Below are 64,685 nucleotides of genomic sequence, written 5' to 3' on the forward strand. Positions count from 1 at the left end.
AGGGTCGAAAATTTAATTTCGATTCGGGAAGTGTAAAAATATTTCAGATATCCATTTGATATCTGGGTGTTTTTATGCGGGGCTTATTGTATATGAAAATGACCTCAGAATGTGTGTGTATTTACTGCCATTCTTGAAATGGGTCGTTGGAATTTCAGTAGAGCTATCACCTTTCATCTCCTGGGCTAAAATTGTCTGCAGATATAAAGATATCGAAGGGTATCAATAAATACATGCATACAATTTTCTTCCATAAAAGCACTGCCGGTCAGTGGGAGGTGGATTGTATACACACACACACACACACACACACACACACACACACACACACACCATTTTTTGTGAAATTTTATATTTTTCTTGAAAATTCAAAATCTTTAGCTTTCATTTCGTCCCAGAAAAAAAAAACAAATGTTTGAACCGCAGCAAAATATTATTTTTAATGATATACTGGAGAAATGCCGATTTTTGGTGTAGTTCCTGAGAGTAATCTAAGATACATTTTCAAAATTATCCTCATGAAAATGTGTGGCCTAAAAGAAAAAAATCGACGTATGAATTATTCTAGCGTTACTAACCAAATGTTGAAACGTTTTTTTTTTATTTCAAACACTTTGGAATAAAACTTTGTGGAATTACTACTACAGGATCTGTGGGAAATCTGCTAGAAGTGACAACTGGAGAAGTAGGTGAAAGAAACAGTGAAAAAATATCTGATGGAAATCCTGGCATAATCCCTAGGATTTTTTTCCAGGGTAATCTCTGTGAAAATTACTAGAGGTTGTATCGTTGGAAGGATTTTCTTGACCAAATTTCTTAGAAATTTCTCTAAGCATCCCTTGATAAATTACTGGTACTATTCCTGGAGAATTTTCCTGGAATTCCTGAGAGAATTTAAGAAAGAATCTCTGGAGAAATCACAAGAAATCCTGAAGCATTCCTCGGGATCTGTGAAAAATATCATTCTTGTGGAATAGTTGCATAATAGTCTTTAGAGGTTTGTCTGAGCCTCTAGAATTTTGCATCAGGATTCACTGCAAGCAGATTGAGGCAAAAAAGTAACTTCAAAGACAATTTTGATTGAAATAGAGACTTTAGACACCTTAGATAAACAAAAACTTATTTAAGACCTGCATTAAGGTGACACGGGAGACCGTGTTATTTACCCTATCTTTCGTCTTACTCTAACAATTATCATCAAAACTTTGTGGAAGCAAATCTCGAGTTTTAGTGAACCGATTAAGCTGAAAATTTATTGGGTTGTGCACTACATATATAGAATCACATTGGTACATTTTCGAATCGATATATGGAGTGGTTCTTGGCATTTGCTTCTTGAAATGGATAGGGTGATTATGATGACGTCCCGTGCGGCCTTAAAATAGTGACCAGGACTTGCAATTATCACTTGATAATCTTGAGTTCTACTAAATAGTTTAAACATATTTTACGTCGAATAAATAAAAATGACTATAAAATTAAAGTACAGAACTTCGTTTTAAAAGCGGCGCAGCCGAAAAATTTTTCAATTGAATTTTGTGTTACAAAAAGGACATTTTCTACCATGTATTACTAATACGAAATATTTTCCCTGATTGTAGCCGAAATTCCCTGAGAATTCCAGGTTTTTTCCAGGTTGGATAAAATTCCCTGATAATTCCAGGTTTTCCAGGTTTTTCCAGGTAGTAGACACCCTGTAAAAGCCTGTCATGGATATCATTTTCAATATTGCCTGTTAGGTGCTTTACGCCAACGTCAATAATTAAATTATCGGTTGTTTGTTTCGCCCGAATCGCGAATCACCCCGGATATGAGCGAGCGAGTCAGTTTTGTTGTGTGCTGGGATTTGACATTTCATTATGTCTACAAACATTCAATGCAGGGATGTTACTGATCGTTGAGGAAAAATCTCCACTTTGTATTCCCATAGGGTTGAAACAACTGTGCCGCACGACGGAATAGGGTCCTAAAGCCCTGTCTCAATTTTAGTACCAAACGCTTAAGTTTAGGGCAGAAACACATGTTTACTCAATTTTTAATTGATTTTCATTGGTTTAAGTACAAAAAACATTTTTTTATGATTTTGTCACACCTTTTGGTTTAAACTCAAATGTTGGGTATATTTTGTTTTCCGTGTCCCTTCCGAAATGTCAGATAGGAACAACCCCAGTGTTCAAACTATATGCCCTGTGGCATTTTTGTCGAAAAAGTGAATGTCAAACAAGATCACAAGTGTCAAGGTTCATATTCGAAACCATTTTTAAAATTGAAGTTTAAAAATGTTATAGCCGTTATTTGAGCTGGAAAACTTGCTAAAGTAGTTGCAATAACATGCTCTTTCGTATTATTAAATAAAAACAAGAATTCATTAAACATTTTATGACCCAATTCACTTCAAATTTGGTGAATACATACATTTTCAAAAAATTGTAAGAAAATCAGGAGTGCATATAAAAAATATCTAATAGCGTCAATAATCATAAAAAATAATCGCCTTTCGAAGAAAAATATAAAAATGGGGGGTAAGGTTTGACGGAAATGGTCTATTTAACCACTTTGAAAGGAGCATCATAGTTTGCCTTCGTTGTCATCCAGTCTTCTACTGTCCTTATCTCTGAGTTCAGATTGAAGTCCCTGATGATTTTTAAATGTCCTACCAGATTTCCATCCAATATTTCATTTTAACGGATAAACTGTAAGGCACTTTTTGCTGCTTGCAGTTTAACAAATTGGTGTAAAGGTAATATATTAAGAAGGGCACCTAAAGCGGCTGATGGTGTACTTTTCATTGCCCCTGTTATCGAAATACAGGCAAGCCTTTGTAATTTACCCAATTTCTTTTGAGTGGTTACCTCATTGGTTTTGGGCCACCATATCAAAGAAGCATAGGTAATTTTTGGGCGAACTATTGCCGAATATATCCAGAGAACCATATTTGGCCGCAGTCCCCATGTTTTCCCCAAAGCTTTACTACACACCCACAGAGCATTTGTACCCTTAGTGATAACCTTTTCTAGATGTGAGTTCCAGTTCAGTTTCTTGTCCAAAGTAACACCGAGGTGTTTAACTTCATCCGAAAAACGAACCTGGACCCCATCTAGAGAAGGTTGTGTTAGAGTATTTTTTTTTCCTTCTGGTAAAAGGAACAATATTGATCTTAGAAGGATTTACATTCAGGCCCTCTCTTCTACACCACTTGAGAGTCATGTTTAGTGCAGCTTGTAACCGATTAGAAATCGTGTATTCATATTTTCCACGAATAACAATAGCCACATCGTCTGCATATCCAATCACCTCAAAACCTTGGTCCGTTAGCTTTTTAAGAACGTCGTCTACTACAAATGACCACAATAAGGATGATAGTACTCCTCCTTGAGGACAACCCTTTATCGTCTTTATAGATAGTTGCGCACCTCCCAGATGAGCATAAATTACTCGATCTTTTAGCATTTTCATTATCCAATCAACAAGGCATCTATCCAAGCCCCTTAATTCCATTGCCGAACGTATGGAGTTATGAGATGCATTATCGAATGCGCCTTCAATATCAAGAAAAGCCACTACAGCTATTTCCTTGGCTTGAAATGATTTCTCGATTTTAATAGCTAACGATTGTAACGCCGTTATTGTAGATTTACCTGCTTGATATGCAAATTGAAATTTACTAAGAGGTAATCTGGCTAAACTCGTTGACTTTATGTAGTCATCGACTATTTTTTCCATTGTCTTTAATAAAACGGAGGAAAGACTTATGGGCCTAAAAGCTTTAGGAGTCGTTTTACCCCTGTTACCGGATTTTGGAATAAAGATAACTCGAACCTTTCTCCATGAACTAGGTATGTAGCTCAGTGTTATACTGGCTTTAAATATTTCCTCTAAAAGTGGACAGAGCACAGTTTTACCCTGTTGTAATAACGCTGGAAAAATGTCATCTTTTCCTGCAGATTGGAAAGGTTGAAAAGAACTCAATGCTGATTCGATCCTTGATGGTGTGAAGATTTCACAAGCTTTCTGATAGGCATCTGATGACCATGCATTTGCGCTATCCAATTCCTGTGCTTCAACTGAGTATGGGATCGATCCAGGAAAATGAGTTCTCATCATAACTTCCAATGTTTCAGAAGAGTCAACAGTAAAACTGCCATCTTCTTTTTTGAGGTTGCCAAGACCGTTTGAGTGGTCTTTTGAAAGAACTTTATGAAGCCTTGCAGCTGTAGGAGCGTTATTGATGTCTTCGCATATCCGTCTCCAATCCTTTCGTTTGGCTTGCCTCAACTCTCTGTTGTATTCTGTTAGGGCCTGTTTATATGTGACCCAGTCTGAAGTAGTCTTTGCTCTATTGAACAATCGTCTAGATCTCTTCCTCAATTCTGCCAGCCTATCATTCCACCAAGGAACATCTCTATTGGAGAGTCGGTGTCTTCAGCGGGGCTATTCATCGCAGTCCAAAGAATAAGTGCTCTCAAGACACCAACATGATTCGATGCAATCTCGCACTTTTATTCGCATTTTCGCACTTATGAAGCCGCACTTCGCAGCGGGGATTCGCTGGTTGGAACACGACTGCCTTTCATCTAGCGAATCCGACCCGTTAGTTGGAACGACTGACAGCTGGAGAAAATGCTCCAGACTCACGTAGCTGGAGAGCATCGTCACGATTCGCACATATACATGCACATTTGTTCTATATAGAGCTTAGTGACATTTGAATACACGTAGACTAACATACGCTCGTCATACACAGTTTGTTTTTGTATTCCTCAAAGAAACTTGCACACACTTTCCAGACTCATCAAAATGCATATGGAAATATTACCCAATAGACCATTTCCGTGAAATTTTTTTATTAGCTTATATGCTTTCTGTCAATTTACTGAACAAACTTTCCCAAGGAACCGATATGTTTTGGAGCCTTTAACTGTTAGAAAACAATGAAAAACTTGCGGCACGTTAGTTCACCCCTCGGTCCCCTACAATTTGTTTCACCTCGAAAAAATGCAGACCCCTTTTTCCCCTATGGTTTTGCCACCAGGTTGTGGTGAATTTACGATCAGCTGGCATGGCCAGATGATTTTTGTTTATGTTTTCATTCATCATAAAGGGCTCCGTTGCGGTTTCGCTCCCTCCTTCCTTCACGGCTCCTGAAGTCTCCGTAATCACCGCGGAAACCACTTTCACCGCTTCGGCCGGTTATGACCGCACCCGACGAACACTCCACGGTCCTGTAACGCAAGGATTGTAGTCGAAAGATGCCTGATCTCTATGCTTTGTGCCGACGAGGATTGAAGGGATTGAATATGTCGGAAGATTCCCGCCTAGAGGCAGCAACAGCCGCTCAGAATTTCCTTGCGCAGCTGTTGCTGCCTCAAGGCGGAAATCTTTCGGATCAACAGCCAACAGATAGATTAAGGCATTTGTCGGCATGAATAGTAAAAAATAGCCTCTATTAGAACTAGCGGTCCCGTAACTGCTGGGTGGATGAGAAATTTGTTGTTAGGGGGTGGTTTTGAATTTTGAATCTGTGGAGGAAAACATATTTTCCTTAAGGAAGACTTGAATCGGGCTGGAGTTGGAACTGTGATTTAGAATTAGGTTGCGCCAGTTCCAACCTGGTTTGAAAACGTTTGTTTGAGTAGTTTCGGTGGCGCTCCTGTTTGGGGCGCCCTGACCGGGATCACGGTCAGTTTGAGCGCGCACCTGATTTGACGTTTGCAAATGTAAACAAGCATCCCAATGCAGGGGTGGAATCGAAAAACTGTTGCAAAATCACCATGCTGATACCCATAGGGTTGAACAAACTGTGCCACATCTCGAATAATTTTTCAAAATGTGGTGAGTATCCATGTTTTCAAATTTTTTTAAGAAAATCAGGAGTGCATATAAACAAAATCTGAAAGCGTTAATATTCATTAAAAATGATTGTCTTTCGATGAAAAATACAAAAACTGGGGGTTAGATCTGATGGAAATGGTCTATTTGAAAAATTTACACCCGGTTTCTGGGTGTTTTTCTGGACTGAGTGCATATTGTTTTCCTCTAAGGTTCACAACTACATCTACACTAGGGCACCCATACCATTGGGCGTGATAACCACTATATGGAGACTTCAATGGGGTGGTGCTCAGACGTCAAAGTCAGCTTGACATTCTAGTGCTTTTTAGTTGGAATATTTTTCAACCAGCGAACATCCAACCATCGAGTCATTCCATGTAGCGGAGCTCCAACGAGCGAATCCCCACTGTAGTGAAAGAAATACACAATAACAAGATGTCCATAATATGAAAATAAATCAAATGGTTTGCAACAAAAGTAATATTGTAATGGATCATACAAAAATGCATCATGCGATTGAATCGATCCGAAACATAATATAGAATTGAAATTATTTGTATCCGCTAAACTTCAAACCGATTTTACTGAGAATGTATTAGTTTTCACATTCGCTTTAATTCTGATTCTGTATTGATTTATTTGTTTTCAATTAATTTCGCGGCAGTTGAATAAAAGCTGAGAAATGCTTATAAATATACGAGGAAATTACATTGATAAAACTTCTCTCTAACCGTGAATTGAAAACAGCTTTTGAAATGTTTGTAAATATTTCCATCTTCTGGTTACTTACTGTACAAAAAGCTTTCAATTTCAATAGTAACAACAATTCTTTTAAATTAATTGAAAACCATTTGATATATTTGAGCGACTTTTTAAATAGTTAATGACAAAATTTATGATTAAGTTCCAGAATGCTATTTTTCAAATAAACTTCTAAAGAATATTCTAATCCACGCAAGTTTTCTAAAAAAAATATCCCTTGAAGTCTTCGACAAGTTTTTATATTTCTTTGAGAATTTCCTGAAAAATGAAACTTACTTCAATAGGGTCCTAAAGCCCTGTACCAATTTTAGTGCCAAACGCTTAAGTTTAGGCCAAAAACACACGTTTACTCATTTTTTTAATGTTTTTCATTTGTTTAAGTACAAACAACATTACTTATGTTTTTATCAGGCCCATGACAACCATATATCGATACACAGTGTTCTTCGTAGCCAGGATGTCCCGGGCGATAAGTGAATATCGCCCACTGTCAGTTGTAAGAACTGTGAAAATAAAGACCATTGTTTTGTTTAATTGTTTGCTATGGTTTGATTATCAATTTTTGATATTGTTAAATCAGCTAATAACGTGCCAAAAGTTGAAGCACATTAAACATTTCGATGGTTTTGGAAGGAGAGCAATCGTTAAAAGGCATCCTGCAAGCCTCCAAGCAAGCAATCAGTGATTTGATTGCGAAACTTGCTCGATTATGGATCATAAACATTAAACAAAACTTCGCATTCTGATTACACTCTCGATTCAAATCACCCGAAAATGAGTAAACACATGGAGATGTTGACTACGCTAAAAGTCGTCCCGTGCCATGGGCCTGGTTTTTATAGATTTTGTCACACCCCTTGATTTAAACTCAAATTTTGGGTGTATTTTGTTTTCCGTGTCCCTTCCGAAATGTCAGATAGGAACAACCCCAGTGTTAAAACTAAAACCCCTGTGGTATTTTTGTCTACTAAGCGAACGTCGAACATGATCTCAAGTGTCAAGGTTCATTCATGGATCCAATTTTTAAATTAAAGTTTCAATATGATATAGGGTCGATGTACCAATAGCCGCATAGCTAAGAACAAAAATTTGTATAAAATCGAAATATAACGCTATCGTCATTATTTTTTCATCATCTGAAAGCTTTTGTGGGAAAAATGTGAAAACTACGAAAACTCAAATGTTTGCATTTATTATCGCGTGTGCCACTATAGGAATACATGTGCATATAGTAGCACTATTTCTAATTTATGTTCCTATAGTAGCACTAGCATCCCGGCGTTGGGAAAATACTTATCAAAACCGTATGTTTTCAAAACTTTTATATTTTTCCTACAAAGTGTGGATCAAAAGCTTTTATTTGATATAAAAAAGTTATTAAATCATCAATTATTTTGTAAAATAAAAAAAAGTTTCTCTCAGTAGTGCTACTATAGGAACAATAGGTTTAATATAGGCGCAAGGGAGCTCAAATTTTAAGAAAAACTAATTATTTAGATCATTTTTTGAACAAAATCAAGCTGTGTATCAATCGTACTTAGATAAATAGCTCCTGACCTTCATGTTAAAAAATGTTTTGAAAAGGTTTATAGCAAAACGGCCGTAAAAAGCCACTAGTGCGACTATAGGGGACTGTCCACTAATAAGCGGTTTCTTCACCACCGCTTAAGCCTTAAACCTGGTTTAATCGTATGGGTAAACGTGGTTTACGGCTTAAGCGAAGGTGAAGAAATCGGCCCTAAGGGAACACCGACCCTATCCGTTATTTGAGCGGGAAAAATTGGTAAAGTAGTTACAGTAACATGCTCTTTCGTGTTATTAAATGAAAACAAAATTTCATTCAACATTTTAGGACCCTATTTCCGAAGAATCTAAACCACCCTATCCTATTCCGAAAAATGTTATAATTTTTCCTTTACAATTACAATTATGAGATTATTTTTGGTGAAACATTCTTAAATTTGAAAGGAGTCATGTGGGCATTCAAATTCTATTTCAAGCATAAGCACTTTTATTCTTTTCTGTTCATCCTAGCAAAAAAATTAAGAACTCAACCTAAAAGAAATGGTTCAGGGATGTTTAGGATAATTTCTAAAAAAAATGTATTCCACCATAGATTACAACTAAAAATTTTGTATAAACATTCAGTGAGATAAATTAAAGAATATGAATATATCCTTGCAGGAGTTTAGTCAATACTTGAATACGTTCTACCCAAGTAACCAAATGACACTTTATTTCGCCTTGCGTGTCAATATAGTGCTATAAGGGCTCATTCATTTATTTCATAACGCTGAAATTGGCCATTTTGGGCACCCACGCACCCCCTTGTAACGCTTTTTGTATGAATATTATTAATTTTTTGTATGGATCGTAACATCGAGAGGACACCCACCCACCCCCTCTAGCGTTATGAAATTTGTGAATGGGCCCTAATAATTCAAACAGTTTTGTACACTCTGAAAAAAATCAAAACTAAATAGTTTAAAAGCCACACTAAAATGATATTCGCCTGGTTGGGCCTAAGCTTCGTCTAGGAGCCGAGTAGTTTGGCTTAGTATAACTTTGATAAAAACATGATCTTGTATAGGAAAGCGGAATTCGATAAAAAAATACTGCGGTATTGAGGTTATTTTTCTTTAAATATATAAACTTAATATTGTAAACAAAAAAGAAACAACATTAATTAATCTTTATTACTAACGAGCGTTCAATACATAATAACAGAATAAACATATTATTTTTGAAATTGCAAAAATGAGTTTCTCCATGGGTTCCTATTTAGCACAAAATCAGAACGGATGAATGTTCGTTGCTCGCTGTTGATGGTGTCTGCAATTTAGAGACTTCCTGAATCCATTGATCGTTGTCATATAATACACTCTGTGGACGGACTCATACGTCTTCTCATCCTGATCGTTGGTTCTCCAAGTAGCCCCCGTCTCTTCCGATCACAGCAGTTCAAGTTCAGGTCGTAAGCTGGCTTATGGAGTATCGCTGTAAATGGAAAAAAGAATTGTTTTAGGGATCTTGAGAACTTAATTATGAATTGTTCTCTGAAGCTTACCAGGAAACGATTTGGAATGTGGATCTTTTGGCGACGATGCATTTCAATTCCATGATGGTTTGGAAGGCCAGGACCCTGAAGGAGCACTTTTTTCGGCAACTTGCACCTCTGTCTCCGTCTCTGGTTAACAGATGCAATACCAAGACGTATCCGGGGACAAACGGCCACCAAATAAGAGCATTCCAGCAAGCAATTTGGAGGAGGATTGATTCCCTCTTGCTCCTGGAACAACATCCGACGATAACATGGCAAAAAGCTACAGCAGCAGGAAAGCAGCAAAACAATCAGTTTTTCGCACGGCTGAAAATAAAATACCGAATAAATTATTGTAAAATCAAGCAATATGTAGGAAATTACTTACTACTTATTCTCCGCGAGATCCATTATTGTCAATTCTAGCGTAACATTTGAAAAGGGCCTATCTGCAAAACGTAAACATTGAGAAATTCTCAAGTGAAGATTCCGTACCATATTTATAATTCCTATTTTAAACCCATTCGCATTTTTACTAGTTTCATACCTTTGTTCGACACCCATCAAAGTCTGTTGCGTGGCCCATTATGTTTCTAATCTCAAATAACACAACAACTCGTAAAAATTGTTGAATTCAAACATCATCGGCAGATAGGCCCTTCTATGAATCTTCAAACCAGTTAGGCCCTTTCAGTTAGGCCCTTTGATTGAACATGGTTTCAGTTAGGCCCTTTTATAATTTGCTAATTTTATTGATTTTTGAATTGGTTTGCACAAATCTTGAAAAAAATTTAGCGATTATGTGAAAAAACACTAGATAATAGCTAAATATTGGAAATTTTCGGTTGAAGATTCAGTACCATATTGATTATTCCTATTTCAAACCCATTCGCTTTTTACTAGTTTCATACTTGGGGAAGATCCAAAAATGACGTCCATCGTTTTTCGGGATTTCTAGAACCTTTCTACCCCCTCTGTCACGCTTTTTCCAATACCCAATCCATGCAGTATCACATTTTCGTACATCCCCCCCATTGGAGGAGGCCCCAATTGATGGACTTTTTTTTGGGATAATCCCTTGTGTTCGACACTTATAATGGTCTATTACGTGGCTCACAACGATTTGAATTTCAAATAGCACAATAACTTGTAAAAATAGTTCAATTCAAACATCATCCGCAGATAGGCCCTTTTACGAATTTTCAAACCAGTTAGGCCCTTTTTGAATTTGCTAATTTTATTGATTATTGAAGTGATTTGCATAATTCTTCAACAACATTTAATGATTATGTGAGAAAACAACACAATATCATACAAGCTAAATATTGGAAACTATTCTATACAAAATCAGCAACATATTGATTATTGATATTTCAAACCCATTCACTTTTTTTACTAGTTTTATACTTGTGTTAGACACTCATTATGGTTTATTACGTGGCCCAGAACGTTAGTAATCTCAAATAGCAAAACGACTCGTGAAAATGGTTGCATTCAAATATCATCAGCAGTTAGGCCCCTTAATGAATCTTCAAACCAGTTAGGCCCTTTCAGTTAGGCCCTTCGATTGGACATGGTTTCAGTTAGGCCCCTCCAGTTAGGCCCTTTTATTAAACAGAGTTCCTGTTAGGCCCTTTTGGAATTTGTTGATTTTATTGCTTATTGTGATTTTCATAGTACTTAAATAAAATAAAGCTAGAGAAAAACAATGTAATAGCTAAATGTTGGATATTCTCGATTGAAGGTTCAGTACCTTATTGATTATATCTATTTCAAACCCATTCACTTTTTTACTTGTTTTATACTTGAGGGCCTTCCTCTGCCGAGCAGTTTAAGTCCGCGGCTACAAAGCAAAGCCATTCTAAAGGTATCTGAGTGGGAATAGAATTCAGATACCTTCAGAATGGCTCGGTCCAGGTTTTTTCGTAATGGAAAATTCCTTTACTTTCCTGAATATAGAGTACCTTCGTACTTGTCACACGATATACGAATGCGAAAATGACAACTTGTCAAAGAAAGCTCTCAGTTTATAACGAATTTGTTTTTGTGGAAATCGCGACTTTTGGAAATTACCAAATAAAAATTATTCAATTTTTTAATGTAATTGATTTGTTTTTCAGGATAAAAAATCAGTTTTTCAACTAACTTCGCATTAAGAATATGATAAAACTAGTAAAAAAGAGAATGGGCTTGAAATAGGAATCAATATAGTACTGAATCTTCAATAAAGAATTTTTATTAATCAATGTTGATTTTCTCACATACCTAATCGATTGATTTTGTTCTGAAATTCTTTATCAACTTTTTTAAATTAATGGCAAGTTTTTACAGGAGCTGAATCACAATATTTTGATCGGAACCAAAACAATGATATAAACACTGAACAAAATACACTTGTGGTAATCAGGCTCAGTTTAGTTTTGTACTCCAAAATAGTATACTCACTAAACCACACGTAGTATAAATCTCACAAATGATAAAAATGATTGTATATTAAACTACCAATGATTGATCATAATTCTGAGTGTAGAACTTTATGCAGCGATCCGGATGTTTTTTTTTTTTTTATTTCTTCATTTAGCAATTTATTAAGAAAATAATAGGTATAATTTAATCAAGAATTCAGAGGTTATTTCAGAGATTCTTCAAGGCATAGGTACTTAGAATGTTGTTGGGATTTGCACTCAAAACTTGTAATCTTCTGAGTCATTGGGTCACCAAGTGGCTCTTACCTCATATTTATTCGTCAATAGAGGAAGAATGCCGCTAGCGTTGGTTGCGTTGTTGCGTTTATAGTTTACTGTCTCTATGCTTCTGGTCGAGAAAAACGCCAAATGTAAGGTAAAGATTAATCGAAGCCAAATCTCAAATTATCAAGAGCACAAATCAAGCATGTGCTAGAATAAGGGCGTAAGTCGCAAGTTTGTCAGCATTTTTTCGCTTCAGACCGCTTAACAGCGATGCAATCTTGTGACCTGAAGTGAAAAAATGCTGACAAACTTGCATCTTGTCACCTTTACAGCGGGTTGGAACACGACTGCCTTCCATCTAGTGAATCCAACCCGTTAGTTGGAACGACTGACAGCTGGAGAAAATGCTCCAGACTCACGCAGCTGGGGAGCAAATCGTCACGATTCGCACATATACATGCACATTTGTTCTATATATGGAGACTTTAATGGGGTGGTGCTCAGACGTCAAAGTCAGCTTGACATTCTAGTGCTTTTTAGTTGGAATATTTTCCAACCAGCGAACATCCAACCATCGAGTCATTTCATATAGCGGAGCTCCAACGGGCGAATCCCCACTGTATTCACAGAAGAGAGGATCGATGAAGAGAAATCGATCATGCGACTTACGCCCTTATTCCAGCACACGCTTGAAATTTAGAGTACCAGACAAAGAAGCTGAAAACTTGATCAGTAGATCTCTCGCTAGTGGTGACCAATGTGACCAATCGACCAGTAATAGCCATAGTGGTTCCCTATTTAGTCATATGCGAAATTTGGATAACATTCACATTTTTAATCTTTTTGAATATTTTAAAATCAAGACATATCCTATATCTTACTGTTAAAACACAAAAATAAACTTTTCAAAATGTTGAAACATTCATGTTGTTTCGTATGGCGAAATACGGAATTACTATGGCCATATCTGGTACACCTATCCTATTGGTAAACATTTTAGATATTATTTTGAGCTTCTTCAGATGTCAGGTTCTTTAAAATTGTGCTACATAAGTATCCAGCTTTTTAAAAGCGCTAATGGCTGCCGCAAACGACCTTGCTTTCTGGTAGGGATAAGTCGATTTGACGTTTGGCTTGGGTCGTTTTATATTGAACGGACCCAAGCCAAACGTCATATCGACTGATCCCTACCAGAAAGCGAGCCTATTTGTGGCAGACATTAGCACTTCTCGTATAACTTCTGATCTCGCCCTAAAAGCCATTGGTAACCATGTGTGTAGCTCGTTGTTTCTGAGCATTTGAAAGGATTTTCATGTTATTTAACAACGCTATGGGAAAGAAAGGATCATTAGCTACCTGCCCGTGATGTTGGTTTGGATGCATATTCTTTCTTTTGCTTAGAAACAACGATCTACACATGTGGCTACCAATGGCTTTTAGGGCGTTATCTCAGAGTATGCGAGACTTGTAAAAAGCTGGATTGAAAATTTTAAGTTTGGCTTTTCATCTATAATCTATTCATCTTCACCGTAAATTTAACCGCCCAATCGAAAAATTCGAAACCGAAGCCACCCCCCGCAACTACACAGCCAATTCAGATTACCGACCCCAGTAAAATTTTACTGGGTTTTGGAACTACGGTTTTTTCGGTAATTTCTACGATTACCGAAAAAACCCAGTAAATCAAAATATGTTTTGATTGATGGAAATTACTGACTTAGTCAGTAAAATTGTAAAGCGTTTTTACTGGCTTTCCAGTTTCCCATGCTCCAATTTGCTTTTCCGGATACTGTTTTTTTTTCAGAAATCAATACAAATTAACACCCAATCGACATGAACATGGACATCAAAATGCATTTTTCGTACGAATAAACATCTACGGTATGTTCATATCTCAGTGGAAGTAATCGAAAAATGTGTGACAATATCATTATTTGGATGGTTTGCATACAAGAGGCAAACTCAATGATGCAGATGACTTCACCTCTTGTATGGAAACCATCCGAATTTACCAACGTAAGCAGTCCTGAGCCTTTTTGGTTGCTTAAAATGGTTGAGTTTCTCATTAAATTTCGATTACTTACCACGAGAAAGCGCAAAATAGGTGCAGGAAAAGCTTGGTTGCCAAAGCCGTGACTCCCGGCGCCGGACGATTTTACAGCAGGAGATTCTCATTTGACACTTTCCCGCATGCGCATCAGTTTGTTTTGATTTGATTTTGACGACAAGTCAGTAAAAAACATCAACTACTGAATGAGCCTATGCATGCTATAAAACGTTTGACTTTTACTGTGCGCCCTGTTTTCAAGTTGCCAGTGAGAGAGAGCGAGACAACACCAACACACGGCGCACAGTAAAAGTCATGAGAACAAAAGAATTTATAGCACGTACAGAGGCTCATAGTCGGTAATTGTTTTTACTGACTTTTCGGCCTGTTCGGTAATGTTGCAAAATTGGGTCTGACAGCTACCGTAGTTCAGTAAAAAGTAAAATTTATTACTGAACCTCAGAAGTTTTCAATTAAAAAGCTGAAAGTTCGGTATTTTTTATGATTTACAATTCGTACCCAGTATAAAAAATTACCGAACAAGCAAATCGTGATTGAGTGTGTAACTGACGTTCTGGAAAGCGTCACTCTGGTGACGCCCAGCACGTGAATCACGCCGACCGCTCGTCATATCGGGCAACCCCAAAGCTAAAATGCCGTCGTCGTTGTGGGACCGCGTTTGACAGCCTTCGCTCGAGCAGCTCTTCGTTTCGTTCGTCTTCGAATTCGTCGTCGTCGCGTGTGCGTGTGTGAAAAAAGAGGAAAACTTTACTCGGAAAATTTGACCTACCAGCGGGTGGAAAAACGAAGAAAATTCGATCGTCGCCGGGAGTTTACGGTGTGGAAAAACTTTTCCGACAGCAGGAACCACCGAAGGGCGGCGGAGTTTTCCGCACCGGGCGTTTGTTTCCAGCACCTGAAAACTTGTGTGCCCTCAGAGGCAAGCTAGAAGAGGGAGATTTTTGTTCGAATTCGCGTGTGGCCATCGGAAAATATCCTACAAAAGAGTGTGTGCGTATTTTGGAAGTGAGAGTGTGGGAAATTATCACTTTCGGGAAGGCCAGGAAAATGTCGATGGTGAAAAAGTGCTAGCGCTAGTAGAGTGAATCCTATTGTGGATAAAAGGGAGAAAAAGGCGAAATTGGAATTATGTTTCAAGCGCATTCGAGAATCACCAGGAGCAACGAAGCAAGCCCGTCATCATCGCCAATGGCTACTACGACCGCAGCAGCAGCAAGTGGAGCAGTGCTCAACACCAGCACTGACAGCAATTTAGACGATGACCCCAACAGTGTGAGTTTTTTTATTCGAAAGCACATTTTTTCTACGCATTTTAGCACACTGCCTTTCGTTTAGGTAGTGGAAGAGGTAAATGCGATCCGACCCTTCCGATTAGACGAGGATACTAACAAGGAAGATGCAACTTCCCTTGATCAGTTTGTCCGAGGAGTCGGAGCGTTTTCTTCCCTCCATGCACTCTTTTGCTTGGTGATGTTGTTCTTCTTCCCCGCAGCACCAGACTCATGACGGGGTCTTCTTGGTTTTCCTCTCTTCCGCGTGCAAAAGAAACCCGCGACCAAACCACTACACTGAACCAAAACATCTTTGAAAAATGATGCGCTTACGCTCCTCAATGAAAATCGCGACGATCATACGCTCCAATTCATCACCAATCGATTTTAGAATGATTTTTAATTGGAATTCTGCTGAGAATCTTATTGGATATGAATGGAGAGCATTGTTGTAAATATAATGAAGTGAAGTATTCAAATGAGTATGTTATAAATTCGATTTAGAAAAAAACATTTCGGTAGTAGAACAATTTTATAGGTGAGTTTGTTGATATCACCTACTTATAAAAGAAAACAAAAAAAAACGCTTTCAATTAACTTAACCTAAATATATAACGCATTAATCGGGACAATAGAAGATTGCAATGATTTTTGTTTAAAATTGTTAATTATTTTGTTTGTCATTTGTTCCAATGTTTCAACATTGGATATTCTATGTTATTCATTAGTGCTATACCAGGGAGGAAGCTTCAGAATCATTTAAAAAAAATTGCATCCTCTGCAGAGCTTTCTTCCTGATATTACAACAGCTAGTCCATATTGGTGCAACATAAAACATGGCTGGCCTGAAAATTTGTTTGAAGATCAAAAGCTTGTTCTTCAGACAAACTTTCGATTTTTTGTTAATGAATGGATAAACACATTTTATATATTTTTACATATGGCTTGAATGCCCTCAATGTGATTTTTGAAAGTTGAATGTTTATTTAGCATGAGCCCTATATACTTAATTTCATATGACCAATTTATTGGAACCTCAATGTGACAACATGTCTACTTGAAGGTTTCAAATAAAGAGCTTTTGGTTTATGTGAGAAAATTATTATTTGAGTTTTAGAAGTATAGGAGAAATCTTCCATTTTTGTAAGCATGAAGAAAAAATATCCAAACTTTATTGAAATCTACTACACTCAAAATAATCCACACGTCAAGGCTACATGAAAACATACGTAGTTTTTTCTCCATCGCACTTTCCACGTAGCAGCTACGTGAATCATAGGTGGCACTGAATGAACTCACGAGCTAATGAACTTTTTTCGATCCACCGGAGTTTCACGTAGCAGTTATCAGGGTTGTGCGTACCTTTTACGAAGCGTTTCATTGGATTCTAAACATTTTTTCCAGTATGTTTTACGGGAACTTTAGATAGGAAAGACATTTATTTTAGGTTCTTTTTCACTGTTCTAACATGCTTTTTTTTTCAATTATAGTAGAGAAATTTAAATGAAACCAACAGGCAATTACATTTAAACATTTATTCAACCACGAAAAAACACTTGCTACACATTGAAAAAACTGACGAATTCCGCCTGTCATCGTGGTCTCAATCCGCTTGCAACCCGTTTGTAGACCACCAGATCCGCTTCCAACGTTGGATTTGCAAAAAATAGATACTTGCGTGTCGACGATACTGCCTTTCGTCCGAAACGGGGTACATTATAGGTGATTGATCAAAACGCGACTGCCGTTAAAGGTGCCGCACTCTCCGCTCAGCCTTGTTAGAAGAAATAAAAAATAAATCAATAAAGAATTGAAGGTAATTTCAAACAAAGTTTACTTACCATCTTTTAAATATTGTATGCGGTTTTGAAGCTCTTGGAGTCAAACTTGCATTTTTTCTTTCAACGACCGGCCATTTTTCAACTCACCATAACACAGAATGAACTAGAAGTTGAACTGTCAAAATTTCGGTTCATTCACCCGTACGTTCTTTTCACGTAAGAGTGATGTTCTCCAACAGTAAATGTTATGGAGGGTTCATTTCATATATATCTACGTCTCGGTGATTGTTACCGTCGTCAGGTAAACTAGAGAAAAATTCATTTTTTTGGAATCTACGTGATTTTCCACGTAGCCTTGACGTGTGGATTTTTTTGAGTGTACAGATGACACACAGGGTTCGTCCTTTGGCGGAGAGGCCTGTGTCATCCGCAAACAAAGATTTTTGATATCCCTGAGGTAACTCAGGTAAGTCAGATGTAAAAATATTGTATAATTTTGACCCCAAAATGCTGCCTTGAGGAACACCAGCTCTTACAGGAACTCTTTCAGACTTGGAATTCTTACAATTAACCTGAAGTGTGCGATTTGACAGATAGCTTTGAATTATTCTAACAATGTATGTTGCAATTTTTTTCATATATATTTTACAATTATGCCGTCATGCCAAACATTGTCGAATGCTTTTTCTATGTCTAGGAGAGCAAGACCAATAGAATAGCCCTCAGATTTGTTGGAACGTATCAAATGTGTTACACGTAAAAGCTGGCGAGTTTCTGATTGGATCCGCTTTGCCAATTCCGTTCATAGGAGACTCGATGTGACGTCAAGCTGGCTTAATAATTTGGATTCTACACAAAAAATCGACGATAGTATCCATGCATTTACTGCAGCTTTGAAGGCTGCTGAAATCGAATCTGTCCCTGTTGTTAATATCACCAAGACGAAATACGAACTTCCTTATCATACGAAACTGTTGATTCGACTTAGGAATGTCCGACGTAGGCAATTCTATCGTACGAGGGATACTGTCTTGAAGAGGATTGTTGATGCACTCACTCAAGAGATTCGTGAACAGTGCGCAGCACACAAATACAAAAATTTCAAAGCCGGTCACTCCACCAACCACCAGTTGGCACGGATAACCAAAATCGGGAAGGACGGTTTCTTTGCAAGAAAATTGACTGGTATGACTATGCTTGACGTCGAAAAGGCATATGATTCCGTCTGACAGGACGCGATCATCTACAAATTACGTGAATGTAACTGTCCTCTCTACATTGTGAAGCTTGTGCAATCATTCCTAATTGAAAGATCATTCCTAGTGTCTGTTAACGACTCCGTATCTGGAAAATTCGACATCCCTTGTGGCGTCCCCCAGGGATCAGTGTTGAGCCCAACTCTCTACAATGTTTTCCCTAGCGACGTCCTGATGGTTAATACCCAAGTCCTACGCCTTCTTCGCTGATGTACAGCATTCCTTGTTTCGGATGAAGATCCAAAAATGATCACCTGCAAGCTCCAGCAAGCGCAGAATAAGTTCGAAGAATACCAGCAGAAATGGCGAATCAAGACAAACTCTGCAAAAACTCAAGCCATTTTCTTTACACGAAGAAGAGTCCCAAGACACATACCATCTTCAAAAATCAACGTCAATGGAGTTGACATATCGTGGAAAAATGAAGCATGTTACTTGGAATTGACAACAGCATGTTACTTGGGATTATCAACAAAGTTAAAGGTCTAACTCGTTCATTATATTCAATGATTAAGAAGATGTTCTCTACAATTGGCGAACAAATTGCTGCTCTACAAAAGTGTCCTCAGACCAGTTCTCACCTATGGTTGTCCAGTTGTGCTATGTCTCATCTGAGACGTCTCCAAGTCAAACAGAACAAGCTTCTAAAGATGATCTTTAATTTGGATCCCTGGTTCCCAATAGATGAGCCTCATTATATCGCAGAAACGGAAACGTTACACGAGCTTTTAAATAAACTTACGAACAAATTCAAATCATCGTGCGAAATGTCAAAAAATCCACTTGTGAGTCTTTTTCAATAAAACACTGTGATATATTAGGTTAGGTTAGGTTAAGCGTAACAAACGTGAACGTTTTTTTTTTGAACTATTTTTCTCCCTACCCTTGCATTAATATACCACATAACTATTAGTTCTTCAAAGGAATTTTGATAATTTCGCAGCTGTAAGTAGTACAAATCACTGCCTTAACGAATGTATTAGAACCAATGAGTTGAATAGTTAAATAAAAGTTAAATTACAACAAAAAAGCTGACGAGTGGCCGAATGCCCATGGCGGCATCCGAACTGTTCATTGGCAAAAATTGAATTTTCATCGATGTGGACCAAATGACCTTTTCAAAAACTTTACCTATGGATGAAAGCAAGCTGATTGGACGATAGCTAGAAGCTTCTGCAGGATTTTTGTCTGTTTGAGCTAGAATCCAATTGAAAAATTTTATTTTCAACATTTTTGTTTCGTAATTGTGAAAATCGTTTTTCAATTTCTTTCTGCAGATCCTGCCATATAATTTTCATAGCAGGACCGCGTGTGCGTTGAAATTGCCTTATCCTCAGACGGATTCCCGAGACCCTTTAGCCACTTTTAGGCACTAGATATGTATGCTAGTATACTACTGACAAAAAAATAATTCAAATCCGTTAAGTTTTCAATGAGTGGTGAGATCATTAGTTATTTTTCTTTCACTCAGGTCTATACGAGTTAACTTGCTGCCCAGAGCATTGAAATGGCAAATAGGCAGCCTATGAAAGTATATTACCAAGCTGTGTTTTCAAGAAAAACCTTAAGTTTCAATAGTTTCAAATGTCGAAGAAAGTTGATGTTTTATACGCAGGGCTGGTAGCAAGTCACTTTTTAGTGACTTGATCACTTTTTTCGACCTGGTCACTATTTTCATCTCACTATTTTCGTGATCTGATGTTAAAGACTCTGGGTTAGCTTTTCAATCACAAACAGCAAGAAATAGTTATTCGTTGTTATAAAGACAAATGATTTGGAAATCAAAGTGTCAAGAAAGATAGGGACTCCTGGCTAACCTTCTGGAAGAATCCAGTTAATTCAACGGAATATGTTAAGAATTGTCCGAGAAAAGTTTTTGAGAAGATTCCGGCAAAACTGCGCAAGTTACTTTGAGATAAATTTACTGGTCGAATTATTTTTAATTTTTTTGGCGAAAACCAAGACCAGATATCTGACAGATAAATAAATTACTAGTGAAGGAATCTTGAACCTGCCTGCGGAAAAAAAACCTCATCAAGATTTCTCCAGAAGATATGCCAGAGACGGTTGAAAGTGTTTCAAAAGCGAGTACTAATTTTGCTAGAAATCATTTCAGAAAATGCAGGGTAGTAGTTCATATAAAACGTGTTGTTACGAGTCGGCACTGTGTGGTATGATATTTGACAATAATTCCTTTATTGAAACGTTCAGTTGAAACGCATGCAATCATAACACAGCGTTACAAAAATGTCATTTTTACGTGCTTAAGGGTTCAAATTACGTGCCTCTAGTAGATTTGGGGTCGCGATATCCGAAGCCGTTCTTGGAAATGTTCCAGCACGACATAATTTTTAGCTACAGGTCGGCATGTTGTGAAAAATAATGTTTTCATTGATATTTACATCAAATTTAGACTATAATTTATCAAACTATTTTTGTGCTCTAATCCACCAAGCATGTAAAATAGGGCTTCCACTTTGATTTTTTTTTCATCTTCATCTTTTTCAGGGCGAATCGTAACCTCACTTTCTACCTGTTCTACGTTACTGGAAATGGATATTTTGGCAAATTTACTATCTAATTCAAAATACAAAAGATTGAAATCGACTTTTTAGGCCATTCCCTACTAAGTAGATACGCGTTTGTTGTGAGAATTCAAAAGTTTCTATACGTAGATCAGGTAGATTTGAGGTTAGGGAATCGCCACTGATCTTTTTAGCCCTGGGCTAGTTCATCTTGGGACCAACGCCTTTTCTTCCCTTCCGAAGGAAGTCGTCACTGTAATTACACCAAGTTCATCCCCTTTAAATTTGGTTGAAATTGCACGACAAAAATTAGATTACATCGATCAGTCTATAAGCAAAATTCTTTTTTTTATATGGAAAAATACAATACTATTCTAAACCACCAAAAATAACTTTTGAGCATCGAAAGTATTGTGGACTTTGTTGATAAGTATTGTTTTATAGATGAAGTTTGAATTATATGGAAATTAGGCAAATAAAATGCCATACAAGCAGACGAACTTGCATGGAAGTTGGCTGAAATAGTTGAATTTTACATTTCCCACAACCAATACCTCAAAAACTAGATGTGCTATGATATTTTTGAAGACGACAATGGATTTAGCAACCCTTAATTAAATACAGCGGTATTTTGGTGCTTGAGACAAAAACGTGTTCCGCAGTGTTATTTATTAGGTAGTGAAAGACCACACACTACTCGCCAACAACGAGATCTGTAGAAAGCGGGCTTCCAATATGTCTCGTTGCTCAAAAAATACTTTTTAATTATGATTCGTGGTTTACGGCCAGCCGAGTGAATGTTTTAACAACTACCGAAAAACTAAACATTACATGTACTTTGAAATTGGATTAAATGAACAAATTGGTGTGAAACTCGATTTGAATTTTTTGTCATTTTCTTTCAAAATACTATTTCTTAGCAACTTCAAAATTGTTGAATAGGATTTTAATAGCTTCTCACAGAAGGAAGGTCAGGATCATGACAAAAAGCATGAGTCCAATGATATTCCACAGTATGGCCCATCAAAAAAATTCGAAAATCGTCATATCATGTTATATGGTAGCTTTTACATTGAAAATGTGAATGAAACAAATATTATTCATTACTTGTATTGTTTAATCTATTTAGACTCAGTTTTTCGCTTTGGACATGATTTTTATCTGTTACTTTCACCTTACCAGCATACGCCCATTTCAAATGATAGAATCAGTTCATACCTGGAGACTTAAACATATTTTCGAAAAAAAAAAGGCTAATTTTGATTGAACCTTAATACACAGACAAACAGACGTAACAGCTAGAAAAAGTATCAATTTAAAACATAGTCACATGAACATTTACGCCCAATGCTGAACATACTCCATTTGGCCAACCATGATCTAGGTGGCGGTAGTGAGCAAACGTCAAACTCGAACAAAAGCGATGCAGTGGCGCCTCGTCGGCCAATTTCCAAATATTAGAATTCTCGCATACTCTGAGATAACGTCCTAAAAGCCATTGGTAGCCACATGTGTAGATCGTTGTTTCTAAGCAAAAGAAAGAATATGCATCCAAACCAACATCACGGGCAGGTAGCTAATGATCCTTTCTTTCCCATAGCGTTGTTAAATAACATGAAAATCCTTTCAAATGCTCAGAAACAACGAGCTACACACATGGTTACCAATGGCTTTTAGGGCGAGATCAGAAGTTATGCGAGAATTGGACGCTATTTTGCTGTGCGATGAAAATATTTAGAGTGTTACGTCTGTTTGTCTGTGCTTAATATAAGTGTGATAAGCTGCTCCGTTTTGCAAATGCCCTGGCTTCCGACGCAAATGCCCTCAAAACTATGACCCTGGCAAAATATTTTATTGTGATCATGAAGAACACGTTCTCTAAGAACTCCTCCATCGTCTGATACCAAACAAACTAAAATGTTCAACAATAAGGTGTGATTTTAGAAGGTGGAAAGTTTATCACCAGAGTATACGACAATCAGACGCTGTTTCTAGCTTTGGGCGGAAAAAACAATTGAACTTATTTGCTTTATTACATTATTTAGGACAGTGAGAAAAATATGACAAAAGTTGTCCTGCATAGCGAAGTTGTGCCAGAATATTCTACAATAATCAGAAATTCCATTCACTATCAATAACAATGAAAATAACGCCTGTGGATGCTATATTCACGTTCAAACACTTTTCGCATTTTTATGGGCTACACTATACATCAAATTTACAACCACACTTGCGCCTCTCAGCGACAAAATTGGTTACCATAAAACTGATGTTTTGGTTCAGTGTAGCCGCCTTGCTTGCGACTTGCGAGCAGCAATCGAGCTGCAGCAGCCAGACTACTACGATGCTCTCCTCGCATGGAACGGCGGGGCGACGCAAGGTTACCAGTGGTTGTTTTTTTTGTTGTTGTTGTTGCTTTTTCCTTTGCAGTTTCGAAGGACGGATTTGCTAAGGTCTGGGATAGGCAACTGTTGTTACGACTCGTGCATAGTGTCAACTTTAGCATTAGAAGCTACTCTATTAAATCTTTCGATCACACAGGTTGATCTTTTATGTGTTATTGAACTCGTTTACGTTGAGCGACTAACATGCAATCCTTCAATATCCCAAAACGGGCATTATTTGTGTTGAGCTCAGCTGGTGCGGTTTTGCTTAGCGAGCAAGTGCAATGTAAACCCATCCTTTTGTCTGCTGATAGTTTCATGTAAACCAGGATAATATCTACACTTTACGCTGAGCTAACACTCGGCAGCATAGACGATGCCGTTCCAACTGATTGAGAACATTTCCATAATGTTCAGATATAGGTACTTATTAACTCAGTTACTTTACTTGTATCCTGAGCATCTCTGATAGTGCATAGATATGATGTGAAGACTCGGCCAACCAGAGCTAGAATTTATAGACCTTTGCCCAACGTAACCGATCGCCAACGGTTCAAAACGATTCAATGTCAATCGCTATTGAAATTTATCATGGGGTAGTCCATTAATTACGTCAGACAAGTTTAGGTATTTTTACCATAAATTATTATTATCACAATAATCAGCTTGCCATACTTACGATCTTGATACCGATTTGAGGAACATCGAGTTTTTGAGAGTTGACAGTATGTATTAAACAATGAAAAACAAATTTGGTATAACAGCCAACTCTCCATAACTCGTTATTGAATGGTCCCTTCAAGTAAGGGAGGTAGGGGAAGGGGTGGTAAAATAAACATCTTAAGGAAATCATCTTGTTTCTGATAAAAAAAACGAGAAATTTGTATAGTTCGTTTGCACAACATCATAAATATGGATGTTATCTATAGCAGCGACATGAATTCAGACTCAAAAAGCTAAATTTTCGCATATTTTCATTGCTAGCAAAAAACGATGCAAACGTTCATTTTACCTGCACTATGTGGATAAAATGAACAGCTGTTGGTGGTAAAATGAACACCATGCAAAAAACGTGAGCAAAACAAATATATTTTTAAAATTTCCATAGCTTTCCCGAAAATATATCCATTAAGGATCGTAACCCATTCAAAAAGAAATTCAAAGGTATCAGATTTGACATCATATCATATCATATCATCGAGTTATAGTACGCAAAACCAGTGCAAATGCGATTCAATGGACCAACGAGGTAGCCATGAAAACCAACTTTTACTATGGTTCTCTAACTTGATATCGAGTAAAGGAGAGTTGACATTTAATTCCACTTGACTAGAGTTTGAATTCATATCGAGTTGGATAAACATAGTAAAAGCTGGTTTTCATGGTTACCTCGATGGTCGCTTGAAGCGCAATTGCACTAGTTTAAGGCCAAAATAGTACAGCCAAATTTCTTCCAAATCACTTTAAACTTTGCGAGAATGATTTCCATCGTAAACACTATTTATGCATAGGGGAGCCAAAGCTTCAAAAATTGCATCAGTCTAATGAACAACTAAACTCACTTAGACCTAAGATCGTTTCCTAATCAATTTCCCCGTCGCCGACCATTTTGTTTGAATCTTTTGGCTTAGAGCCATTTGGCAAAATGATTGGAATGACCAAGGGCCATTTAGTATAATGGTCATTTGGTATAACATGAATAACAGTCTTATTTGACATCAAAGACATAGAACTACTCTGGTGGATCCCTAGTTTCGTAAATTGTCTATTGTGATAGATGGCTTTATGCAATACGACTTTATAAAAATCGAGTATCAATCAGAATTCGCTGCATACCTTCCTTACTAATGCTATTTTTCCTTCCCATTTTTCTCTTCCTCAGTCAATAATCAACAAAGTCCGGTCCCGCGTATCGAGCATCATTCCGGATGCCCTCTCCAAATGGTTTTCACCGGCCAAAAGACCGCGGGACACAGGCAACGAGCAAACCAATAACAGCGGAGGATCCGGATCACCGACCGGCCGCAATGGGAATCTATTGAGAAGGGAAAACCGGCTGAGGCAGTTCGTCTTCAGCGGTTCGGAGGGAACGACGGATCCCGAACAACAGCATAATCAGTACGACGATCCAGAGGAAGATGAGGAAGACGAGGATCATGCGCCTCCGATTCGGAAAAAGAAACGGATGGAGGAGGGATTTGTAAGTTTTTTCATATATATTATAAAGGGCTGGTAGCAGGTCTCTTATTAATACCGAGTCGCTTGAAAAGTCTCTGTTTTAAAAGGAAGGTCTCAAAAATCTCTTATTTCTAGTCAAATGGTCCTATTTCTCCATGTAGTGCATCTTAGTGCAAGATTCCAGAGGCTCCAGAGAAACCTTCATAGACTCTTACGCGATTATTCCCTAGGGATTTTTTTTCAGATTGTTTCAGCTATTTCCCGCGGACTCTTGTGGGAATTCGTCCAGAAATTTTTCCAAAGATTTTTGTAAGAAATAATTAAATGAATTTTTCTAGAATTTGCCCAGATAACCGTAGCGGTAAACGCGCGGCTATTTAGTAAGACCAAGCTGAGGGTCGTGGGTTCGAATCTCACCGCCCGGTCAACAAGTCAGTGATTCCAATAGCGATCGATATCGATTCGTTTTGAATCCGTGGCGATCATTATCGCTTGACAAAGATTTATAAAGAAATTGTAACATTGGTTGACCAGGTGGTCGAGGATCTTTTCAAGGTGGACATTTTCTCGACATCCCAAGGCACATTATTATCAATTCCCTGGAGACTGGAGAACTTGAGAGGAGTCTCTGGAGTAATACGAACCCTTAGAGAAAATCTTAAAAAACCTAAACCTCATATCCGGAGGAAATCATAAGAAATCAGTGGAGCAATGGTTGGAAAAAATACTGGTTGAATTCATGTCCTTATAAGAAATCTTGGACCAAAACGTAGCGAAATTTGTGGAACAATCTTTGGAGTAATTCCTAATAAAACAATTGCGAAATGTCTGAAGTAATTTCTGGAGTGAAATTTAAGAAAAATCCAGGTTGAAAGGCATCTTGAACGAAATTTTTGGATGATTTTCATATGAAGGGCATTAAATATTTTATAAATTAATTCCTGAAGATCTTCGGACTTCGAGGAAAATCGGGAAATTGTAGAACACACAGTAGCCATTATCATCATTGAGATAAAAAACAGAAAAGAAGTTCGGAATTCCAGCAGTTCTTGGTAATATCCTTGGTAGACTTCTATTAAGATTCACAGTCTAATAAAACTAGGCGATAATTAATCAGGTATTTCATAGTTCTTTGAGTTCACTAAAAAGGTTTTTGGTTTCTTAAGAATAATCACTGGCGATTGATAAAACATTTAGCTGAAAAGGTTTTTTATTGTGAATTTATTGGAAGATCTAAGTGGTTTCCTGCTGGTCAGATTCATCAAGAATTCCTATTTATGATTGGAGAATTTTGCAGAAGAGGACTGGAGCAACTCATATGAGCAAAACATATGCGATTTCTATCGTTTTTTGTTTGCTTTATGATCTAAGTATTTAAAATTAGTCATTTTAAGGGTTGTAGATCAGATAAAACGTGTGGTTACGAGTCGCCACTGAGTGATATGATTGTTTTCAAAACCTAATTTAGTTATTGAAACGATCAATTGAAATATAAACATTTTAAGTATGCATGAAATTATTTTCTAAATCTTTATGCAAGACATTCATCGAATTTGGTTTGTCTCAAGTTCGCCAATAATCAGTTGTGTTCTAGAGTTACCGTTGTTTATTTGGAAGAAATGGTTTAACTTTACAGAAATTCTGTCGAAAATTTAGCTTGAGTGTTAATATTTCGTTCGTTTTTGAACTTGTAATTCTGTAAGAATACTTTGAAATAAATTCACAATTTTAACCACAGTTTTGTCTTCAACCAACATTTTTCCACCGATTTATTCCACAGATTTGTTTAGAAATGCTTCTAGTAATTCTTCAAAATCTTCAATGAATATTACCTGTTAGTTCATCATGAACAGGAATTATTCTAAATATTCTATCACGAGTACCATAGTTCATGTATTTGATTTTTTTTCGACTGAAATCAGAAATATAAAATAGTAACATATATTAAGTTAATGGTCGTCTCGTAAAAATTGGTATGTGAAATCTTCAATGAGCCATCTTTTTGTCTCATTCCGGATAGCTTATTACTTAAGATTTGAAATTACTCCAGTTCTTACATGCTAAATTCACCCAATATGTAGATTGGCTACACATATAACGTATTTTCATTTCTAGTCATTTTAATGATTAATACTTGTAATTTTGAAGTCACTTCTAGGTCACTTTTTGGTCACTATTTGGTCACTATTTTGATCATTTTGGTCACTAAAGTCACTATTATTTTGCTGTCCAACTGCTACCAGCCCTGCAATAGCTACTTACCATGACTTTTTTCAATTAATTAAGAAAATAAAATTCACTGTAAAAAGTCTTAATATTTTTCTCCAAGTAACCACAAGTGGCTTTTTTACCCATTATTGTTGATGGGACACATTCTTCAAGAAGCGTAAAAAGTACCCTTTTTAATGTCAAAAAATAATACCCTTTTTCTGACAACTTAGTACCAACAATAAAAATGGGTACTAGAAACCCATTTAATAAGTACTTCCAAGTTAGCGTGTACAGGGTTTAACCTGGTACACTGGAACAAAGTTGCAAGGTTTGAACCAAAGTTGAACATCGGTTTTGTTCATGGGAAGACTGATTCTCTTTTTTCAACCATAAGTATGAGCAATAATTCTAGCTCCACACAGCTCATTCAATTCAAGATCAAATTCTGAGTTTCCTCCCAAAACTTAAGCCTATTAGGGTGAAAACTGAGACTGCACAAGCCCTTCACTATCTTAAGACTTTCTCCAGATATTTCTCTCCTAATCCTTCAACTGAATTTTCCAGTTGTTACTCTAGGAGACCTTCCAAAGATTTTTACAGATTTTTTCCTAAAAAAAAACCCGCAAAGGTATATTTCAAAGCTTTTGAAAGAAGATTGTTCAGGGATTTTTGCAAGAAAACTGACAAGATTTTTTACGTCACTATATCGACAGTAACTTCAGTAGAATTTCTGAAAAAAATCCAAGAGGGATTATTAGAGAAAATATATTATGAACTTTTCATACAATTACTTAAATTCTACCTCGTGTTTCATCATTGAGCCCTCTAGATTAATTTTTCTCTAAAAATTGCTGCAGTTTTTCCAAACTTTTCTTATTGAATTTCTAAACAAAATCCCATGAAATCTACGAAAGATTTTTTAAGGTTACATTCTAATGAACACTGCAGCATTTTTTCAGAAAATTTTCATACATATTTTTGAAGGATTCCGTACGGTTTTTCCTAAAATTTCTTAAAGGGTCATACTTTAATATTTGCTTTGGAAATACCTTACGAACTATTTTGAGCATTCACTAAAATTTCTGAAAGTTCATTCAAATTTTTATGGAGCTTGAAAAATTTCTGAATCAATTCTGGTATAAATATTCAAAGATTTCCTTGAGATATCTTAAAAAAATACTGTAAGAATACCTGAAGAAATGGAGGACTGAAGGGCTATCATGACAAACATCTAAAAGGATATTTAAAGAAATTCCTGAGTTAATTTATGTGGTTATGTTTGGCAAAATCTAAGTTGTATTCTTGAGATATCCAAGGACAATTCTTTGATGAATTCTTTAGGAAAATTTTCTAAAGGATTCCTTGGAAAGTTATCATAAAAAGAAACTCATAAAGAAATTTAAGAAATGATCATCTAGACTTGAGCTGCAAATCTCTCAAATAAAGAAATTTATCCATCTCTCCTGTAAGAGTGGCTACGGATCATTCTGGTTAGCAAAAGGCAAACTGATCGTCGCGAATAGTATTAATGTCCACTTCGAATAGATTAATTATTTGAAATGGGCATCAATGCTATCAACGACGCAGAACGTCCGTTGGATCACATCCGTGATATTAATGCGACTATGCCATATAAATTATGACGCGGCTTTAAGCAAAAATGCCAAAATGTTATACCACCACTACAGGTTACGCCTTTGATGTCCATCTAATGGGCTAATGGATTGTGCCCTCCCATCGCAGCAAAGTCGCATAACCAAGGGGAGGGCAAACGGCCCATGGATAGCATTTGAGATTTTAACATTGAACACGGGCTAAAAATGAATAGTTCATGATCTGTTTGCGTACGAGTGCTTAGTAATAAATAAACTTTAAGGATAAAGCAAACTGATGCACTTGAAAGTTTCGTTCTGTTTACAATTATGATCAGAGCTCTTACAACCCATATAAAAATGATGAAGTCTCGTTATCAAATACAATTCATTTGGATAAAAATTAAGCTTTGATATTGTTCCACCTTGAAATAGCCTCAACAAGCATTTAAAAACAATCTGGAAGTTTGGAACACCATTAAATCAAAATTCTTTTGTCATTATTTTTTTTACCTGTCTGAAACTAAAGTTATTCTTGAACCTGGAATTATTTTGTAAAACCTGGAAATATCAGGGAATTTCATTCCTGTAAATCAGTAGACACTCTGTTTGAAAACCATAATTTATAGAAATAAATTGAAGCTAAATGAAAAATTCTTTGGAATTTGTTATTGGAATTTTTCGTTCAAATTTTTCAAGAATTGACGATGTTTTACAATTTTTAGTCTTCTAAAATTATTTTCTCTTTGATCGTTTATGTATTTTGAAGTGAAATTATTTTGTCAATCCTGGAAATATCAGGGAATTTGTTTTCTGTAAACACCCTTTAAGACAATCTGCAGCTACCAGCCCTGCATTCCTCATTTCAATCATTTAATGCTGTTAATTTCTCGTCTTTCCAGAACGCCACCATGGTGGATTTCAACGAGGATCTGAGTGCGGTGCCGGGCCCGAGTGGCCTAAACATCTCCGCCATCGATCGTCGTAGTTCGCTTCCAGCGTCGGTTCAACTTCCCCAATACTACCGTAATACATTCTCCTCGTCGACACCTTCGACATCTCCCCAGCAGCAGCAACAACCAACCGGTTCTTCGGTGCTGGGAGCGTTGAATCGTCAACCGCCGCGAACGAGTTTGATTGGGTACACCAATCGGACCACGGCACCGTACAATTTTGGTGCCTCCACTGGACCGATCGCCGAGGAGGAGCGGGACCAGTCATCGGAACAGGGTAACGAAAGCTTATCGGTATCCATCCGACAGAGGAAGGGCATTCGAGAGATTAGCAGTCGGAAGCGCTTGAATATTCCGCCAATGCCGGTGGATCGTTCGACGTCTGAACCTCCGGCGCCAATATTTGGGCGAAGGTTCCCTCTCCAATCGCAGCAGCAGCAACTACCGGAAGAAGGTAGCAGCGAAGAACTTAGGGAAGAGGGTAATCTTCTGGCCAACGGCAATCTGAACGAAAGCGCATCGGAGAGCAGTAGCGTGTCGAACCTGAATCTAAGTCAGACGGAAGGAGGACACATGGACAGCAGTAGGCGGTTATCCGGATTCATGGGGAACAGTCGAAGTAAGCGAGCCAGAGTCGGAGGCTCAACGGGAGATTTGTGCTTTTCGTCGCATTTGGAAACGGAAAAGAGTTTGTTTGCGTTGAAGAACTCCGGACAATCTGGACGGCCTGCGTTCAACGCATCGCTATATGGGAGCACATCTTCATTGGGGAGCAGTAATAGTAGCTTGTTTGCAAATTCCCCGTTCTACAATGGCCGGACGATGTACGGTGGTGCATCGGCCTACAGTAGTCGTCGAGACAACCGCCAAAAGGCGTTGAGAGTTCCGGTGCATATCAGGCCGTCGTCGTCGCTGTCGAATTTTTCCTCTTCCAACACCAGTTTGGCGTCCGATACTTCAGCGCTCTCGAATACGGCCAAGCGAATCCTGGAAATCCTTAATCAACGTTCCGGTCCGTTGACCGAAGCTCGAAAATTGGGCAGCAGCTTGAGTCTGAACAGTACGCTGGCATCCTCAAAGGTCCCTGGACTGGTCCAGGCACGGAAGCGTTTCAACGAGGAAGATCTCAGCATGAATCGAAGCATTCGAATGTCTAGTCCTCGAACGCCGTACAGTCGTCCGCTGAGTGCCACTGGCGGCATTGGCAGTTCCACCTCCTCGATCAACAAACCCCCAAGCACGGAACTACAAATCCCCACCATGTCGCAGCTACTCCAGATGAAACGCCTCCAAACGAATACCGAGTCTGCCCGGCGAATGGCCACCGAATCTAGCGGCAGTACGGTCCTAAATGAACCGACTCAGTATAAACTGCCCAGCGCCGAATCGGACGACACCAATAACAATGTGAAACACACCAGCAAGATGCGCAACAAACTGCACCGGATCCGGGAGGAATCCCTCGTCGATCGCAGCAGCAATGCTCCGGTGCCACAGGTCAACCTACCGGAAGTGCAGCTGGCCGGATTGAAATCAGTTCCTAAATTTGACATCCAGTTGCCAATTTCAACGGCGCTGGCGGTGGAAAGCAGTGATAAACCGAAAACGGTGGCAGTTATCAGCAATAAAGCAAAAAACAACGCGTATAAATTCTCATCGCCCACAAAACTAGACATTGCAAGTTCTGGAACAAGCACGACTTCCAAAACGCGGAACAACTTCAAATTCAGTGATCCGGAGCCATTGGGTGCGAGCAAGAGTAGTAGCACTCCAGCGCCTTCACTCAAACTGGGAGGATTCCAATTCAATCCGGAAATGGCCAAACCGAAAGCTACAATCCCAACCACTCAAACAAGCCCTACGTCGCAGAAGCCCCCACTACCCCTGAAAAGTGGTAGTTGTCTGGACGCTCTGAAGAGCAATGCTACAGTGCCCGAGCTTAAAACAGGCAGTTGTTTGGATGTCCTCAGCAAACCGGTGTCTCCCGCCGTCGCCATTGGTAATGGTTCTACCTCCGGATTCGGAAGCGCCTTCAAGCTAACCGGTTCCAACAAGTGGGAATGCGATACCTGTATGATGCGAAACGATCAGGACAAAACCAAATGCGTTTCGTGCGAAACTCCCAAGCCGGGTTCGAAGCCGGAAGCACCCAAAGCTAGTAGTTTCTCGTTCGGAACGACTCCGGTGATAGCTAGCAAATCTGCACCGTCGACGGATTCCGGATTCAAAGCACTGGTCGCTCAGCAGTCTGCCAAGTGGGAGTGCTCCGATTGCATGACTCGAAACGACTCCGATAAGCTCAAATGCGTTTGCTGTGAGAAAGCTAAACCCGGTGCAGCCGCAGCGCCTGCCCCGGCAGCAGCCGTCCCGGCCGCTATCAAGTCCATGTTCTCCATGCCTGCGAGCAGTACCGATCAGGGATTCAAAGCACTCGTAGCGCAACAGTCCGCCAACAAATGGGAATGCAGTGCGTGTATGACCCGAAACGAAGCCTCGCGCTCAAAGTGCGCTTGCTGTGAGCAGGCTAAACCGGGTTCCACTCCTGAGGATGCCCCTTCTTTCTCTTTCGGAAGCAAACCGTCGTCATCTTCTGGTACCAAGTTCAGCTTTGGAGTGCCTCCAAGCTCCGAGGCTAAGGACGCTCCCAAAACAGGATTTTCCTTCGGGGTGCCACCAGCTAGCTCGGCTACAAGCACTTCGACCCCTCCTAGCACCGGATTCAGTTTCGGTTCCGTAACGTCGACAACAAACACCACCAGCTCGGAAGATAAACCCAAGTTCAGCTTTGGCAGTGGGACAAGCACAGCCAATGCATCTGCACCAACAACCGGAAGCGGGTTTAGCTTCGGTGTGAAACCGACCCCCACTTCAGACACCACAGACAGTCCCAAGACGGAAAAGAAGGTGGAACCACCTAAACCGACAGCTACCATCGCATCGAGTGGCTTTACCTTCGGTGCCAAACCGGAAGCACCCAAACCTTCCGAAGCGGTCACTTCAACGACCACCACCAGTGGGTTCAGTTTCGGTTCGCCATCCAGCAAAAAACCCGCAGAAGCTCCCAAAACCGTTGGTTTCTCGTTTGGAAAACCAGCAGAAACCGCGAACGCGATCTCCACCACGGCTTCTCCAGTTGCGAAATGCACCAGCAATAGCGATACGACGGAACAGAAGAAACCTACCGTTAGTTTTGGTTCGTTAGCTGCTGCGGCCGCTACAACGACCAATTCCAGCACGTTTGCATCCACGGCGAGTCCTTCGTTTAGTTTTGGACCGTCAGCGTCAGCGGCGACGGCCACGAAGAGTACGGAAAGTAAAGCTTCACCGATCGTTGGAAGTGGAATGTTCTCGTTCGGATCGCCGAAGACGACTGTTGCCGCTTCAAGTGCGCCGACAGAGGCGCCAGCTGCTGAATCTAAACCGTCGAGCTTTTCCGTTGGAACAGCTGCTTCGTCCAACGTTCCTATCTTTGGAGGTGAGGATTTATTACTTTTGCTAAGTCTGTTTCATGGGCTCCATAAATCGCATATGATATATTTAAATGTTTTGAAAAATTGGTTTCTCAAAAATTTAAGGTTCTCTGTGCATTGGGGTCATGCTGTCCGCAAGTACGCGATAAATCTGCCGAAAGGATTTTCGAATTTTCAATAGGGTCCTAAAGCCCTGTCCCAATTTTAGTGCCAAACGCTTAAGTTTAGGCCAATAACACATGTTTACTCAATTTTCTAATGTTTTCCGTTGGTTTAAGCCCAAATTTTTTTTTTTTTAGATTTTGTCACGTCCTTTGGCTTAAACTCAAATTTTGGGTGTATTTTGTTTTTCGTGTCCCTTACGAAATGTCAGATAGGAACAACCCCAGTGGTCGAACTAAAACCCTTGTGGTGTTTTTGTCGACTAAGCGAACGTCAAACATGATCAAAAGCGTCAAGGTTCATTTATGGACCAAATTTTTAAATTAAAGTTTAAACATGATATAGCCATTATTTGAGCGGGAAAAATTGCTAAAGTAGTTACAGTAACATGCTTTTTCGTGTTATTAAATAAAAACAAGATTTCATTAAAAATTTTAGGACCCAATTGTTTAGGAAAATCTAAAAGCTATATGGATTGTTAAAGGTCCAATATATGGTATGGTAAAATAAACCAATACTGCAAAAAGTCACTTTTTACATTTTTCAGAAAAAAACCCCGAAAATTGTCTTACGTAATTAATGAATCGCCCCTTATCGACAGTTTTTGAAGAAATTCGTTAAGGGATTTTTCAAGCAGACCCTATAACAAATTCTGAAAGAGTTCTTACGTTGAATTTCCCAGTTATTCACCCAGCAATTTTTGAACGGATTCCTTCCAGAAATAATCACAGTTTCTCCCAGGATTTGTTGCGGAAATTTCTCCACGGATTATTCCAGGATTTTTTGGGCTTGGTAAAAGTAGTATAAAATTCTAATTAAATTCAGAATTATGACTGTTATATTTTTTTATCAGAAATAATTGCCCTGAGAAAATGTTCTAGATTTGTGGGGATAAAACATAACAAAAAATTATATGCCGAAGACCATGGAACGAAATGTTGAACAATTTATAAACAAGGGTCAAACTTTTTGCATCACTGAACTTTTTCATAACAAATTCCACGATTACTTAAAAAGACCGTCGTAAAATATCGTTTCATAGATCCAACTGGAATTTAGCACATTCAGTATAAGCCTAAAAAATTTGAATGCGCAGCAAAATATCTGAACCCCTAATTGAAATGCTTTTCAGCTCAAAAAAATGAACCCGTGCGAGCCAAAAATTGAACCCAATAAATGTTGACTGATTAATGACAAAAACCTATGCCAAAGCTATGTTTTTAATGAGCATAATATCAAGATATGTTTGTTTTTCGGTTCATGAAAGTATACGGCGATTCATTTCTTTATTTCCCAAGCGAGAGCTTAAATCATAATTGCCAACTAAACGACCGTTCTTGAGCAATAGCAGGCTCTTGATTGCAAGTTCATTGACTACTGCTTTCTCGTGCAAATTTGGCTAGGGATCCGTTCACTTTTGACTCGCGTTCAGTTCAAAGTGCATCACTGATTGTCATCATCAGTGCTTCCGGAGTAACGGCTCTACACGTTTATGATGCTGAAGTTGAAGAACCGGACTTTGATAAGGTACCGCGGGGCAAGTGGGTAAATGGGGTAAGTGAAAATAATTGATATATTTTACTGAATATGTGAATATACGTTTTAAACTCATGCGTAAACCTTCGAGGCTATTGAGAACATTACGATAGGTAAAAGATTTCTGAGATTTTTCAGCCATTATTGCATAATAGAGCGAAATATTGTTAACCTGTCAACTATCACTGTGTAACAAGTTGGCGACGTGCAATCTTATTTTAATATTTTCAGTAGATAACTTCGAAGTGTGTGATCAAAATAGTGTGAGTTTTTTTACTGCACAAATTTCAAGTAATTTTTCCTAGTTGCGGTAGAAATTTCAGATCAATCTGAGTTCTAGGAGTCAAGATCCAAGTTTCCAAACTTGGCCATTTTGTATGAAGAATGGCAAAATGATCTTTTTTTTTCGCCGGTCGCTGTATACAGGCTAAAACACTTCAAACTGAGCAACTTTGCCGAAGTCATCAATCTCCCAAATCATCAGCATATAGATAATCTTAGCATCTATTTGAAGAAGGTCATAAACGTTTAGGAGAATCAGAAAATGATATTTTCTGACTCAGTGTCATCGTGAAGTGAAATTTTCAGCTAATCAATGTGTTAATATGAGTCTATGATAAAAAGTCGAAAAACGAAACGTCGAAAGGAAGGCAAAAGGTCGAAGAGGAAAAAACAAGGGACAAAATATCAAAAATCTTTCAAAGAAATCCATGAAACAATTAATGTTCGATCTTTTGTCCCTAAACCGTGTAACATAGTAACCTGAGAGAGAGAGAGAGGAGTCAGCTCACTGACAGCTGGCATGTTTTCTAGCCTTTTTTGACTTTTTTCAATTCTTGGGGAGTGCACAATGGTCAGATAAACTTATGTTGGTCAAAATCATATTTACTTCATGTTGTTCATTATGGAAAAGGATATGAATTCAAAAATTCAAAAAACAATAGCAGTTCGCCAACACACAACTACATATAAGTATTCTAATTTGAAAAATGTGAAATCATCGAAAAACATTTAGAAATTTTAATTACGTTTACTTGAATTTGACGCTTTTTCACGTTCAGCCCTTCAAATGTGTTGGTTTTCCAGTGACAGTTGGTGACAGGTTCCCTTGACTTTTGAGAGCTTGCAATATAAGCCAGTTGTCTTGTCTCTATCAGATAGTAACCTTTTCTCCAATATTTACTGAAGAATTTCTGATTTTATCATGTATATTTTTTTATGACAAACTCTTTTTCAGAATCTATTATCTGATATAGCGTCCAAATTTGGTACTATTTTTACAATAACCAATTTCCGCGCCACACCATCCCCCTTTTAGATTTTCTTACTACTTTTAGTGTTAAAAGAATTAAATTCTTTCCAAAACAACTGCAAAGTCGAAAATCCGATTGAATATCATGTATGACCCAAGGCACGGAAAACTTAATTTAAAGTAAATTCATCAACATTTTAGACTACAAACACATATTTCTTTATCGTAGGTGCTCAAAAGCCCTCTGGTCCTTCCATCACCCCAAGCTTTAGCTTCGGGGCGTCTGCTGGATCTACCGTTGCTGGTACGACGGCATCATCTACCGCTTCTGCTACTGCTGCTCCATCAACCTTCTCCTTTGGACCTGCTTCATCGAAACCTGCGGAAACGAGTACTACTACAACCACCGTAACTGCACCAACGGCGGCAGCGCCAAGCTTTGTCTTTGGCCAAAGCGGTCAATTAGCTAACAAGGTTGTACCAACCTTTGGTGCTACCGCAGCAGCGGCTCCTTCCGATAAATCTACGTTCGGAACGTTTGGGGCAACTGCTACGGCTACTGGTACCGCAAACGCTTCTGCCGCCTCGGCGTCCACGGGAATTTTCGGCAATTCCACAACCACCGGCACTTCAGGATTCGGTTTCGGAGCAGCGACGGCTTCCGCTACGACACCAAAACCAGCTGAATCGACAGCTTCCTCTGCATTTACGTTTGGAGCAAGCAAAAGCATTTCATCGCTTGCATCCAGCGCTGCTCCTGTTTTTGGTTCACCGGCTGCAGCATCGTCTAGCACTCCGATATTCGGAAGCCCATCGACCAATACGCCGACATTTGGCAGCTTTGGGAATGCAGCCGGCAGCAGTACCAGTTCAACGCCTGCATTTGGCTCCAGCACGTTTGGAGCAGCTGCTTCGCCAGCCGGTGCCGGAAGCACATCCGGATCGATTTTCGGTCAAGTGGCAGCGGTAGCACCGGCCTTCGGAAGCGCCGCTGGAGCAACGGCAGCCCCCGTATTCGGAGCAGCCTCGCCGGCATTCGGAGCAAGCAGTCCGTTTGGCGGTGCCTCCAGTGCATCCGCCGCACCAACTGGAGACGAACCGCAGGCGAAAAAGGCGTTCGATTTCGGATCGGGCCCATCAACTGTAAATAGTCAACCTGCGGCGGTAAGTTCAATACTTTGGCAACTGACCTTCAACGTTTCTTGATGAATTAGGGATCATGCACAAATTACGTCATGCTCCAAGGGGGGGGGGGGTTTGTCAAGCCAAGCGTGACAAGCCTTACAAAATTCTCGAACGACTCATACAAAAAGCGTAACAAAGGGGGGAGGGGTCGAAAAAGTCGAAATTTAGCGTTACATAATTTGTGTACCATCCGTTATGAGTGATAATCTAAATCAACGAAGTGTAAATAAGTTGTTAAACGGTCTATCGGTTTCTGAACAATTCACTATGTTTTGATTTTTTTGAGGGGAAGGCGCACTGCGGACACTTATATAGGATTTTTTGCACCCGTGTTTTCTCGACCACAAACCAGGGGGATTTGTCAAATGTATCGGGTTTATAATAGTAATCAAACTTTTTTTTTTTTTTGTACAGCCCTTCCAGTTTGGATCGAGCAGCAATAACAATAACAACAATGACAACAACACGAAACCGTTTTCGTTCTCGGCGAACTCCGCGCCCAGCTTTAACTTCACCGCGGGATCCAATGTTGGCCAAACGGTAAGTGTTTCAATGCCTGCATCCTCCCCTATTTCCCCCATTTCTCGGCTAACCGTTTATCACCGATCCATCGATATAGTCACTCATCAAAAAAAATATTCTTAAGTAGTTCTCTGAAATTTCCAAAACTAAATTATCCATTCATTTGTTTCTCTTCCCGCGTCTCTTCACCAACCCTTCGAATACTGTGTCCACCCATTTGGTTACACTTCGCCCGTGTTCCTTGTTGCCCCCATCAAGTCGGCTCCGTTTACGTTCGGCAGTAGCCAACCCGTAGCTCCGGTCGCCAGCAGTGGTGTGTTCAGCTTTGGAGCAGCGACCGGAGCCGGAGCTTCAGCAGCCCCAATCGGCAGCGGACTAGGAGGAATGGCTGACGTACGTGTTTTACCTTGAGTATTCCATTTTGATCGAATAGCGTTTTTTGAATACTTTTCCGTTTTCTTGATTTTATCTGAGTGGAAAGCGTGAGCGTTGTCGATTGGTACCAAGAGTTTTAACTTCCCATTACACAGCGTGGTAAATCATAATTACTAACATAACTGTGCTGCACGAAGGCTTTTGCCGCGCAAGGATGCGAGGTGGCCTTTCCGTGCCCATTTTCGTTTCACACATCTCATTTGCATATCGCCAACGCACGGCAACCCAGTACCGGGCGGCACCCTTTGGTTTATTTGCATGTGTTGTTTTTAAGTTTATCTTTGTTTTAATTTTTTGAAAGAGTTTGAATAAGCCATGGTGTTCACTAATTCGTGTGTGTACTAACTGAACATTGTACTAGTGTTAGAGGCATTTTGCATTTGCGTGTGGCATTTTGCACTTTCTAATGGATGATGGAACGACATGCACTTTCATTACTGGCTCATTTTGTGCTCATATAACGACCATCGAGAGGCATGGAGATCGATCAAGATGACGGCGCACCAAGGATAACTGGTAAATTGGTTTGGAAATGAAACTAAGGTATTTTCTCAACATTGACTAGGGTAGAAGCACCGGTTCTGGTCATACGCCAGTTGTAGCCATACACTGTTTTACATGGCCAATCAGCATGAAACCTTTTGTGATCAGCAGATCACATTCACATGATAGAGCTCCATTCATTTACTTGTTAGAATTGATTCAAAACATAAGAATTCATTTTGCTTATAATTTTAACTCTTATACGCCTTATTTGGCCAGGGCACTCGTAATTTGGCCACTCTAATAAAAAATAAATGTGATTGACCAATTTAGGAATCAAAGTTAAATCTCTGGTTGAAACTGGTTCTAGTGGCCTATATTGACCAACAGGTTTTCAAAGCGAAAAAATGGTTTCAGCTAAGTTTTGATAGTAGAAACATTAACCTAAGAATGCTAATGTCGCGACTGTTCGAGTTATTGTCGCGCGCTCACCAAATCGGAACGCGTGTGTGGGACACGCGACGTGTGACTCATTCCCGACATAACTGTCATAATGACATGTGTAGCGCTGCATTCTTACGATGTTTATGAACACAGCGCACTCTTCAAATATTAGTCGCGACGATTGGAGATTGAGAAAAAAAAATATTTAAAAAAAATGTTTGTCCTTATTTCTGTCGGATCCATAATACCAACATCTAGTTTGCCGCGCGCTGACAGTCTGAGTAACATGCCTCAAAGTGTCAAACAAATTTAAAAAATCATAATAAATCATGCTCTACGATATGGCATTGAACAATCCATAAAAAGTACATTTCGGTTTTTTTTTTTTGACAACAGCGCCACTAGCGTTCCACTACTAATATTTCTATTAATTTGATATTTTACATACATAATATGGATTGAAAGCTTACATTTGACATATTTATAGTATAAATACGGGTGCTCATATAGTTTTTGACCTTTTTTTTAGGCTGGCCAAAACCGGTGCTTTTACCCCATGGTCTGCCGTGAATCGCAAGTCAGTCCCATCTGTAAAAAGTAGGCATTGAGAAAATGGGCTGTAAAGTTTTCAAACTCGTTTTCCATACGATTATTCAAAAAATTCCAGAGAATTGGAACATGATCAAATCATAATGAAACTTTCAGAATTTGCTTTTCACTACGATATCTTTTCGAGAAAAATATAAAGATAAGCAAAAGACGGTTCATTTTTGTGTTACACGGTGCGGTAATCTGTAGTGTGACTGATATGCGGTTACTTTTCATTATGGGACAATTTGACTTGCTGTTTTTTCCTAATTTTTCTGAACAAAACATATTATCTCATTAGTGCAGCTGAAAGAGCATTGGAAGATATGATGAAAAATGAGCTCAACTCATTTTTGACGAAAATGCAGATGGAACTGACTTGCGATTCACGGCAGTGGTGTCCTCAAAAATATTGATATCTTCCGTATTCCTCCCTTTTGTTTGTCGTCAAATAAGTTCCTTCGTAATTAAAACGTTGACTGAGCGGGCCCTGTTGTCTAAAGGGTATGGGTCGTTTGACATAAGGTCATTTAGCACCGCGCAATTTGGCATAAAGGACAATTGGCATAACATCAAGAACGAACATGCCTGCAAAAATGTGGACTTTGTGGGCGTGCGTTTATTGTTACTAAGCAAGCCGCATCGAGTAAAGGAATGTGGGTTCGATTATCGCCACAGTCCGGAAAACTTTTCGTCTGGAACATATTTCGACTGTGCCACTGGGCGTTGCATGCTAGTTTGTTATCTAGTGTGGTGCTTTTTTCAATGGACATAATCGTCCACTGAAAGCATTAACGTGTCGGTGTGTAATTTTTTTTTTTCTACCGCTATTTTTGATCGCTCCTTAAATACAAAATCAATGGTTTCTAGCTTTTCGTTTGCTATCGACGCGACATCATCGCGATCTATTGATTGCTAGTGTGATCCTTGGAGGATTGTCAGCAACATCCTTGCAGGATTCCGGTCAAAATTTTCCGGGTTTGACTGTTTTCTCTCGATATTTTGAATTATTTTCGATTGCTTATCAGATTTCTTACCAAACTAAAGTCCTTGACGGATCTACAATGATACCTTGGATTATTTCTAACAACCCTGGTAAATTTTTAGTCCAAGCAAAGGTGCGATCTACTTGCAGAGATGTCCCTTGGTGAACCAAATGTAAGAGAAGCTTAGAAAAAATGCTCGAAAACAATTCAATCGGGCGAAATCAACACGCAATTGGTCTCTGTACAAAGAGGCTTCAACCAATTATAATAGATAAATAAGAAGGTCGAAGCGCAAAATACATGTGTAAAGGCATAAACAATTCTAATAAAGCTGCTAGACTTTGGAAAATTATCTCTAAGGATCATAATAATGGTCAAGGTACGTTAAAAAAGGGATGATGGGTTCTACACTTTAGTAACTCTTTGAATGGATCTGATATATCCAAAATAGAAGTTGCAGATATTTTTACATATCCTAAGATTGAATAGGCTTTTGATTCTTTTGAATCTCCCAAAACATTAGATGAAATTTTACGGCGCATCTTCAAAAGTGCAAGGAAACTGTTATCCCTATTCTAGTGACTTTATTCAAATCAAGCATTCTCTTGGGATATCTTCCACCTAAATGGAGGCAAGTACGGGTAGTGTTTATACCAAAGTCTAGTAAAAAAATCCTTTAGGCTAATAAGTCTTACATCAATCTTTTTAAATCTAATGGAAAAAAAACTCAGATTTATAAATTGAATCAAATATACCTAAAAATAAGCTATTGAGTAGAGCTCAATTCGCTTATCAGACTGATAAGTCGGCACTTTCGGCTCTTTTTTCGCTGGTTTCGAAAATTGAAAAAAAAAACTTTTGACACTAAGGAGATACTACTGACTGCTTTTCTCGATGTCGAAGGCGCGTTTGACAACGCTAGTTTTTACATCGATGAAAAACGCCATGAGAAATCGAGGCTCCCCTGAAAAAAATAATTGAGTAGATAGAAGACATGGTATCTAGAAGGGAAATATCAGTATATCTAAAAGATTCAGTTGGAAAGGTAACAGCTGTTCAAGGCTGTCCGCAAGGAAGAGTTCTCTCTCCTCTTCTCTAGTCAGTGATTGTTGATGACCTACTTATAAAGCTAAAGCATCAAGGATTCGAAATAATTGGGTTTGCAGATGATATTGTTGTTATAGTCCGCAGTAAATTCGATAGAACTATTTTCGAGCGAATGCCAACAGCACTCAATTTAACTTTAACATGGTGCAATAATGAAGGATTAGCTTAGCTTAGCTTAGACTGACTACACATATCGATGGTCGCTATTCCTTGAATGATCGAAGACAGTGAAGATGCACAAAGAATCAACTAGAACTTTGGCTATGATTGGCTATAATCTTCTTCTGTGAGCATAATTCAGTGGCTCTTTTTATACAGGGTCAATAACGGCGCCGGCCACGTCCTTGTAGTCAGGTGGGATTGGGGAAGGAATGTTAGTGTGTAATCTTTGCTATTCGGAGACCGTGCCCACAAAAATTACTGGTAGGGATGTTTGTTAATGGGAAGGATCGTTGGGTCACAGGATTCACTTTGATAAGCGATAAGACCATGATAAACAATTATTTGTGAGATATAAACATGCCTTTATAATAATATTTTTAATTTAAGGCCTGTTCATTTAAGAAAGTGGACACGTGTTTTTTACAGTAAACTGTTTATTTTCGAACAAATTCATGAGTTTACCTAAAATACATGGAAATCAACGTAATTTCGACCAAATTCACATAAATTTGAACATTTATTGAGCATTGCTGGAGAATGCTCTTACTTTTCTCATTATACCTCCCATAAGGTTCTGCACAACTTTTTTCGGAACTTTTCGTTGTGCTGCTGTTCGTTGTGACCACATTTTCTTGAAAAAATCTATGGAGCTTGCTTCTCTTCCATCCTTCTTAAGATGTCGTTTGATTATTGCCCAATATGTTTCAATGGGGCGTAGTTCTGAGCAATTTGATGGATTCTATCATTTTTCTACAAATTCGACTTTTTCCTTCTTGAGCATCTCCAAAGTAGATGAAGCATAGTGAGCCGATGCTAAGTCTGGCAAAAACAATGGAGGCATGGTATGCTTTCAGTAGATGGGCAGAAGCAATTTTTTAATTCATTCAGTTCTGTAATTTTCGCTGTTGATTGAACCCGTCGTGAAATATGTAGTATTTTCATACTGCAGGAGCAAATTGCTTGCCATAACAAATCATTTTTCCCAAATTTTTCTGTTGGGATGTATCGTACGTCGTCAGGAGTATCTGTTTTGGCCAAAGCGTTGAAAAAATTCAATGGACACTTCGCGATTTTAGCCAAATCTCGGAACGACAGTTTTTCTGTACACCATTTGTGCAGAAAAAAATTGCGAGTCGCCATGTCAAATGGAAAAAGTCATCGACGAAACTAAAAAAAGAATCGTCATCGTCACTCAACCAGCGTTGGATGACGATTTACGACAGTTTTTCTGTACACCATTTGTGCAGAAAAAAATTGCGAGTCGCCATGCCAAATGGAAAAAGTCGTCGACGAAACTAAAAAAAGAATCGTCATCGTCACTCAACCAGCGTTGGATGACGATTTACTGCAGTGGTCCGCCACAAAGGCTCGGCGTCATGACGAACTAATAAGCCTTCGTTATGGTCGAATCTTCGTTCGGGAGCTCTGAGCCGACTAAAAATATGAACCGTGGCGTCGATCGATTACACAGTTCGACAAAAAAGTCGATATGAATGCACAGAGACCGGACACCCCGGGCTTGAAAGTATAAAAATAAACAAAAATAATGGCGTTTTCAGAATGTTCGTGTCTGCCCCAGGTCATTTTTAAAATATACTTGAACTTTTTGCATTTTTTATTTAAAAATCTAATCTAATCAATAAACCGACACAGGTAGTCCCAAAATTGGCCACTGTAGTCCCTGGCCACGATCACAGGGTTTGACGGTGCCAAAGTAGAAGGTGCACCATAATAATACCCGTCTGTGAAACATATCACCTTCCCAATACTTTGGCACACCTCTAACGGTTCATGATTTTCATGAAACGGCTGCATTCAGGCAGAGGATCTGTTAATATGTTTCGCCATATTATCAGGTTCTCTTCGAACGGAGGGACCGCCAGGGCTCATTAGTTGCTTATAAACCAGTGCTGGTTGTTGATGTTTTAGTTCGTTTACACGAGCTGTAGCATCCTTTGTACTAATCAGTAATGGTGGTTAAGTTTCGAAGCCAACGTGTGATCAATCGTTTTATAATGCAACATAAGAATGGGTGTTTGGTGGAACTGTGCGTTACACTCGTCGTTATTAAATTTAGTGATTGTGAGGGTGCTAATAGTGACTTTATAATGAAATCTATGGTGATGAAAATTTGAAAATGAAATTAGAAGTGATTCTGATAGTTTTGTTAAAAATAATAATGATGATGTGAACCCTACTAATTTAATAATGACCATAATACATTGTGCAATCATTTCTCTGAATATAAACTTTATTGCCTAGTTCTTCAAATTTGCATGATAAAAGTGTTAATAATAACAGCGAGTGCAGAAGAATGGATCGAAGTGATTTTTTTTACTGTAACTTTCTTGATCATAGTGCTAAATCGTAGTTGGAATAGTAATGACTCTACAGCAACAAAAATAATGAAAAATTTAAATAGAATATCTTTTAATTACTTAGTAATGCTAACAGATGGTAAATGGTAATAACAATGAATTTATATGAAAATGGTGTAATGTGAAAAGTGATATAATGGAAAGTATACCTGAAGTGTATTACGAAAGTTGATGAGTGATAATCGATGATATACGTGCAAGTGTCGAAAATGAAAGTGACGATAGTGAGTGATGAAATGAAATGGGGAATGAGGACCTTTTAATAAAACTATTTCGTTCTTCACTTTAACCACTCTAGTAGCATTTCAGGCCTTATCATAGTTTGATAGTAGTCTGAACTATTAAACTGCAAAACTACGGCAAGGGCTGATTGCTGCTAGCGTACACAGTGACCATTTGAGCAACATTGCTTAGGAACGTCTGTGTGATGAACGCAATAGAGGCTTATAAAAGCAAATGCTGGGAAGGAGCTTAGGGCAGATTAAGAGTGCCAGTACTACCCCTATCGCTACCGACAAAAAAAAAAAAAAAATCTAATCTAATCAATAAACCGACACAGGTAGTCCCAAAATTGGCCACTGTAGTCAATTATCCATTTTAGGTCTACAATAGCCCTATTTAGCACGAGACATGAAAAATGAACTGTCGCACGATATGTTATTTATTTAGTTGGTGTTACATCAATTAATTTGATAAAACCTCGTTAACGATGTTACGCCAATTTACTCGGTCCATGGCTGTGTCTCTCCAACTTCGATTTTGGCCCACGTTCTCCAGATCTCGTTGCACCTGATCAAGCCACCTCGCTCGCTGTGCTCCTCGCCTTCTTGTGCCAACCGGATTTGACGCGAACACCATCTTTGCAGGATTGTTGTCCGGTAGTCTTGCAACATGTCCTGCCCAGCGCACCCTTCCGGCTTTCGCAACCTTCTGGATACTGGGTTCGCCGTAGAGCCTAGCGAGCTCGTGATTCATTCTCCGCCGCCACACACCGTTTTCCTGTACTCCGCCAAAGATCGTCCTAAGCACCCTTCGTTCGAACACTCCAAGTGCTTGCAGGTCCTATTCCAGCATGGTCCATGCTTCATGTCCATAGAGGACTACCGGTCTTATAAGCGTTTTGTACATGGTACATTTGGTGCGAGGGTGAATCTTTCTCGACCGCAGCTTCTTCTGGAGCCCATAGTAGGCGCGACTTCCACTGATGATGCGTCTCCGTATTTCACGACTAACGTTGTTATCAGCCGTTAACAAGGATCCGAGGTAGACGAACTCATCAACCACCTCAAAAGTATCCCCGTCTATCGTAACACTGCTTCCCAGGCGGGCTATGTCGCGCTCGGTTCCGCCTATCAGCATGTACTTTGTTTTTGACGCATTCACCACCAGGCCGACTTTTGTCGCTTCACGTTTCAGGCGGGTGTACAGGTCTGCCACCGTTCCAAATGTTCTGCCGACAATATCCATATCATCCGCGAAGCAAACAAATTGGCTGGATCTTGTGAAAATCGTACCTCGGTTATTGAACTCGGCTCTCCGCATGACACCTTCTAGCGCGATGTCGAACAGCAGGCACGAAAGTCCATCACCCTGTCGAAGTCCCCGGCGGGATTCGAACGAACTGGAATGTTCGCCCGAAATCTTCACGCTATTCTGCACACCGTCCATCGTTGCTCTTATTAGTCTTGTGAGCTTCCCGGGAAAGCTGTACTCGTCCATGATTTTCCATAGCTCTTCGCGGTCGATGCTATCATAAGCCGCTTTGAAATCGATGAACAGGTGATGCGTTGGGACTTGGTATTCACGGCATTTCTGGAGGATTTGCCGTACAGTGAAGATTTGGTCCGTTGTCGAGCGGCCGTTGATGAAACCAGCTTGATAACTTCCCACAAACTCATTTGTTATTGGTGATAGACGACGGAAGATAATCTGGGATAGCACTTTGTAGGCGGCATTCAGGATAGTGATCGCACGATAGTTTTCACATTCCAGTTTGTCGCCCTTCTTGTAGATGGGGCATATGACCCCTTGCTTCCACTCCTCCGGCAGCTGTTCCGTTTCCCAGATTCTGACGATCAGCCGGTGCAGACAGGCTGCCAACCTCTCCGGACCCATTTTGATGAGTTCAGCTCCAATACCATCCTTACCAGCGGCCTTGTTATTCTTGAGCTGGTTGATGGCATCCTTAACTTCCCTCAATGTGGGGGCAGGTTGGTTTCCTTCATCCGCCGTGCTGACGTAGCCACTTCCTCCGCTGTCGTGACCCTCGGCGCATGTGTTCTCCGTGCCATTCAGGTGTTCATCGTAGTGCTGCTTCCACCTTTCAATCACCTCACGTCCGTCCGTCAAGATGCTTCCGTCCTTATCCCTACACATTTCGGCTCGCGGCACGAAGCCTTTTCGGGATGCGTTAAGCTTCTCGTAGAACTTTCGCGTTTCTTGTGAACGATGCAGCTGTTCCATTTCTTCACATTCCGCTTCTTCCAGGCGGTGATCTCTAGATGTATCGATACGGGAGGCTGTGCTGGAAGTAGGTGCTGCGAATGGCCATGTTCTTGGAGGCGGCAAAATCTATCAGTCGTAGGCCGTTCTCGTTCGTCAGCCGGTGGGCGCTGAACTTTCCAATCGTCGGTCTGAACTCCTCCTCCTGGCCAACCTGAGCGTTTAAGTCTCCTATGACGATCTTGACGTCGTGGCTTGGGCAGCGGTCGTACTCGCGTTCGAGCTGCGCGTAAAATGCGTCCTTGTCATCAGTGCTTCCGGAGTGAGGGCTATGCACGTTTATGATGCTGAAGTTGAAGAACCGGCCTTTGAGCCTCAACTTGCACATTCTTTCGTTGATCGGCCACCACCCGATCACGCGCCTCTACATATCACCCATCACTATAAAAGCTGTTCCCAGCTCACGTGTGTTGCCGCAGCTCTGGTAGATGGTATGATTACCTCTAAATGTTCGCACCATCGAACCTGTCCAGCACACCTCCTGCAGCGCTACGATGTCGAAACCGCGGATCTTCAGTACATCGGAGAGTATGCGTGTGCTTCCAATGAAGTTGAGAGATTTGCAGTTCCACGTACCGAGTTTCCAATCGCTAGTCCATTTTCGTCGCTGTGGTCTTTGCCGATTGTTCCGGTCCGTATTCTCTCGTTGACGTTCCTGTGCTGGTGTATTTTACGGCTGGCTTGCAGGGCCTGACACCAACCCCCTAGATTTCCGGAGGACCATTCCCCCTAAATGTTCGGAGGGCCATAGTGCGCAGTTTAGCTTAGAGTCCTTCTCTGGCACTCGGACGATGATCAGCCGCCCCTGACATGGGAAACAGACGCTGTTGTGAGCCGCTCCTAACATGGAGTACAGACGCTCAAGGTTTGCATAAGCAAACCCCCCCTTCCCTGTCAGCATACGACCAAAGTTCCCACCGGGGGTTGGTTACCCGATCTTCCCCAAGGTTACTCGTACCCCGGCCAGTACCACGAGGAGGTAGGGATAGCATGGGCAAGAGGCTAAGGACCACACAAAGGGGTCTATTTTATTCCTGTAGGTACGCGAGGTACCAATGGTACGCCATGCCCAGCCATTTACCGTGCCACGATATGTATTGGAGTTCAATTTCAATTGTCCCTAATTATAGGTTCCCTCGGGGACATCCGGTGGTCCCGGAAGTAGTCACTGTAGTCAACTATCCATTGTGAGTCTACAGTTGCCCTATTTACGACAAGACATGAAGAATGAGCCGTCGCATGATATGCTTTGGTGTCAAAATCGAAATGTCCCCTATGCAAGGTTTCCCCGGGGCACTGGGCGGCGCCATGAGTGGCCAAATCTGTACAAGACTCATTTTCAACTTATAATAGGGTATTTTATGATAAGCTAGGGAGAAAACAATATTGCGCGACATATTTTGAGTGAATAAATTGTTTGATCCCAATTCGGATCCACTACCGGCACCGATTCCGGGGAAATGGCCATATATTGGTTGTTTCTGGACCAATATTAATACTTGGCGCACCAATCGCTTCAGAATTAGATCTTCTATCTTCATGTGTAGTAAAATTTTGATTTTTTAGCCGAAACCTTTGCTAAAAACACGTCATAATTTTACTGCATAAGACATGCTTCCGGAAATCCGGATTATCACCGGTATCCGGTGGTCATAGTTCATCTATGTGGATGCACCTCAAAACTAGATTAGTTGACCCGTCCATTACTTCTTAAAGAATTGAAATCGGTCAATTTTTGTCAAAGTTACAGCATTCCAAAGTTGGCCCAATTTTTGCCTGTCCCAGTTATTTTAACAACCCCCTGTATATCAAATATTCCATCATTTGCGATACTTTAAAAATGGGGAGGGTACAAAAAAGGGGGGAGGGCTCCCTGCAAATCTTATTACAACTCTTCATATTGTATTTAAAGTTGAAAACATTATATGGCACATGAATTCCCCTGTCCTGAATATAAAACACTGTGTCGGTTTATTGATTAGATTAGATTTTTAAATAAAAAATGCAAAAAGTTCAAGTATATTTTAAAAATGACCTGGGGCAGACACGAACATTCTGAAAACGCCATTATTTTTGTTTATTTTTATACTTTCAAGCCCGGGGTGTCCGGTCTCTGTGCATTCATATCGACTTTTTTTGTCGAACAGTGTTATGAGCCTTTTTTGAAAAAAATAAAAAAAAAACAAAACATGTCCAGAATTGAGCAAACGATATCTGAATCGTCAACGTCACGCGCTTACCAACAGAGCTATTTGGGTTTATTCCACGACTGGCGTGAGGTGACAATTGTCGGTGTCGTATAGCGAGGTGACAATTGTCGACTCGAGTGAAGTGACTTGCCGTGTAAATCAAATGGAGAGTCACTTCACTCGAGTCGACAATTGTCAAATGAAAGCTTAGTAGTATATCTGTCTAATCCATGCTGAAAATTTTGAATTTATATTAAACTCTTCGCTAGCGATGCAAGCAAAGGTAAAAATCAGTCCAGCCCGCAGGCCGGATCATTTTTTTGGACTTAATTGCGTTGGTAGCAAAGAGGTTGATATAAATTTTAAATTTGCAACTTGGATTAGACAAATATACTACCAAGCTTTTATTTGAGACCAATTTTATTCATAACAGACTATTCTCGCGAACGCATCAACCATTTATGTCGAAAAAGAGCCAAAAAGGTTGGGCAGGCCTGCTTTAGAATGTGTTAAAATTACACATATCGTGTCTTGATCGAAGAACCCTATTTTGTGTAACTTTATATTAGAGAGTACAGTCCTACTCCTATAACGAAACTCAATTTTATATAGCTTATTTTTGAAAGCATTGTACATGGTTTATTTATGCCTCATATAAGTAAGTTTCTTTCTACAACTTTTGGTTACCATCGACAATGGTCACGCTGCATCCCACAAGAACCTGGTGAGTATCATCGCACATAGACTTGCTTTTTGGAAATTATTTTCGTTTGCTAAATTTCGTTTCTGTTGCTGTCAGCACCTTCTCAACGAGTTCGACCACATCCACATTGTTTCTACATCTTGTCTTATCATTGTTGTTACCATGGCTTTCCACACATCATATCCGCGACATCAGTTCTAATTGGCAAAATTCAACCACAACATCACAGTATCCCTTTTCCCATCACCACCGCTCTCCACCTTTCACGCATCACACATTAACTTTTGCTTGGTGTTCGTTTACCCCCTGATACCTTTCGCGAAACTCGAAGACAGGCCTTGCTCTCGCCTGAACTTGCCTGCAAGTTCCGGGCGAAACAAGCCACGTTTCAAAAGATCGACTAAAAGATACAAACTCGAACTTTCGTATTTTTGTTTTTGTTCTTTCTATCTCTCTATCTTCCACCTGCCCGCGCCCGGGTCCATTATTGGTTGCCTCTAATCAATCGAAACCCATCCACAAACTGACCTGTAGGCTGGCACTGCAGCCCGGCCTGTCGCCGCCGCACCAGCGGCATTCCAGTTCGGCGCCAGCAGCCCGATGCCCCAGCAGAATCCATTCGCGTAAGTATTTGCAACATACCGTCACCATTAGAGTCATTGTAATAGTAATTGTTGTGTGTTTTGTAAATAGTGTAATAGGTATTGAGTAAACCATCAGCTAACCACGTAATACCACGTTTGGCAAACCTAGATGTTTTCTCTATATGAATGTGTTTCTGGATTGTTGTTTTATTTTCAAGTGTTTTTTTTTATTTAGCATTGTAAATAGTTGCACATTCCATATCATGTAGGTAATCACTGTCTCAGATAACCACCAGATCATAACTATTTATCTACGAAAGTCATTCATTCTTGTATGTTTTTTTTTATCTATGAATATCACAAAATAATGCTGTATATACAATACATACTATATATAATTCTTCATATACAAATGATGCCTTAAGATATGATCTTTTCATGATTCATTATCGTCAATATTGAGCACATAACACAATTATCTCTCTAGTAGCACAATTTCAATCTTATGACATTCAACTCAGATTGATTTTATAAAATTTTGTTTTGCTTCGATGTTTCTAGTTCAATTCATCTTCGTATAACCTTCGAAGTTTGTTTTTCTTCTGGAGCCAGACAAACTAGTTCACTTTCCCTACGCTGAAGGTATTGAAGCCTTAAGCTTAGATAAACATTATGTATGATACCTAGTTTGACATTTTGCTAAACGAAACAGTTTTGATTTTCACACGATTAGTCTTATGGAATGTTATTCATACGACATCCTATGAATATACTTTCAATGTACAGTAAACGTGATAACATTGATAGGAGTTAAAGAAGAAAATCTAAATATTTCTGCATACCATTAGGAGATTTTTATTTTATATTTTTAAATCAAGTAATGGTATCTCAGTTATTGATTGCAGTTTAAAAATTGTATAACGATTCATTTTGAATGTGCCGATACTTTTTCATATAATCGAAAGTCGATTTTCGGTTTTGGGGTAACTTTGATAACGGGTGTGTAAACACCCAAATCTGTGTGACACCCAATCTACTGTTCGGCATCGGTGCAGTTGGATATTGATTGCAGAATGTAAAAATAGAACAAAAATTATAGAAACAATCACCTATAAAAGTATTATAAGATCATATGTGCATGACATACACCATTATAAGTCTATATGAATTGGTATAAGATAATATTTCTGAACAGATATCGATTGATATTCACTTTTCGACATTGAATCCAACATAAATCAATCGTTTTTGGAATATAAAAAATGTATATTACTAACAAAACCGAATGAATTACTTAGAGCCAGTGCTGTTAAATGCCAAAATTTTGTAAAAATTGATATGCTTATAGCACCCTCCCAAGCGAAATATCGCATTAGCATGCGAACTAGGTGAAGAACTAGCCATTCGTCAATGTGCTAAAATTCACCTTAATAAAGGAAAAAAAAAAAAAAAAAATGTTTTGCGAACTGATAGTAATTCAGAAAAGGTCATCGGCAAAAACATTTTCCGATGACTTTTTCCACGAGGAAGGATGATATTTGCAATATTCGTTTGTCAAAGTCACGTGATATTCGTGATATTGAACAGCACTGCCTAGAGCAAAAAGGCGTTGCATACCTGTAGGCGTTTAATTACAAAAATGGCTTCAATTACAGAAATAGCCAAAAAAATGAACAAAAAATGATTTTCGCAAAAAAGCAATAAGACTTGATTCATGTTCAACTATAACTGGGCTTTCAGGGATAGGTGTCAAACCCTTAAAAATTAAATCACATAATAATCGTAGAACAGATTGTTTGTAGGTGTTTGAATAATGGTAGATTCTCATCGATTTTTAATATTCGAATATAAAGCTTCTAATGTTATCGATTCCAACAAAAAAAAACCCTGTCATGAAGTGTCATACTAATGCTCTTCACATTTGCTTTTGTTTATCTTAACTGATTAACAGATATGTATCATATTATTTCGTTTAGTACGTCGTGGGTCCTTCACTATCAAAGTTCCCCGCATTATCAATGATATCCCGTTTAACGGTACTCTTCTTCTTGGCATTAACGTCCTCACTGGGACAAAGCCTGCTTCTCCGCGTAGTGTTCTTATGAGCACTTCCACAGTTATCAACTGAGAGCTTGCTTTGCCAAAGTTGCTATTTTCGCATACGTATATCATGTGGCAGGTACGATTATACTCTATGCCCGGGGAAGTCAAGGAAATTTCCATTACGAAAAGATCCTGGACCGACCGGGATTCGAACCCAGACACCTTCAGCATGGCTTTGCTTTGTAGCCGCGGACTCGGCTAAGGAAGGCCCCACGGTACTCATAAATGACCAATTTTAGCGTTACGCAATAAATGGATGTTGTCTTAAAAAGCAATATATTTTTTCTTCTATGGTAATTTTCAGCAGAGTTACAAATTGTATTAAGAGTTATATATGTTTCGTAACTCGCCATACGATTTGTAACCTGCTGAAGATACCCTAAGGTTATATTCAGCAGAGCTACACATCGTATGGTGAGTTAAAAAAAACAGGGGAAAGCTGGACAGTTTGCCACCTTGAAGAAAAGTTGTTTGAAGTACTGAAAATATGATGAAATCTTCGGACATTTGCATGAATTCCAAAAATTCTTAGATCAATACACTTAATCCGCATTTTATGATCGTCCCATTGCTGAATGGAAAGAATTTGGTCAAATTAAATTTTTTAAACGGGCTAGACCCACTGATATCTGACCATGCAACGGAACTCTAGTCCCATCCTTGCTTCGCTAGGTTGGTCCCAGAAAAATACTAGAAAAAAAGGCTTTGTTCTAGCAGCAAAACCGAATCAAGCTAAAAAAATTGTTTAATAATCAGCATTCACGTGAGTCCTTTAATTGCCAGTATTTAACAGTCCTTGTTGAGTTACAAATCATCCTGGGAAGAAATCTGAGTAGTTTTCTCGGAAAATCACTGGAAAAGGTCGAGTGTTTGGAACATTATCCATGTTCGGAGTTTAAGACAAAACGGTATGTTAAGTGAAATTTGATACTTTCTATGGTATTTTTTGAGCTGACTGTAGTGCTAGTGAACCGTGCATCTTTTGAAAAGAATCGTTATTCGTTCACTCATTCTCGAGAGTCGATTATTTTGAATGATTCGTGAGTGAGTCGCCCATATTTAGCGCTCCATCCACCCCATTGGCAAAACTGCCCCGACATACGATTTGTAACGCTCCTGAAGATGCTCTGAACAGTAATTTTCAAATTTTTGGCTGAAGTCAGAATCGAACCCAAACTCCTTGACATGATGCGGTTAAATGCCTAACGACATTAACTAATCGCATGCCCACGAACCCCATCTGTAAATGGATCATGATTAACATACTTACGACATTACTAGCTCGAAGATTCAGGCTAGTTTGATGATATCTAAGCCAAATGAAACATGAATCTGAAAAAAAAACATTCATGATTTCTTTGGTTTAAGTGTGTATTTTCACTTCGCAGATTCAGAACCTTTTATGTCTAACATACAAGGTGCCTTGGATTTTAATGGCACAAACATTACAAGTTTCTTGGGAAACTTACATTTTAAATTGTCAACCAATCACAAACATACCCTTTCGAGGTTCAAGACGTGAAAGCCGATTAGGAAAGCCATTAAAGGATAAAAATATTTTCCCCAACCTTTTTGTTGTAAAAAGAATCGGTCGTAAAAAATCAGGGTTATAATTATGTTTTTGAAAAATACAACATACTGTACAAATACTGATCCGTGATATTCGGCAAAGTTGAAGCATTGATTGAGAACTTTCCAAAATGGCCATTCAAAGTTTCATATTCTGATAATAAATGGCAATTACATGGGGGTGTTGAATTCAAATACCAAAAGATTTTAAAGATAACGATACTGAATTGTTCACCAAAATTGAAGGAAGTGTTGCGTGCTATACAGTCGGCCGAAACACGAATGTTCATGTGGCTGGCAACACTGTTTAAGAAGAATAAACTTTTGTTTAACGTATATCTCAAGATCCTGACCGCTTAGAATGATGGCGTCTTCAGCAAAGTAGTTCAGTCAGTTCAGTAGCGCATTATTTGAGGCATGAAATTTGGAATTTTGCCACTAGGCGGCGCTAGTGAGCATGAAATTTTTGTTTTGCGGTTATCTCATGGTCCTGACCACTTTGAAGTATGGCGTCTTCGGTAAAGTTGTTCAGTAGGTCAAGCGCTATCATTATAAAAGCCATGAGGTTCGAAATTTTGCCACTAGGCGGTGCTAGTGAGCATGATTTTTTTGTGGTTATCCTGTCCTGGCCACTAAGGAAGATGGTATTTTCGGCAAAGTTGTTCAGTATTTTATGTCAGGGTTCGAACCATTCAAAAAAATGTGTCAAAAAATATTCAAATCGCGATAACTTTTTTGTTTCTCAATGGTTTCTCACCCTTTTTTCACATGATCTCAAAAAACTCTTCTAGTTTAAGAAGCCGTGTCGATATTAATCATCGTTGATCTGGTTTTGAAGATATTCCGATGTTCCTTGGGGGACCGACATTTTCCATATAAAATGTCTTTGGCGGCCATTTTGTTTTTGGTCAATTTATCAAAAAACTAAAATATGTACTATATTATGCCATGTGATAAGGAGCTACTCTAAAAAATCATACAAATCGGTTCAGTATTCTTGGAGAAATCTGAAAATTACGATATGAGGTTTTTTAGAGTTTTCAAGATCTTCATTTGTTCAGGGTGGTACCTGAAACATAAATGCTCATTACTAAAAGACGGCTGCTCCAAATTGCTTCATTTTCTCACACCATACTCACATTAATGTATCATTATGTATCGAGAAGTGAATATCCGAATACGATACAATTTTTGTAGCCTGAGATATTTACGTGGGTTATGACTACGCGTCGGTCCCCCAAGGAATTTTGGAATATCTCCGGATTCCGATAACCAATTATCAATATCGACACATATTCGAAAACAAGAAGAGTTTTTGAGAACTTGTGAAAGAATGGTCCAAAAATATCGGAAAACAAAAAAGTTATCGCGATTTGAATATTTTTTTGGCGGTAAAAAATGAAGCTGCCGGTAGAGGGGTTAAAGATGTTGACGTATTTTTTAAAGCTTCTACCAAAAACTTCTCGAGACAAAAATACAAAACTAGCTTTAAATATAAGTCGTATATTTCCCCCGTCCATGGATCGCATCATCGACCAGAGGTGACTCCCAGATCTTTTCCTCCCTCACTAATAAACACCCTTCCCGTGGTGATTGTGGAGATGCAGAGGTATTCTCGGTCTCTAGAAGCAACAATCATTACACCCTAACATTTCTTCCCCATCCCAACTGACTGTAAGGACTTGGCCGGCGCCGTTATTGATCAATAATATTAGATCTGCTAAAATTGCACTTCGAGAGTAAGCGGAAACTCCCATCCCTTATTCATTTGGATCGTAGTGCAATTCTTACCAGTTCCGATCAATCACGGAATAGCAACCATTGACATGTAGAGTCAGTCTATGCTATGCTATGCTATATTTCAGCATTACGAACATTTAGAAAGATAGCGTTTTCGGCAAAGTTATTCAGTAGCTCAAGGACTATCATTATTCCATCCAAGAGGTTCAAGATTTTGTAAACATGCAGCGCTAGAAAATATTAATCTTTTGTTTTGTAATTATCTCAGAAAAATGGCGTCTTCGGCAAATCTACTCAGTTAGTCAAGGGTTATTATTGTTCAAGCTAGTTGATTCAAAACTTTGCAACCAGATGGTATAGTGAGCGTGAGACTTGTCTTGCCGATATGTCAGGAGTCTGAGTAATGAGTATGATGACGTATTTGGCAAAGTTGTTCAGTAGCTCAAGAACTATCACTGGCCAAGTGTTTCGAGGTTTTGCTATCAGTCAGTGCTAGTAAGCATGAATCTTTTTGTTTGGCAACATTTCGAATTTCATGGTTTTTATAATGATAGCGCTTGTGCTACTGGACAACTTTGCTGAAGACGCCATTTTCTAAGTGGTCAGGATCCTGATATAACAGCAAAACAAAAATTTCATGCTCAATAGCGCCGCCTGGTGGCGAAAATTTGAATCTCATGGCTTTTCTAATGAACAACTTTGCCGAAGACGCCATCTTTCAAAGTACATAGTCAGGATATCAGAAACACAAAATTTCGAGTCCCACTAGCGCTGCCCAGTTGCACAATTCCGCATTTCAATTACCACCGCATATTACCCCATAATGAACATTTTTGCTGAACATCGTTACCCTTATATTAATTACTTGTTAAGATATTGATCATTCAAAAAAAAACGGTCGTAAACCTTCTTTGGATTGTGAATAAATTGATTGTGAAGAAATCATTCGCCCTACGTAACTTTAGGCCCGTAGAAATTCTAGGAATCAAACCTATGCTTTGTAATATAATTTGCACTTAGTAAGTACGTATAAAAATTATGTTACGAGCACAAGAGCTTAGGTTCTTCAAATTATTAAGCTTGTTATGTTTGAATGAAGTTTGCAAGTAATTCCAAAATACAATCGGCTCCAAAATAGCTAATTTCACACGAGCCTGCTCTTAGTTAAATAATTATGATATGTTTTATAAAATTCAATGATTTTATATAACAGAAAACATTGCTAAGCATCTTCCTGTTTTGAAATGCATTATTAGTTTATTAAAATCAGCGTTTTTGACGGTTACGTTTTTAAAGAGCGTAACTCAATTGAGGATTTTTTTAATCTGCCCAGAGATATATTTGTTTGATAAAAACGGTAAATGAAGCACCGTTCAGCTGTTTCTAGTGAACGGTATCGCAAAACAAGCGACAATGTTAATAACGTTCTGACAGATACAGTCAGGTCTCCTATTAGACGCTACCACCCACTTTACGCCCGCCGCAATTCCTCAGCTTGAATCGTCGAATCGATTCAAGTGAAATTCGACAGGTTATAAGCTCAGACTATGTGCCAGCCACAAACATAAAATCAGTTTGATCCTGTTTAAATCTGCTGAAAAATTCCATGGGAGGAAAGTGGGTGGTAGCGTCTTCTAGGAGACCTGACGGTAGTGGCGAACTCGCCAAGGACGAAAAGCCACTCACGCACGCACGCTGGGATTGGAAAATCATTATTCAAAAAGATCTTGCGCATTGAGATGAGTTCAAAGCATGCTTGTTTAAATCTTGGATCAGAAGGATGCTTTTAGAAAAACTGGTTTTATTTGAGGCTCAATTGTGTATAACGTTTTACGGAGCTAAAATTTATTTATTGATAAATGTATGTTGATATTCAGGATAAGAAAATTAAGAACTGCTGTGTTTTTTTTAAATTGAATATTTTGTATCGAAAATCGAAAAAAAAATGTAAATAATTGTCCAATAATGTAAAAGTCTATCAAAAATTTTGCTGTCAAAAATGAATACTTTTCACTTGATTGTCTACACAATATGGACACATTTTCATAGTTAGGCACCTAGGTCGTTCAAAATTTGCCTCGTGTGTTGTGGATGCATGTATGCGCGTTTCTAGTTTTTGCTTTACAATTACAATAACCTCTTCCAATGCAATAATCGATTTCCTTTCTTCGTTCTGCCACAATCAGCGCCACAAGTATACCTGGTCAAACACAGCAGCAGGCCGCCCGGAGGAAAATCCGCGCCACAAGACGTATTATCACGCCACGGTAGGAGCAGCAAGGCGCCCTCAAGCCGACGCAGCAGCATCGAAAAACGCCGCTTCTCCTACTGTTACGATTACTCGCACCAAACACCCTAACCTAGTATGGACAAAGGACGGCCAGAATAGCAGCAACAGCAACAATCCGACACGTACAACGACGACAAATATGACGAGTACCAACGCCGGTGCGGTCGAGGCCATGGCCCCGCCACCGCCAGCATCGCAAAACTATGACAAATCTCGATTCCGATACGTCTCGCCGGAGTTGAAGCGCAAGATGACCTCCACCGGTGGTCAGCAACAGCAACAGCGGCAACCTGAACGGGAACCGGACAACACAATGTCTTGAGCAAAGATAGACGCATAGACAGAGCGCGCGCGTGCTGCAAAATTTTGTTACGTGTGTGAGCATAGTAGCGATAAGTTAGAGTACTATGGAGGGAATTGTGGGCAGATGTTGGGAGAATGCCGCCCGGAAGGTAATGGCACATACATAACTGCACTGTTTTTGTACAGTCGAATTCGAGGAACTTAGGCCTTTTCCCTTCTCTCCTCCTGAATGAAGGAATTAAATTATTTTATAGGATTTATAGCAGCTGTATGTGTCATCCCGAGGCGGACGAACCCCAACTATCCCACTTTCCTAATGTATATGAAAATATATTCTACTGATTGAAGAATATTGATCCTATTCAGAGTAGAAACAAGAAATCATCAGCTGTCGAAGCTCTTTTCCCGTCGCTGTTGAAATTGTAACATGTTCCGGTAGCCGAGTGACTGAGGGAAAAGAGGTTTGCACAGAGCGCGGATCAACTGTAATTACATAACAGAAGAAGTAAACTAAACCTAGTTCATAAGCTTTACACAAACATTACGATAGTACGATTGTAGGATGCTTTAATAATTGAATTGAGCGGAAGACACACACACGAACGAACGGATAACGGAGACGATACACGGACGGAAAGAGTTGAAACTAGATCGATCAGAATCGGAAGCTAAAGTTGGAAGATGTATAAATTAAGCTGTACTGCGACTACTTCGCACTAAAAATTTGCCACGTGAAAATATCATAATAGTAGCATTTTTTTCCTCTTTTGTTTACTTTTGCCCACTTGTTTATGATGATTATTGAAAGTCGAATAAAATTTTCGGTTTGATGTCATAATTTGTTAATTTTTTACTAACTACCAGTGAACTGGGGACTGGGTTTATCGCTAAAAGAAGTGGGACAAGAACTGAAGGATTTTAAATCCTTGTAAAAACTGATGAAGACACTCATACTTATTATACAAACAAACACACACACGCATACACACAAACACACATACGGACGTACCATACTAACGAGAAGAAGGGAGAACGAGTTTATTTTTTCTGTTTAGATACTAAAGAGAACACACCTGTACTTGAGACGAGAGAACGATTAAAAAGAAACAAAGGAATATAAGTTGTTATTACCTATCAAATCAAATTGATGAGATATTGTTCAGGCATCCTTCAATGTATAGACTTTATCACGGGATCTGCGTCATTCCGGATGGGGACGGGAAGTGATGCGAAGGGGACGGAATTACTGCTGGAAGGCTCTCAAAGTTAGTTGATATAACGATGTAAATAATTAACGAAATTGTAGAGGATTTGCCCTGTTCGGCATAATGTTAATGGTCAATCAGATAAGCAATGTCTACTTAATAAAAAATGCAAGACAGGTCTTAATTTTTTTACCAAATGGCGATCTGATTTTCATAATTTGACCTTAAAAAACATGTTGAGCATCTTTAGTGGTAGTCCACTGGTTTTCATATCGTGGGCCGCGGATCACTTGGTGATCCGCAAAATCTTGAAGAATGCTCCACAGCTTTAAAAATTTGATCAATTGTTTGCAAGGTTTTTGATACCCCCCCGATAGCATCTCCCAACATCCGCAAACTATACAAACAATGTCAACTTAATCGCATAATCATTAAACTTACCGTTATAAACCCGATTTTCAAAACGGCCAATAACCGCTTCTTTCAAATCATACATTGGTCCCCCTTAAGGGGGCAGGATCCGTCATTGATTTCGGAATTTTTAAAAGCAGTTTTTTCGTTCAAAATCCAGAAAATTTACATGAAAATGTGTTCACTGTATTCTATTATCCAACCGAAACACAGTGAACACATTTTCATCGAATAATTTTTAGATTTGGACAGAAAAACTGCTTTTGAAGTTTCGATGATGACGATGATTACGATGACGGAGCGTTGAGCGTTAAAACGGCCAATTGGGCTTATTCTACGAGTGGCGTGAGGTGACAATTCTCGACTCGAGCGAAGTGAGTCTCCATTTGATTTGCACGGTGAGTCACTTCACTCGAGTCGAGAATTATCACCTCGCTATACGACACCGACAATTGTTATCTCACGCCACTCGTAGAATTAACCCAAATGATCAGATCTATATCCATCGGGGGCGGGACGTTTCGCATAAAAAACGATTCGTATAAGGACGTTTCACTTAATTTTATGAGAGGACGTTTCGCTTTACGCCTTCTTTGAAATGCTACCTGTTCTTAAATAAAACTGCTTCATGCGAAACGTCCATTATGCCAAACGTCTTTATGCGAAATGGATCACCCCCCTCTCCATCAAGAGGGCCTACAATCGGAAAATTCCGCAAACAGTCATTGGCCTTAACATGGTGAAAATGGCCTCTCTTACTCAATCGTTGAAAACCAAACGGGTCTAACCTTGAGCGAAGGCACGATAACACATTTCAAGTTGGCCAATAGAAAAAGACCAATGCCTGGTTGAAAATCGAAAAGGGGCCAGACATTGAAACTCATTATTTTTCTACATTTTTGGCTGTTTTCAGATTAAAATCGATTGTTAACCCTTTCTTCCCCACAGCTTTGTTCGACAATTTAACTATCAAAATGGCATTTTTTTTAAAGTGCTTGGACAAAAGTTGTTTCAAATAAGCTATATTATTAAAAATCACAATAAAAACTTTTGATTGTTTTTCAATAGTTTGAGCCTTAGGTCACTTATTTCGATGTTTGGTAGGACAAATGAGCGTATAAATTTATTCCAATAATTATTGAGCTACTCGTACCAATTCGGTTTAGCTAGCGTTAATTGAAAATCGATGGATCACCTGTGCTACCATGGGAAAGAGAGGGTAAACGTGTAGCAATAGTAAATCGCCATGACATTTACAGTTAATGTTTCTAAAATTGTAATGATTAACATGTCAGATAGGGCACATCCTATTGAAACAAATGTGATCAATTTGCCGTGAGCTGATATAATGGGATTTTTTTTTCTATAAACAATTATTCAACGAAGACTGCTCAAAGTTCATATTAAAGTGACGCTTTGGTTTGGCTCTAGTTTGGAATATTTAAAAAATATCATCAACCCAATCGCTCGGCAAATACCAAGTCTCAGGAGCCCTTCAGCTGTAGTCCGTCTCGAGGCCAAATTAACATCTGGAACGACGCATTTCTTTCATAGGGAAGTTAACTATTAAGATAAGCTAAAAGTACTCTTTATATAGGAAAAAAAATGCAAAGCAAGTCATGAGCTACACGCCCATATAATACCAACCAAAAAGGAGAATTGACCCAGACAGAAACTAGTTCTCAATCGGAAGTAATACACCCGGCCTGGAAGCTGGCGGTTATCTTCCATCATTCGTAAGCTATTCATCCTCATTCTTGTTTACGGCGGATACAACTTTCGATCGAATCCTATTCGTTCGAATCCACGGCCCACTTGATTTTGCTGGCGTAAACGAGAATGCAAAACGGTTTTCGATCGAAAGCGCATTCGAACGTAAATAAGAATAGGGGTGATTATCACTTCCTTCCCATTCGAAACAATAATAAATTTCTTCCTATTTTTTCGCCCTATGTACACTTAATCATTTCATTTAGTTTCAAATCATGCTCTCACAAAGCAACTTTAAAACTCGAATGCTCCAACTTCCATAGCACTCACATCTGAAAGCATTTGTTTAACAAAGTTCTACTTAATGAAACTCAAGTGGATTCCAAAGCGTGGAAGCAGAAGCAACTCTGCGGTTAGTCAATTCTCCTTTTTTCCCTTAAAGCAGCATCTGTTAGAGGACTTCACCACACACCCCCATTCGCCAATAGAAAATATCGAAAGAACCATTAACCAGTCAAACAACATTCTCAGAAGCATACATCTTTCTATCTCTCGAATGTAGTTCAAATCGTCTGCCTGATTGAAACCTAATTAAATATAGCAAGCAGATTGCTAAATTGCACTGACATCGTAAAGCATACAGTGTAACTAGCAAGTTATAATACTCTCTAAAAACTAATATTCTGATGATATCCTTACCGCTGTTCGTGTGTTTCTCTCTCTCACTCTCTTTTATAGAGTCTTATTTCGTTAAATTGTCCTTATTGCCACAAGCTTTTAAGTTTATTGATATGATCTTTTACTTCTATCACAGTTGAACTATTGTTAATTGCTGTATAATTTTATAATTTTCCAAATTAAAACCGCTGTTCTGAGCGGAGAGAGAGGAACACCAACGTAACAATGGCCAACCAAGTCTATTCTGCGTGTAAAACGAGGCGGAACGTGATGATAAAAGTTGTCTATAGTTACTAAACCCATGACCCGTTTTATTTTTATGTCCCGATATCGTCTCGTCTCACTTACAGAATAGATACAAAATGAGATACACATACAAAACATGCAAAGAGATGGAAAGACGAACCGCTGAGAGTCGCGAGTGAAACAAAACAAGAAACTAAATTGAAACCACAAGAAAAAATAGAGAACACAGATGTTTATTGTTATTTTAATGACTTATGATAATTTAAGTGAAGAAAACAGAAAATAGACACAGCAGAACGCAACTACAAACAAACAAACAAACAAACATGGAAATAGTACTGAGAGTGGATGTGAAACGGAATGAGTGCATTGAAAAAATGATAAAAGAAAAAATCAATGAAAAAAACAGCAAAAAAATTTTGTTTAGTAAAAATAAAATAATTGACAAAAAGATCAATAAAAATTATTAAAACGTAAAACTTACCACTACTGGGTATCAAGTGGTGATATATCACATCACAGTACTTTAGATGATAATAGAGCCGAACATTTTGGAACAACAGTCTATTTGGTTGATTTAGTCTTTTACACGGCCGGTGTTCAGACACACCGGACCATATTTTACCCTTGTTAAGATAAATAAGGTCTAAGTGAATTCTAATCTTTCCAATGCTACAGTTAAACCTCCATGAGTCGATGTTCCATGACTCGATATCGACTCATGGAACCATACTAGAAACAACATTTCATGGTTACTATGATGGTCCCTTGAAACAGCTTCCCAAAGGATTTCTGTTCCTTGATATTTCCATGAGTCGATGGTCCCTCCAATATCGACTCATGGAGGTTTCACTGTAATTCAATAGGGATCTTGTTGTGAACGAACGGAATAGCAGGTGCATTTTGGCCCAATTACCCCACCTGCTTTCCGGCACGGCTCGTCTCTATCGTGAACGATAGATGACGGACGCCGAAGAACAACAGCATCACAGCAGAACGCCATCGACTGCAACAGCAACAAGATGCTTCCCGCGCGCGCTCTCTGCAGTACTTTTTAATATGTTGTAATATTGTGTACCGTCAAACGGGGTGACTTGCAACACTTTTCAACTTCAATCAACCAAAACCATGATCTAAACGCAGGGGGGGTATACGCAACGAGATGCGCCTACCGTTCATGTTTTGTGGGTGTATTCGTT

The 64,685-nt window shown here is 39.1% G+C and overlaps 1 protein-coding gene and 2 long non-coding RNA genes across 5 annotated transcripts; 1 reads left to right on the forward strand and 2 right to left on the reverse strand.

Moving 5' to 3' along the window:
• Nucleotides 1-9,271: 9,271 nt before the first annotated feature.
• LOC110674458 lies at nucleotides 9,272-10,356 on the reverse strand. Its single transcript, XR_002498884.1, has 3 exons — nucleotides 10,023-10,356; nucleotides 9,662-9,961; nucleotides 9,272-9,591 (listed from the first exon to the last, which is right to left on the reverse strand). It is a non-coding gene; the product is annotated as an uncharacterized LOC110674458 (long non-coding RNA).
• Nucleotides 10,357-15,023: 4,667 nt separating this feature from the next.
• On the forward strand, nucleotides 15,024-60,507 carry LOC5580118 (nuclear pore complex protein Nup153). Of its 3 annotated transcripts, XM_021843473.1 has the most exons (8): nucleotides 15,024-15,664; nucleotides 25,492-25,809; nucleotides 30,493-34,018; nucleotides 37,193-38,127; nucleotides 38,563-38,688; nucleotides 38,929-39,063; nucleotides 51,182-51,270; nucleotides 58,830-60,366. In XM_021843473.1, the coding sequence occupies exons 1-8, from the start codon at nucleotides 15,521-15,523 to the stop codon at nucleotides 58,912-58,914; spliced, it is 5,358 nt and encodes a 1,785-aa protein (XP_021699165.1). In that variant the 5' UTR covers nucleotides 15,024-15,520; the 3' UTR covers nucleotides 58,915-60,366. The 3 variants fall into 3 exon arrangements, with proteins under 3 accessions (XP_021699165.1, XP_021699158.1, XP_021699170.1); XM_021843466.1 differs by lacking the exon at nucleotides 51,182-51,270 and having other exon boundaries at nucleotides 58,830-60,507; XM_021843478.1 differs by lacking the exon at nucleotides 38,929-39,063.
• LOC110676268 lies at nucleotides 17,184-17,820 on the reverse strand. Its single transcript, XR_002500226.1, has 2 exons — nucleotides 17,505-17,820; nucleotides 17,184-17,437 (listed from the first exon to the last, which is right to left on the reverse strand). It is a non-coding gene; the product is annotated as an uncharacterized LOC110676268 (long non-coding RNA).
• Nucleotides 60,508-64,685: the final 4,178 nt, after the last annotated feature.

This window comes from Aedes aegypti, chromosome 1 (assembly GCF_002204515.2).
Source record: "Aedes aegypti strain LVP_AGWG chromosome 1, AaegL5.0 Primary Assembly, whole genome shotgun sequence".
Lineage (NCBI taxonomy): Eukaryota > Metazoa > Arthropoda > Insecta > Diptera > Culicidae > Aedes > Aedes aegypti.

Coding starts and splice junctions, on each gene's coding strand:
- LOC5580118 (XM_021843466.1), top strand. CDS start 15,521: ATGTTTCAAGCGCATTCGAGAATCACCAGGAGCAACGAAGCAAGCCCG. Junction 34,019..37,192: donor CAACGTTCCTATCTTTGGAG/GTGAGGATTTAT, acceptor TCTTTATCGTAG/GTGCTCAAAAGCCCTCTGGT. Junction 38,128..38,562: donor TAAATAGTCAACCTGCGGCG/GTAAGTTCAATA, acceptor TTTTTTGTACAG/CCCTTCCAGTTTGGATCGAG.